Source organism: Malania oleifera, chromosome 10, assembly GCF_029873635.1.
Source record: "Malania oleifera isolate guangnan ecotype guangnan chromosome 10, ASM2987363v1, whole genome shotgun sequence".
Classification (NCBI taxonomy): Eukaryota; Viridiplantae; Streptophyta; class Magnoliopsida; order Santalales; family Ximeniaceae; genus Malania; species Malania oleifera.
In genome coordinates, this window is record NC_080426.1 from 41,850,091 (window position 1) to 41,922,179 (window position 72,089).

General features: G+C 36.5%; 2 protein-coding genes and 1 non-coding gene across 4 annotated transcripts; all 3 read right to left on the bottom strand.

The window, feature by feature from the left end:
- Positions 1 to 7,620: 7,620 nt before the first annotated feature.
- On the bottom strand, positions 7,621 to 11,404 carry LOC131165909 (heavy metal-associated isoprenylated plant protein 47-like). Of its 2 annotated transcripts, none has more exons than XM_058124067.1 (4): positions 11,063 to 11,404; positions 9,100 to 9,455; positions 8,871 to 8,952; positions 7,621 to 8,134 (listed from the first exon to the last, which is right to left on the bottom strand). In XM_058124067.1, the coding sequence occupies exons 2-4, from the start codon at positions 9,103 to 9,105 to the stop codon at positions 7,878 to 7,880; spliced, it is 345 nt and encodes a 114-aa protein (XP_057980050.1). In that variant the 5' UTR covers positions 9,106 to 9,455; positions 11,063 to 11,404; the 3' UTR covers positions 7,621 to 7,877. The 2 variants fall into 2 exon arrangements, with proteins under 2 accessions (XP_057980050.1, XP_057980049.1); XM_058124066.1 differs by having other exon boundaries at positions 11,013 to 11,404.
- Positions 11,405 to 20,535: 9,131 nt separating this feature from the next.
- Positions 20,536 to 39,915, bottom strand: LOC131166644 (uncharacterized). Its single transcript, XM_058125224.1, has 3 exons — positions 39,240 to 39,915; positions 29,454 to 29,795; positions 20,536 to 20,636 (listed from the first exon to the last, which is right to left on the bottom strand). Exons 1-3 carry the CDS (start codon positions 39,913 to 39,915, stop codon positions 20,536 to 20,538), a joined length of 1,119 nt encoding a protein of 372 aa, XP_057981207.1.
- Positions 39,916 to 66,911: 26,996 nt separating this feature from the next.
- On the bottom strand, positions 66,912 to 67,018 carry LOC131167218 (small nucleolar RNA R71). The gene has a single exon (XR_009140072.1). It is a non-coding gene; the product is annotated as a small nucleolar RNA R71 (small nucleolar RNA).
- Positions 67,019 to 72,089: the final 5,071 nt, after the last annotated feature.

Sequence of the window (72,089 nt, forward strand, 5' to 3'; positions counted from 1 at the left end):
ATGTAGGTTGTCGAGATGTTTTTTGTAGACATCTGGGGTATGTTTGTATTTTGGGAATGTATATCCTAGTTTGTGCAGACTCTGATATAATACAGTTATTATATAAAAGACGATATTCCGCTGCGTATATGATGAGTATCTGATGAGTATGGATTGGTATGTGTTTGTATATAGGGCAACCGCGTACCCCACTGGGTCGGACCCTCTTATTTGTATGGTATCATGTCTGTTAAATTGATACAGAGACATGTTAGGTTACTTAAATTCACCCTTGGGTCCCATTTTGGGGTTCGGGGCATGATAGTTTGGTTTCAGAGCTAACCAGGTTGTTAGGTCTTGTAGACTTGGTTAGGAGTATTGATGTGTACATACCAGAGTATAGGATATAGGAAATGGGTAGTATTGGTTGGGGGTTGTTCTGTTGCTAGACCAGGATTTGTCGATGGTATTCCGTGTTTTTCCTGGGATGACGATTCCAGTAAAGGCAAGGTAGACCATTGACGACTTTCGTGTCGGTGTGACGGGACAGGCTTAGACCTGTGAGAGTAATAATTGACATGATTAGGTCTATGATTGTGTTAACTGAGTACGATATATGAATTCTAACCGATTCCTATTTTGTTTTCAGAATGGAGCCCAAGGATAATAACTTGGAGAGTGGCTCCAGGGAGATGGCGAGTGATGAGTCTCCTTATGTGTCTCGCGGTTTGGCGAGACAGGTGATTCGAGAGATGGGGCGGAAACTTGTGTGATGAATGAAATATTGTCTGTGACTATGCTGATTGGGAGTGTAACGACTTGTAGTAAGATGATAGGAAACTGCCCAGTTGTGATTCAGGAGAGAATGCTACCGGCGAATCTTGTAGTATACGACATGTCGGGTTTCGATGTCATACTGGGAATGGATTGGTTGTTCTCCAGTTATGCGGTAATTGATTGTCGTAGGAAGGTAGTAGTGTTCAAACCTCCTAGGAAGCAGGGGTTTGAGTTCGTGGGATCGTGTGTGCGTTCGACGCCACATATTTTATCAGCATTACAAGCGAGAAGGTTACTTTTGGATGGTTGTCAGGGGTACCTAGCTTGTATGAAGGAACCGCCGTGGCATGAGTTGAGACTCGAGGATATTCGGGTGGTCAACGAGTTTCTATATGTGTTTCCTGATAAATTACCCGGTTTACCTCTGGATCGTGAGGTAGAGTTTACGATAGAGTTGCTGCCTGGCAAGGCACCGATTTCTAAAGCTCCATATCGGATGGCTCCAGCAGAACTTCGAGAGTTGAAAGAGCAGTTGCAAGAACTTCTGGACCAGGGTTTTATTCAACCGAGTGTTTCACCCTAGGGAGCTCCAGTATTACTTATGAAGAAGAAGGACGAGTCGATGCGTATGTGTATTGACTACTGTGAGATTAATAAAGTGACGGTGAAGAACCATTACCCTTTGCCGTGTATAGATGATCTATTTGACCAGTTGGAGGGAACACATGTCTTTTCAAGATTGACTTACGTTCAGGGTATCATTAGGTAAAGGTTAGATCTGAGGATGTAGTGAAGACTACTTTCCGAACCAAATATGGCCACTATGAATTCTTGGTTATGCCATTTGGGTTAACCAATGCGCCGGTAGTGTTCATGGATTTGAGGAACCGGGTTTTCCATGAGTTCCTAGATCGATTCGTGGTGGTATTCATTGACGACATTCTAGTATACTCTAGGAGTACGGAAGAGCATGTGGGACATTTGAGGTTGGTGCTACAGATTTTGCGGGAGAAGAAGTTGTATGCTAAGCTGAAAAAGTGAGTTCTGGTTAAATCAGGTTGCGTTCTTAGGCCATGTGGTGTTTAGGGGCGGTATCTCCATTGATCCCAGTAAGATTGAAGCTGTGATCGACTGGGCTAGACCGAAGAGTGTGCAGGAGGTTTAGAGTTTTCTGGGACTGGCGGGTTATTATCGTCGGTTCTTGGAGGCTTTCTCTAAATTGTTTGGATCTCTAACACGATTGACTAAGAAGGGAGTGAAGTTTGACTAGACTAGTGATTGCGAGCAATGCTTTCAAGAGTTGAAGCTCCGGCCAGTTACTGCTCCAGTGTTGACCATTCCTTCGGGAGATGGAAGTTTTGTGATTTATAGCGACGCGTCTCTGAAGGGTTTGGGATGTGTGCTCATGCAACAGGGTAAGGTAGTAGCTTATGCTTCTCGATAACTTAAGGAGTAAAAGAAGAATTACCCTACGCATGATCTGGAATTGGCTGCTGTAGTTTATGCTGTGAAGATCTGGCGACACTATCTGTATGGTGTTCAGAGTGAGATTTTCACTGACTATAAAAGCCTCAGGTACTTTTTCACGCAGAAGGAGTTGAATATGAGGCAGAGGCAGTGACTAAAGTTGATTAAGGACTACAATTGCATGATCAGTTATCACCCCGGAAAGGCTAATATGGTAGCTAATGCGTTGAGTCTGAAGTCAGAGTATGCAGTAGTAACTGCAGTTGTAGCTCAGCATCATGTCAGACGAGATCTGGAAATCCTTGGCATAGAGTTAGTGTCTAGTGATTATCAAACTTTCATTGCTAACTTGGTAATCCAACCGACTTTGTTTGAGCGTATTAAAGCGGTGCAGGCTAGTGATGCAGAGTTATTCGAGATTATGAAGAAAGTGCAGCAGGGTTTGGCTACGGGTTTTAACATCTTTGACAGAGGTGTGTTGGGAATTGGGATCAGGCTGTGTGTTCCAAACGATGAGGAGATCAGAAAGACGATTCTGGAGGAAGTGCATCGTTCTTTGTATACGGTACATCCGGGTAGTACGAAGATGTATCGAGATTTGCGCGAGTCCGTGGTCTGGTATGAAGAGAGAAATTGCACGATTTGTGGAGCAGTGTTTGACGTGTCAGTAGGTGAAAGTTGAACATTAGAGGCTGACAGGGCCGTTACAACCCTTGCCTATTCCGGTATGGAAATATGAGCACATTTCCATGGACTTTGTTACTGGATTGCCATCAATGCTTCACGGGAAGAATACTATTTGGGTCATTGTGGACAGGTTGACGAAATTTGCTCACTTTGTACCGATGAAGGTTAGCTACCCTTTGAGTAGGCTAGCTTATATGTACATGCATGAGATTGTGAGAATGCACGGAGTACCGGTGTCCATTGTTTCAGATTGACATCCGAGGTTTACTTCTCGATTCTGGAAGAGCTTGCAGGAAGCATTGAGAACGAAGCTTACTTTCAGTACATCGTTCCACCCCCAGACTGATGGACAGTCGGAAAGGACAATACAGATCTTGGAGGATATGTTACGGGCTTACGTATTGGACTTTGGTGGTAGTTGGATCCAATTTCTGCCACTAGTGGAGTTTGCCTATAACAATAGCTTCCAGGCTAGTATAGGGATGGCACTGTTTGAGGCTTTGTATGGTCGAAGGTGTCGATCTCCTTTGTATTAGGATAAGGTCAGTGAACGTCAGGTTTTAGGACCTGAACTCGTGTAGCAGGCGTCTGAGAAGGTAGGTTTGATCCGGGAGAGGATTAGACCGGCTTAGAGTCGGCAGAAGAGTTATGCGGATGTTCGCTGCCGTGAGTTGGAATTCGAGGTGGGGGGTAAAGTATTCCTTAGAATCGCTCCGATGAAGGGAGTGATGAGATTCGGAAGGAATGGCAAGTTGAGACCGAGGTATATCGGACCATTCGAGGTACTTGAGCGAGTGGGTCCGGTAGCCTACAGAGTTGCACTACCCCCAGCACTCTCGAGGGTCCACGATGTATTTCACGTATCCATGTTGAGGAGGTACGTGTTGGATCCGTTGCATGTTATCAGTTATGAGTCTTTAGGACTTGAGGATACTTTAGCGTATGAGGAGATACCTGTTCAGGTTCTGGACCGTAAAGTTCAGAAGCTTCATACCAAAGAGATACCATTGGTGAAGGTATTATGGCAGAACCACGAGGTTGAGGAAGCTTCTTGGGAACTAGAGACAGAGATACGCCGGAAGTATCCACAGTCATTTGAGTAGTATTAGGATAGTAGGGTGGTATGAGTATGTATGTATGTATGTAATTCTCTGTTATCGTATTGTGTTTGGTGGTTAGTCTCTGGGAGGGTCCTGTTGTATTGTGAGCTCCTGAAACCACGTATGTATGTAACCACGGTATTCCTCCGCCATAAGTGAGGGTATGTATGTATGTATCGTGACGGTGCTGCGTATAAATGGCCTCCGTATTCTCTAGAGTATGTACGTATGTATCGAGATAAGGCTGCGTATAAATGGCCACCGTATTCTCTAGAGTATGTATGTATGTATCGTGACGGGGCTGCGTATAAATGGCCACCGTATGCTCTAGAGTATGTATGTATGTATGGTAACGGGGCTGCGTATAAATGGCCGCCGCATCCTCTAGAGTGAGTATGTATGTATTGTAGAGGGACTACGTATAGATAGTCACCGTTTCATCTCTGAGTAGGTATGTATGTAGTAGTACGAATGTGTTTGTAATGAGAGATTGCAAAATTTCGAGGACAAAATTTTTGTAAGGAGGGGAGATTGTAAGAACCCGAATCGTGATATATGGGTTTATTGTGTAAAAGAGGGGAGAAATGGAATTGTACAGATTTCATCGACGAGGCCATAGTTCGTCGATGAAGCTAGTGAATAATTCGTCGACAAAATTCAGAAGCTCGTCGACGAGTGAATGCCGAGAGGTTAAGGAAAAATGGAAATATCTGGTTCGTCGATGAGACCACCGATTCGTCGACGAATCTTGTGAAGAATTCGTCGATGAGGATCCCAATTCGTCGACGAATCCCCTTAGGTCAAAGGTCTTTATAAGGATATTTGTGGTTTCTTGTTGGCTAAGTTTTGGAAATTTTCTCTCTTTCTCTCTATCTCCTCGATTCCTTCGTCGTTTGTCGCCTGATTCACAAATCCAAAGTTACTGCGAGGATCAGTGAAGGATTCTTTACATTTCTAGTGGATCAGAATTTTGTTTCGAGCGATTTCGGATTTCGGGCAAAAATCGAGGTAAGGCTTAGTTTTCATTTCTGATTCAGTGTATATGTAGTAGTACGGATTGTAAGTATGTATTGTACTGTGGTTTGTAGGTTTTGGAGTCTCGGTTTGTAGTTTTGAGGACCGTAGAGTTCGGAGTTGAAATTCGAGTTAAGGTAAGGGGATTCTGTTTATATCAGTCTATTTTCAAAATCCGGATCGGTAAGCTTGTAGGCTACGATCGTATGTATGTTATGACTACTTATTTGGGGAAATCTATCAAGTAAAAATGTGGGATTTTCGGATTACAATTTTTGGAAAAATTGAGGATTTTGGGTATCATCTCTATTTTGTTTGGAAAACCGTTTGTTTTGTTAAAACTGTATTATTGAGGTGACTGTAATCCATATTTGCATAAAGTGTATACTTGAAATTGTAAATGATATGATATTCCGTAAACCAAATAAGTGTGATACGTATGGATGTATGTATTTTGTTCCAGGTATTTGTAAAATAGCTATGTGGCGGCTAATTACCATACGCTGAAATGTATAGGGATATGAGTTCCAAAATGATTCCAAATTTTGTGAAAATCGACTAGTGGTGGCTAATTACCGTACACCAAAATAGCTATGTGGCGGCTAATTATCGTACGCTGTGCCCTGGATCAGTTAACTACCGTAGGCAAGAGTGTTCTACTCTATATCCTAGAGTGTGAAATATCACCAGTCTAATTCCGGTTGTCACCGAAGTGGTGTGAGCTATATGCTACATCGTATGATGCAATCGATTCACTGTGGGCTTGGGTCGTCACAGCGTAGTTGAACATGTGGCAATATAATCGTGGTGAGACTAGGTGACCTTGTGTAGTTGCGTATATAGCAATGGATTCACTATTGGGCCTGAGTCGTCGCTTCGTAGTTGCACGTGTGGTAATGTAATCACTGTGAGACTAGGTGACCTTGTGTAGTTGCGTATGAGGCAATAGATTCACCATTGGGCCTTGATCGTCGCAGCGTAGTTGCGTATGTAGCAATGTAATCGCTGTGAGACGAGGTGACCTGGTGTAGTTGCGAACTAGTATGGCGACACTGACCGCATGTATGTATGTATGTATATATGTTGGGTATCGTATGAACTGGAATGTTTTTGTGAAAATATTGGAACTGTATGTATATGTATGAAACTATACGAATTGTTTCAAAATGTATCGTATGTATAGTGTTATGAAGTATGTAAAATGACACAGATATGCCACACATTGATGTAAACTATTTTCTTCCTTACTGAGAGGTATCTCACCCCGAATGTACGTACAATATTTTCAGGACCTTCAGGTAGCGGTAAGTAACATCCTAGCGTTCGGAAGCAAGGGGTGTCGTAGCTACTGCTAGTACCTTTTAGGTACGAGTTTTGGTATGCAGGTTGTCGGGATGGTTTTTGTAGACACCTGGGGTATGTTTGTATTTTGGGAATGTATATCTTAGTTTGTGTAGACTCTGGTATGATACTGTTATTGTATAAAAGACCGTATTTCGCTGCATATATGACGAGTATCTAATGAGTATAGATTGGTATGTGTTTGTATATAGGGCAACCGTGTACCCCACAGGGTCGGACCCTCTTATTTATATGGTATCATGTATGTTTAATTGATACAGAGATAGGTTAGGTTACTTAAATTCACCCTTGGGTCCCATTTTGGGGTTCGGGGCATGACAAGGACCAAGCACATTGATGTGAGGTTTCACAGAGTTTGGAAATCGATTGCTTCAGGTGAACTTGTATTGGAGAAAGTTCACACATCTGACAATGCTGCAGATTTTTTGACCAAATCAGTTACTTTGAAGAAATTCAAGCATTGCTTGGACTTACTTCATGTCTCCAAGTGATAGAAGGGAAACATACACAACCAAGCGTTTTTAAGTTTAAAGTGAAATAGTTCATGTTTTTGAGATTCTTCTAAGGGGCGTATAATCATCAAAATGGAGATTGTTATTTGTTGCTCTTATACTTCTGTTTTGATAAGCAAAGAAGGAACGAGGAAAAACATGAAGGGGACAGCACAACAGGACTCGCCAACGAGGGAATAAAAGATGTTCGTCGACGAAGGCTTTGAAGCTCATCGATGAATAATTATCGAGAGTAGAAAATTTCAGACTTCTAACATTGTCGACGAGAGCCTTGTATTCGTCGAAGAAAGTTTTTCTAGGTTTCGTCGACGAAGCCTTTGTGTTCATCGATGAGGGGCGCCTGGGCTGCGGCAGTTTTTTGAATTTTTGAATTTTTGAACGTTCAGTAGTTGGGCAAATGGGGGGAAACCACTGAGGAAACTCTATATATGTCATCTGGGCATATTTTGAGAGAGAGAGAGAGAGAGAGGGAGAGAGAGAGAGAGAGAGAGAGAGAGAGAGAGAGAGAGAGAGAGAGAGTGAGTGATCATTATTGAAGTATATTGTGTACATTGTGATTTCCATAGTGAAATTTTGTGTCTTTTACTTCCGTGGATGTAGGCTTTGCTGAACCACTTAAATCTTTGTGTTGTTGTTCTTATTGGTTGTGTTATTTATTTCTTGTTGTTTATTCCACTATGCAATTTCATTATACGATCCATTTCACAACAAAATCAAAGAGATTTTAGGCTATCAAATACAAACATCTATTCAAGTAATACAACCGAAGATCCCAGATCACCACACACAATCAGATAGTAGCAAATCTTCAACTATTAGGATTTTTGACAATTCAGCAACATACGTAACTGTCGACGGTTTGCTCACAACAAACATTTTGTCTTAATCGGTTGAAGCAACTGTCGAGGATTTTATTGAAACCATCAACGTTTTGTTGGAAAACGACACATTTTCCTTAATATCATGGTGGTTATGATGATTATGAAGAATCTAAAGTCCACAAGGGATAATAATGCGGAGTGCCAAATTGGTATGCTGGCCAAATCGTGGGTTGCATTGTCACTTGACTACTTTCTTTCTCCTCTTTCTTCTTTTCCTCAATTGGGGTCACACTCTGTAGTTCAGCATACCCTAGTCTCTTCTTCATTCTGGTTGTCAAGCTGACTACATCAATTCCATTGCCAGTAAGAACAATTTGATCATTATTGTCCCCTTGCAAAGCCACTGATTCGATACCTGCACATTCATATATTTAGCACCACATACTAATTAATTCAACACAAAACAACAATCTATGTCAATGTTATTAACCTTGTCTCGGACGTTGACCTAGCTACTAGCTAGTACAAGGATTGACAAAGTCATTTGTCTAACCAGTGGGTCACAAAAGATCAATAATTGTATTTGGCACATTTGTATAAAAAATTAATATATTCTACAGAAGAAAAAAAGATAGAAGAGAAAGGAAACCAGCCCAAAAAACCAATCTTTTTTTTTTTGAAAAAAAATTCTATTATTTCTAAACTTAAATTGTACTAAGTAATTAACTTTAAATAAAAATAAAAGAGAACTTATTCTTGTGGTAGAGATATTGAAAAGCAAATGAGTTGATTTACAAATTTATTTGTTTCTCTAATTATCCTTCATTATTCAGTCAATTCTATGTACACGACAAATGTTGAATATCAAAATTTTAGGAAGAAACGAGACCAAAATATAGGTATCACATGGCTACTAATTTGATGCATGGTTTGTACGAAAACTTTTCGCTTCTTTACAATCACCTCGTCGAGGGGTTTAATAGTAAGGGAAGATTTAATCAGTTGGGATGGTACTTCGGGAGAGGTGCTCTACCCACGCCTTACTCTATTACCTTTGCTAATTAATTTTAGTAGTACAATAACATGGTACATGTAAATAACAAATGATCAAGCAACTAAGTATATAGCTAGGATCATATATATTAAATTACCAGACATGGAGACTGCAATCTTCAGGGCTTTGGGCTTGATTTTGCCGTTCAAGTCGGCGCTGATCTTGATCACAACCTTTTGCTGCCACCACCCATACATATAGTTATGCTTATGCCAATTAAGTTAAAGCTACATATGTATAATATGTGTATGCACATAGAAATTTAAAATATGAAAAAAAAAAAAAAAATTGAATACAGATATAGACAGGCAGGGACAAAGATATACCTTCATCCTGGAGGCTGCAGTAGTTAAATCTTTGAGCTGCTGAGGTTGGCCCGGAGGAATTTAAAATCAAAAGCAGTAATTCAGCAGCTGTGTGCCGAGTGCTAACTCCCAGGTGATGGAACTATATAGGAGGAGGGAGGAGGGAGGAGGGAGTCGTGAGAATGCAGAGTAGCTACTGAATGGTGGCTAGGCCTAAGCAAGTGCATATATATATATATATATGGAGCTTGTTGACCGCGTCGCCACCGCGTTAACTTTCAGACTTCTCATGTAGCTTCCTGGTAATAGATATCAATGTAACCAATCACACATCCCAGCTGCTTCTGCTTCTGCTTCTGCTTCTGCTTCTTTATTTCCTAGTGATCCACGTGGCTTTTAGTACTTTTTTATGGAAAGGGAGTTATGGTATGAGTGGTGGGAGAGATTCCATCCAAATTAAAATTTCGGGTGATAAAAAAAAATATTATTTTGATACTGCATCTTATAGACAGTCTTGGAGGAAAAAAAATATTGAAGAAATATTCTAAACTAGAAATTATTAGTTTTTAAAGGATTTTTTCTAGTTAGAATTATGGGCACTTGCTAGACTTTTGTGAACTGGTTTAGTTTGGTTTTATTAATTTTAAATTGAACTGAATTTAGATTTTTTGGAGTATTATAATTAAAGGTCATATGACTCATCTTCGATGAAGTATCATCCTCTTTTACATGTTAATCTCACAAATTTGTCCTATAAAAAAATGCTTGATATTTTTTTATAGGTTTAAGATCTACCTAATACATTGTACACGTTTGATGTTGGATCAAGGAATATTCTTCTGTTTGATCTTTGATACCCTTGTCAAAGCAGCTTACATCTTTGTATTGGACCCATGCACATGATAGTACATACTAAAGATAATGATCTTGAACTCGACTCTAGTGGGGTATTGTTTACTTTGACCCACCTCATAATTTTGTTCTATAAGAAGCGTCTCACATGGTTGGAGTGCAAACCACCCTTGCATACCCAAAATCTCTCTAGTGCACATATGATATGAGAACGTGACATGATCTCCCCTCAAGTCTCTAGCACCCTCATCAGAATAGGTTACGCCTCTATGTTGGGGATCCACTCACATAATAGTACTCTCATGGTAACTCTAATAACAGTGTAGTGGTCTTGAACACAACTACATTGAGATGCTATCTGTTTTGGTTCACTATCCTCACAAGTTTATCTTATAGAAGGGGCCACAGTCACATAGAGTATAAACCATCTTTATAAGTCCAAAATAAATCTTCCTAATACACATTCGTGTGACTGTGACACCATATATATATATATATATATATATATATATATATGATACGTGATTATTATATTTAGTCAGATTATGTTAATATATAAATGTGGATCTTATGAGCGGTCAAGTCTATGGAAAGTTATGATAGTGCACAGAAGGAGAGGTCTTCATCAGGGGTGGCTAAAGGCGGGCAAGCATGGGTCACACATGCCAATCATAATCCTCCCTTTAATCCCATTTATTAATCAGGCCAGATCAGTCATTTAAAAAATATAATTTATTTATTATAAAATTTTTTAAAAATTTCATATAAAATGACCTTTAAAAAAAAAAAGTACTACATTTTATTTATTCTTTATTTTTTGATCATATATATTATATAGTTTTTTATTTTTAACAATATTAACTAATCAATATAAAGAAAAACATAATAAAAAATTCATTCTCATATTTTAAATGGATTTTAATTGTCCACCCAATCTGCTTACAAATTAATCAATCAGCACTGCAAACCTAGCTTGAAACCACCAGGCCAAAAATTGGCAAGGCCATCCTCCTGTGTGAAGTGCGAGGAGCTATAGTCTACGGCAAAAGTAAAGTAATTGAATTTTTAACACTGATCCTGACCTAAAATAATTTAGATGATCTGCCTATATAGAGGACTGCCCCCGACCTACCCCTCCTTCGGATGGTTGAGCCCCAGAATCTCATTCAGCTGCGACTTTCCTGACGAAGAATCCAAGGTCACTGGACCTAAGCCCTCTTCTCAGCCTCAGCACTCCGCAGATCCGCCGGCCGTGTCAGATCCATAAGCATCCGCCAAGGACGTCGGCGATTTTGAGTCCAGGCCTGAAGATCCGGTCATAATGCTCTCGAGGAGTGGATCTTCGATTCGTTCGCAGCAGGCAGCAGCGCACCAGCAGAAGGGACTGAGGGAGGCAGCCAAAGGACAGAGAGAGTGAGAGGAGAGGAGAGCCGAGAGCCGCGGCCCGCGTGAAAGCTGAAAGGAATTAAGAGGATCAGGGTTTTTTGTGTGGTTGGGTGGGTTATGAAGTATATAAAGGATCCAGTGACCCGACCCGAACCCAGTTGAATCCGTTTGCAAATGAATCAACTAGTGATTCGCCTGTTTACTAAACGGGTCAATTTCCCTAAATCTGAACTCATTTTAAACAGAAGAATCACGGGTGACCTGATGGGTCATGACTCGTTTTGTTATTCGTCATTATCATCTTATCTTATTGTGATTTTTTATATATTAAGTCACAATTAGAAATATAGGGAAGAAAGTAATCCGCCATTGTAAAGAACCAAAACTTTCATATTTTAATTTTGGGGACAAGGGGAGGGAGCAAGGTGCTATTTGAATAATAATAATTATTATTATTATTTTTAATCTGAATGTAATTCTTCTTTAAAATAATAATAATAATAATAAAATTTGAATATGAATTATAAAAATCTTAGTTTTCTGTCCTTGATTTTACTACTGGTATTAACAATCTCACCTTAGTGAGTTGTTCACTTTAGTTAATTGGAAAAATGATTTTAACTAATCAAGAGAATTAAGCAACTAAAAAATTTTAAACAACAAAATATTTTTGTATTTTCAAAAAAAAAAATTAAAACAAAAATAGAAACAAAACTTCTCAATTAAAAATTTATTTATTTATATAAAATTTTTAAAAATGAAAGATTGACTAATTTTCTTGTATTATTTTAAAAATTAAAACAAAAAAATTCAAACCATTTTTCACAACAAGACAAACCCTAGAGCTTTTAAAAATCTAGACGCGAGACCCAGTCTAGAGTTGCCAAGAAAGAATCCTGGCTTGCTTTCTTGTTTCCAGTCGTGGCCGTCGTGATGCATTAAAAAAAATTTATAAAAAAAAAAACGCCATTGATTCTTGCTCAGTGGACGGCCCTGGCTGCGTTTACTTCATTACTTTTACTTGTGTCTGTCTCTATCCTCCACCCAATCTCAGGGCCTGGTCCACTCTCTCTCTCTCTCTCTCTCTCTCTCTCTATGAACGCAACGGTAGTTCTGATATTAAATATAACCGTCTTGAACTCCACTATTGTGATGCATTATTTTGCTTCGGTCCCTCCACGTAGAGTTGCACCTCTCCAGTAAAATTTTAACACGTGACATGGGGCCCAGTTTGAAAGACTCTTGTTAGAATAGGAGGATAAAAAATGAATTTTTCATTCAATTATTAGGATTTTACAAGAGGTTAGGATGATTTATATAGCCTACAAATGTAATTAAAAAGAAAAAAGACTATTTTATCCTAATATAATGTAAATAATTATTATCACTAACATCCCCCCTCAAACTCACGATGCGGCAGCAAGAAGCATCGAGAGTTTGTCAACTAAAAAACGAAAACGCTGGACGGTGTGAGACTTTGTAAAGAAGTCAACAATCTGCAAGGAGGAGGGAACAAAGGGTAGAGTAATAGTCTATTACTGAAGGTGGTGTCTAGTGACATGACGATCAATTTCAATGTGTTTGGTCCATTCATGAAACACAGAATTCCTTATAATTTGGATAGCACTCCTATTGTCACAATAAAGAGGAGTAGGAGCAGAAAATATAACACATATATCAGCCAACAACCAACGTAACCACACAATCTCAGTCGTCGTAGATGCCATCGCATGATATTCAACCTCGATAGAAGAGCGTGAAACAACAGGCACTACAAAAAAATTGGTTTTTAGTGACGAATTCAATTTCGTCACTAAATGTTGGTATTAGTGACGGTTTTAGAACCGTCACTAATATTTTCGTCACCAAAAACAGCGCGATAAATAATTTTTGCGCGAAAATTTTTCCGAAAAAATATTAGCGACGATTTTAGGATATTAGTGACGGATTAAATTCGTCACTAAAAGTCACTTATTAGTGACGATTAACCAACCGTCACTATTAATATTTATGAATAAATAAAAAAAATTTAGTTAAGGGTATTAGTGATGGTTTGGAAGAACCGTCACTAATAATAGGGTATTACTAGTGTTTTTTATTTTAAAAATATTTAAAAAAAAATTAGTTAAGGGTATTAGTGACGGTTTTGAAACTGTTACTATTAGTGTTTTTATTTAAAAAATATTTAAAAAAATCAGTTAAGGGTATTAGTGACGGTTTGGAAGAACCGTCACAAACAATGTGGTATTAATGACAGTTTTGAAACTGTCACTACTAGTATTTTTTATTTAAAAAATATTAAAAAAAATAGTTAAAGGTATTAGTGACGGTTTGGAAGAACCGTCGCTAATAATAGGGTTTTAGTGACGGTTTGGAAGAACCGTCGCTAATAATAGGCTTTTAGTGACGGTTTGAGAGAATCGTCACAAATAATAGGGTATTAGTGACGGTTTTGAAACTGTCACTACTAGTGTTTTTATTTAAAAAAAAAAAAATTAGTCAAGGGTATTAGTGACGGTTTGAGACGACTGTCACTAATAATAGGGTATTAGTGACGGTTTTGAAACCATCACTACTAGTGTTTTTATTTAAAAATATATAAAACAAATTAGTTAAGGGTATTAGTGACGATTTCAAAACCATCACTACTAGTGTTTTTATTTAAAAAAATATAAAAAAATTAGTTAAGGGTATTAGTGACGGTTTGGACGAACCATCACTACTAGTGTTTTTATTTAAAAAATATAAAAAATTAGTTAAGGGTATTAGTGACGGTTTGAGAGAATCGTCACTAATAATAGTATTAGTGACGGTTTTGAAACCGTCACTACTAGTGTTTTTATTTAAAAAAAATAAAATAAAATTAGTTCAGGGTATTAGTGATAGATTGGGAAAACCGTCACTAATAATATGGTATTAGTGACGGTTTGGAAATCGCCACTGATGCTCAAAATCTGAAATCCCCCACACTTTCCCCAAATTTCTTCTTTCTCCTACTCCCGCCTCCTTCTCCCTCCTGCCATCTCTTCTTTTCCCAAATTTCATTCTGCTCCTCCCTCTGCCCCTCGCTTCTCTCTCCTCCATGCACGTAGCTCATTAAAAAGGATAGTTACAATACAAAGGGGGTGAGTGGATTGTGGAATGGATGGATTTCTAGCCGGAGTTTCTCGCAAAAGTTGGGGGAAGGAGTTCGTAGCGGGAGGATTCGGGGGGATGGCCGGAGTCATCTCCGGCTACCCCCTTGACACCTTGAGAATTCGGCAGTAGCATTCCAGAACCGGTGGTTCTACCTTGGGCATCCTCTGCAAGATCATCGCCGCCGAGGGACCCTCTGCCCTTTACCGCAGCATGGGCGCCCCTCGGCTCTGTCACTTTTCAGGTGCCTAGTTCACCATTTCTTCTTCTTCGATCTTCTTCTTTATTAATTTGTTCATCTTGCATGTCTCTAATCTGTTTAGATTCTTGAGCCCGAATTTTGTTTCATCTTGCATGCCTTAGATTCAAGCTTTTTTATTATAACACATACAATTAAACTTGAACCATATCATGATTGCTGCGCCAATGCTCATGTGTTCCCAATCCCGTGAACCTGATGTCATGGACGCTATCACCATTTGGGAACTTTGTCTTTTTGATTTTGGCTTTTTGGGTTTTGAAGTAAATTCTGAAAACATTATTAGAATATACATGATTTTGGCTATTTGGATGAACTTTGGCACAATTAGTTGGTGTTGTGGTTCAATTAGGGTTTTGAGGATGAGACAACACACCCATCCCCATCCACCAAGAGAAAGCTGTCATAATGAAAGAGACTGCAAACAAATTGTTTTCCTAGCTGTGCAGCAGTTCTTACCAAAAAAATTCATTCTAGTGGGCTGATCAAGACTAATTTTTCTGTTGCCTCTTACAGAATGCCATGGTCTTCTCTATCTATGCAGTGTTGTCACGAGCATTTGATTCCTCAGTTGCAGCTGAAGATCCTCCCTCTTACAAAGGAGTTGCCCTAGGGGGAATTGGAATAGGGGCCCTGCAGAGCCTTTTGCTCACTCCTGTTGAACTAGTGAAAATTCATCTTCAACTACAGAACATAAAATGCTCAAGCCCCCGTGTTGATGTCCGCGAACGACAACTACCGCAGGGTTCACGGCGAAGTTCCCGATCACGAGGCCGTGTAAAAAGTCGTTCCGCGCGGTGATTCAGCTGTCTTATCTAGTGTCACATTAATGCTATTCGCTTGCATTGTGTGGTTAAAATTGGTTTCTTATGCACATACAAGCTACGATATGCGAGCACTTGCCAAGTTAGCTCATAAGGTATGAAATATATGTTCCTCATGTGCATATTTTCACAAGTTGTGGAAATCAGTATGTGTTAAACTTATTTGTGGCATCTTTTTTTCACACTTGGATAGTAACAAACATCTTGTTGAATTCCTCTGATTGAATAAAAATTGTTTGGGTATGTAGTTTTAGTGTTGAGTTGTATATATATATATATATAGTATTGTGTTTGTTTAATTCTACGACCTGGACATCCTTACAAGATGAAAATACGTGCCAAAGACCTTACACTTGGACATACTAACGTACCTCACAAGGTTTTTGGAACTTGTGTGATAATGCCTATGTTAACTCTTTACTAATAGTATGAATATTTTGTTATTGACTATGAATGTTTGATTTGCTAGCATGCTCATATCCTATTATGGATGCTTCCACTTCATTCTTTGGAGTTTATGATGGACATGGAGGTAAGCATCGGGAGGTTCAGGTACTCTTATAGTGGGGTGGATGGTTATTCTTTATCTAGTTTACCCGAAGTTTCTTTTCAAAATTGATTTGAAATGCGATAAGTTTGCCTATGTAAACAAAATGAATTTTAGCCTTTCATCTGATTGGTTGTCTCTGGTATGATTTAAATATTAAATTTATTTATAATAAGGCAAGTGGATGCAATGACCACAAGAAGGGCATCAAGATTCAAGAGAAATAAAATTAATATTTAAATTATACCTTAACTATAAGAGACAACTTATCAGATGAAAGGCAAAAATTCATTTTGTCTACATGGGCAGACTTATCGCATTTCAATCAATTTTGAAAAGAAATTCTGGGTAAACTAGATAAAGAATTGTTGATGCAGCCACCACCATCCACGGCCTCGTTGTCCTTCTCTGTCATCCATGGCCTCATTGTCTTTCATCACCCTCCATGACCTCGTTGTTTGCTCCATCACCATCAAGGTCGAGGATTCTGAAGTTGGGCCCTAGATTGCAGATTGAGCCTTATTGTTCGACAAATTTGCCCTCGAGGATGACGCCACAGAAAGCCATAGCCGCCCATGCTACCATGGTCTCTCACTATCGAAGCTCGCATCACCATCATGGTGGATCCATCATCGACGCTAAAGTTCCATTGTCTTCTTCAATGAAATAAGATTTTTGTTCAGAACAAATTTTAAATTAAAATATAATTTATTTATTTAAAATAAATTAAAATATATATAGGTCGATCCAGGCAGCGTTGTAGGTGTCGATGGAGTCTGACTGGGCGGTGGTGATCGTGACAACCTCAGTGGCTGTGATTGTCGGCTTTGTGATGTTTTTGTGGTATATGAGATCGAGGGCGCAAGGGAAGGATAATGTATTTGAATTTGAATTTGTATAATGTATTTGTATTTAAATTTGATTTTGTATAATATATTTGTATTTGAATTGAATTTGTATAATATATTTGTATTTGTATTTAAATTTGAATTTGAATTAAAATTAGAATTTTGAATAATTTATGATTTTTTTAGCAATTATGGTTTAATGTTACGTATATGAAAATGTAATTACAGATTTTTACAGGAATTAATAATTAAAAAAAATTAATTTAAAATTATTAGTGACAATTTTAAAACCATCACTACTAGTTGTCCAATTTAAGTATTAGTGAACGTTTCAAAACCGTCACTAATAATTGTCTTTTTTTAAAGAGTTTTAGTGAAAGTTTTTAAACCGTCACTAATAGTTGCCTATGAGCAATACTGACGATTTTCAAACCATTACTAATAATAGAACATTAGTGATGAATTTAAAACCATCACTAATACTGTAACACCCCGACCCCAAAGGGCCTGGGATATTAACTTTTTATTATTGATTTACAGCGGAAGCAAATAAACTCAATTATTATTATACCAGAGCTCTAATCATCCATATTACAATCAATTATTTCAAAAGAAGAAAAATTACATAACCATAAATATCTGACATCATACTAATATTTCTAAACAAATCTTTATTTTTCTATTCCCACCCGCATGCTTGCTAAGCCTGATTTCCAACATGCTCTTCAGAGTTATCTGAAATAAAAATATGATTGGAGTGAGACGACGCTCAGTAAGTAAATAAGATTATTATTAGTGTGTGGCCAAAATGAGTTTTTTAAAAATTTCGTAAAACAATATTTAATACTATAACTTCAAAATTTCTTTTAGAATAAATATAAATTTAAAAATTTTTGTATAAAACTTTTTTCATTAATTACAACAGTAAAATTTTATAATTATATACTATAACTGTTAAATTAAACTTTTAACTTTAAAACTGTAAAAATATTTAATGATAAATATACATATACTTTTCCTTATATCGTCATTTAAGCACCAAAATGATCCTTTTCACGTAAACTTATATTTTCTTCAAATCATTAGTAACTTTGTATACGTAATTAAATATGTATAAACATATATTATAAAAACCACCCTTAGGCATGTTTTCCGTAAGTCATGTTTACCCCAATGACTGGGTTGTGCGGTCCGAAAACTGGACTTAGCTGGTTGGCCGCCAAACTAAATCAACGTACGTAAACTTTAAGTGAGATTTTCCTTATTAAGTCCTGATCCGGAACCAGGTGTGCACTTAGGAGAAATCCACTAACATAAATAACCACTCTGTAAACAGTGTGGGTGCACTCTGATCCGTATAAACTTTAAACTATGGTACCGAGCATCTGTAACTTTGAACTTTCATTGCCATAAGGGGTTTTAAAATCATCTTATTATAATTTATACAATTTAAAATAATATCGTGAAAATCTCATCTTTACTCATATTTTCATAAAAATGTAACGTAAAAATAAACTCATGCCACACAATTTTTGTGTTAAAAATATATATAATTTTATTTTTAAATAGAAAGAAATGTTGAAAATTTACCCGAGGGGATTAGAACATTTCTTAACCAAAAAATAGATGCAAGTATATTAAAGATAGAACTGATATAATTACATATGCGTAAAAATAAACTCATGGAAATTTTGTGGAACTAATTAACATAATTGAAATTTACTTATAAAATAAACTCGGGTATGAATTTTAAATAAAAAAAACTAACATAATCAAAATTTACTTACCTTCTTCCTTACGAACACTGTAACTATCTCTAAGAAATGAGATCGGAAATAGTGGGTGATTGAGAACTTATTCAAAAATTCTCTCTCTACCACAAATTCTTTTACTCACTAATCCTTCTCTTCCTTGGAAAATTGTTGTGAAAAATGAAGGTTGAGAGCTCCCTATTTATAGGAAAATTTGTGGAAGAAATGAAATTTATAAACGTGTGGGGAGATGGGTGAAATTATAATTTTTTAAAAATTAAAGAATGGGCAAGGGATGGGCAAGGTATGAGTTAAATATGGGATGGGGATGAAGGCCATGTGGGAGTGTTTGCCACCATTCCCATTAAATAAATTTTTAATTAATCACTTACCTAATTAATTAGTCAATTAGTTAATTAATTATTTTATTATTTTTCTTAATCATTATTATCATTATTATTATCATTGTTTTTACTTTTAAACTATTTTTAGTATTTATTTTTGAACAAGAATTAAATTTGAATTTTGAAAACTCATGTGCGCCCCACACAACTTTGAGACCCGAATGGATCCTATGTAACTCGAATAACTCTTATACGATTTTATGCATCCTACATAGCTTTGAGATTCGTGTAAACCTCCATACAGCTTCAGGACTCATGTGGGCCCCACACAGTCTTGTGGGCCCCACATATGATACCTATATTATTATTATTTTATCATATATTTTACAAATTATATCAGTCAAAACATTATTGTATGTACTTATTTACGTATATAAACAGTGTCTTGTGGTTCCGGGACTCATGTGGACCCCACATAGTCTTGTGGGCCCCACATATGATACCTATATTATCATCTTATTATGTATTTCTACAAATTATGTCTGTCAAAACACTATTTTATGTATATATACTTATTTACGTGTACAAACAGTGTCTATCCTGTTCATCCTATGAAATTCCATTTTGACTAAGTCGACCTCTAGGGAGCGACTAAGCCGCAATGGTCTTTGAGCACTCGCTAAGATAAGGTCTTTCTTAGGCATCAAATATGGAATCAAGAATCCTACAGAAAAACACTTCTGTATTGATATTAACTTAATGACCATTTTTATTATTTTATTATTATTGCGCTTTAATTATATATATATATATATATATATATATATTGGGTCATCACAAATACTATGACTTTAGTGGCGATTTTCTATCGAGCCGGTGTAGAATTTATAGTGACGGACTTAGGTTTTTTAGTGATGGTTTTAATCCGTCACTAATACTCTATTATTAGTGATGGTTTGAAAAATTAGTCACTAATAAGTATTAGTAACGGCAGATATAGCAACTAATTCAAAACCGTCACTAATAACCTTATTTTTTGTAGTGAGATTGTTTCTCGCTTTTCCAAGAAATAAGGGAGTCACCTAAAAATATGCAAAAGACAATAGTAGATTTTCAGTCAGTAGGATCAGTAGCCCAATCTGCATTAGAATATGCACAAAGCTTCAATGACGAGGATGAAGAGAATAAAATACTATGATAGAGAGTCCCTCGAAGATATCGCAAGATGCGCAAAACAGCTGACCAGTGCACAGATGTAGGTAAAGCAACAAGCTAACTTACGATGTGGACATCATAAGCAATATTTGGGTGAGTATTAGTCAGATAAACCAAACTACCAACAATAGTATGATACAAGGTGGGATCCGGCAGGGGAATACCATTAGTGGGAGTGTAGCAAGCATTAACCTCAAGAGGAGTATCAGCAATCCGACTATCAGTGAGACGAGTGCCGTCAAGAATATTTGCAACATACTTTGATTAGGAGAGCAAGTAACCTTTGGGGGAGTAGGCTACTTCAATTCCCAAGAAGTAGCGGAGTGGCCCCAATCCTTCATGTCAAACTCCTGAGCCAACATTGTTTTCAACTCCATAATACCACCAACATCATCACCTATAATAATCATATCATAAACATACAAAGAAAGAATGATATGGCCAGCGGAAGTACACTTAACAAATAAAGCTAAATTATGAGCACTGGAAGAGAAACCAAGAAAAGTGGCAACCAACGAAAACTTCTCAAACCAAGCTCGAGGGGCTTGTTTGAGACCATATAAAGCCTTCTTAAGTTTGCAAAGGGTTATGAAAGACACCAGGTGGAGGTACCATGTACACTTTGTCATGTCCCGAACCCTGAAACGGGACCTAGGGGTGAAAATGTAACCTAACCTGTCCATGTATCATACAAATAATCCATAGATACAGTACAAAGGATGAGGGTCCGACCCTGTGGGGTTCCTAGGCACCCTAAACACATCCAACACAATCATATATGCAGTGGAAATGGTCATTCTTTATATATGTACAGTACCATACCAGAGTCTATATAAGAGCAGAACACAGCTTTATCAAAAACGCATAAACGGGTGCCCAAAAACATCTCAAAATGGCAACTCACCAAAATACAGTCCTAACACTTACACAAGTGCCAACCGTAGTACACCGGCCACTATGCTCCCCATACTAGGACTCTAGTTTCAGTTACTCGAAGGACCTGTAAAAATGTATGTACAGTAGGGGTGAAACACCTCTCAGTAAGGAAGAACACAAGTTATATCAGTGTGTGGCATTTGAGTGTTATCATGACATACTAACATGCATAACTCAATAGTCGAAACAATCAAAACCAGTTCCAGTATTTTCACAAACAAGCAATATAATCTGGTGTCGTCACACCCTTCGACTCAAAGCCAGACTGTCTGGTGGTATTTCACACCCTTCAGCAAACGCCAAAAATCTGGTGATATTTCACACCCTTCGACAAACGCTGGCCAATCTAGTGGTTTTGCGCACTCTTCGGCAAAAGCCGGATTTTCAAACCTGGAACAATTCGGAACCCCATTCCTATTTCACCAAAATACAACATATGCATGCCCATATAACCAAACAAACCGCACCCATTTGGTAATCTAAAATCACGGTTTTCCAAACAGATACAGTTTAAACAAGTCAAGGCACGACCATCCCTATAACACAGTATAAATCAACAAATACGTTTGGTTTTCAACAGAACCAAGGATGCAGCCCATCGCCCCCTTTTCCCTAAAACTGTAATAATAAAAAACCCATAGTTTTCCGTGTTAGATCCCCCCAAATAAGTAGCCAAAACACACACAGGACCGTGAACCCTAGTTTCATCGAGTCCGATTTAAAAAATAACCAATATAAACACAATTCCCCTTACCTTTTCCCCAAATAGAAAATCCCAAACTCCAAGGCCTTTAAATAGCGAACCGAGTTCCAAAACCTACAATCACAGTACAGAATATACTCACAAGACTGTTTACTACAAAACTACCGGATTAGAATTGAAAACCGAGCCTTACCTCGATTTTATGCCGAAACTCAAAAATCTCCGAAATGGGATTCCAATCCATAGAACTTGTAGAGAATCCTTCCACGATCCTCGTGGTAACTTCTGATTCATGATTCCAATGACGAACGACAAAGAAATCTAGAGAAATAGAGAGTAGGGAGAGTTCTAGAGAGAGAGAGAGAGAGAGAGAGAGAGAGAGAGAGAGAGATATATATATATATATATTTGAGTTTTCTTAGTTGAGAAGTAAAGAGAATTCTATTTATAGCCCCTTTGACCCGGGCAAACTCGTCGGTGAGATGGTGTCCTCGTCGACGAGGCTCTATAGTCCTCCCGTCGGCGAGACGGAGGATTCGATAATGAACCCTGATATCACTGGTTCCCGAAACTCCTCGGTTTCTCCTCGTCGACGAGCCTCTGAACTTTGTCGACGAGAGATGCATAGCCTTCGTCGACGAACTCTGGCTTCGTCAACAAAGCCTATTCAAATACCAATTTCGCCCCTCTTTTATTTATTTAAACCCACTTATCACGGTTTGGGATCTTACAGTCTCCCCTCCTTACAAAAATTTTATCCTTGAAATTTTCCATCTCTTATTCACAACTCATACATACAATCAAACACATATATACCACTCTAGAAAAAAAACTGGCGACCACTACAGTGTAGCCCCATCATACACATACACATATATACCCTCACTTATGGCAGAAAAATATCGTGGTTACATATACAATTGTCTCAGAAGTTCAGAATACACACACTCCCGATGACTAACCACTTATCCCAACCCATAGTAGGATCATGTACAAATGCTCAAAATAATTGTGGATACTTCTGGCGTATTTTCGTTTCCAGTTCCCAAGAAACTTCCTTAACTTCGTGGTTCCACCATAATACCTTTACTAACGGTATATCTTTAGTATAAAACTTCTGAACTTTACTGTCTAGAACTTGAACAAGTATCTCCTCATATGCTAAAGTATCCCCAATTTCCAACTCGTCATAACTAATAACATGTGAAGGATCCAACACTTATCTCCTCAACATGGATACGTGAAACACATCGTGGACCCTCGAAAGTGCTGAAGGTAATGCAATCCTGTAGGCTACCACACCACTCGCTCAAAAACCTTGAATGGTCCGATATACCTTGGGCTCAACTTTCCCTTCCTCCCAAATCTCATCACCCCTTTCATTGTAGCGATACGCAGAAAAACCTTACGCCCCACCTCGAACTCTAAATCACGGCAGCAAACATCTACATAACTCTTCTGCCCGGCTCTGAGCTGATTTAATCCTCTCCCGGATCAAACCCATCTTCTCAAACTCCTGCTGCACAAGTTCAGGTCCTAACACTTGACGTTCACCAACCTCCTGCCAACACAAAGGAGATCGACACCTCCGACCATACAAAGTCTCGAATGGGGCCATCCCAATACTAGATTGGAAGCTGTTATTATAAGCGAACTCTACGAGTGGCATAAAATGTATCCAACTACCACCAAAGTTTAACACACAAGCTCACAACATATCTTCCAATATCTGTATCGTCCTCTCCGACTGTCCATCAGTTTGGGGGTGGAATGCTGTACTAAAAGTAAGTTTCGTCCCCAACGCTTTCTGCAAACTCGTTCAGAATCGAGAAGTAAGCCTCAGATCTCTATCTGACACAATGGACACCGGTACTCCATGCATTCTCACAACCTCATGCACATACATATTAGCTAACCTACTCAAAGGATAGTTAACCTTCATCGGTATGAAATGAGTAGATTTCGTCAATCTATCCACAATCACCCAAATAGCATTCTGCCAGTGAAGTGTTGGTGGCAATCTGGTCACAAAATCCATGGAAATATACTCTCATTTCCATACTAGAATAGGTAAAGGCTGCAACGGTCCTACCGGTCTCTGATGTTCAGCTTTCACCTGCTGACACGTTAGACACTGCTCTACGAACTGAGCAATTTGTCTCTTCATACCTGACCACCAGAAGGTCTCGTGCAAGTCCTGATACTTCTTTGTACTACCAGGATGTACCATATACAAAGAACAATGTGCCTCCTCTAGGATCGTCCTTCTGATCTCATCATCGTTTGGAACACAGAACCTAGTCCCAAACCTTAGCACACCTCCCTCAGAGATGTTAAACTCCGTAGCTAGTCCCTGTTGTACTTTTTCCATAACCTCTGCCAACTTTGCATCACTAGTCTGTGTGACTTTTATATGCTCAAATAAGGTCGGTTGGATCACCAAGCTAACAATGAAAGTCTGATGATCATCGGACACCAACTCCACACCAAGGCTTTCCAGATGCCTCCTGACATGATGCTGAGCTACAACTGTAGTACTGCTGCATGCTCTGACTTCCGACTCAATGCATCTGCTACCATATTAGCCTTTCCCGCGTGATAACTGATCATGCAGTCGTAGTCCTTAATCAACTCAAGCCACCATCTCTGCCTCATATTCAACTCCTTTTGCGTGAATAAATACCTGAGGCTCTTATGGTCTGTGAAGATCTCACACTGCAAACCATACAAATAGTGTCGCTAGATCTTCAGTACATACACAACAGCAGCCAACTCCAAATCGTGCGTAGGGTATTTCCTCTTATATTCTTTCAGTTGCTGAGAGGCATAAGCTACTACCTTACCCTACTGTATGAGCACACATCCCAAGCCTTTCAGAGACGCGTCGCCATAAATCACAAACCCACCATCCCCAGAAGGAATGGTCAACACTGGAGCAGTAATCAGCCGGTGCTTCAACTCCTGAAAGCACTGCTTGCAATCACTGGTCCACTCAAACTGCACCCCCTTCCTGGTCAATCATGTCAGAGGTCCAGATAATTTAGAGAAACCCTTTACGAACCGATGATAGTAACCCGTCAGTCCTAGAAAACTCCGAACCTCCTGCACATTCTTTGGCCTCACCCAGTTGACCACAACTTCAATCTTACTAGGATCAACTGATATACTATCACCAGTCACCACATGGCCTAAGAACGCAATCTGACTCAACCATAATTCACACTTCTTTAGCTTAGCATACAACTTCTTCTTCCGCAGAATCTGTAATACTAACCTCAAATGATCCTTATGCTCTTCCGAACTCCTCGAGTATACCAGAATGTCATCAATGAACACCACCACGAATCGATCCAGGTACTCATGGAAAATCCTATTCATTAGATCCATGAACACCGCCAGAGCATTCGTCAACCCAAAAGGCATGACTAAGAACTCGTAGTGGCCATGTCTAGTTCAGAAAGCTATTTTCACTACATCCTCCAATTTGAACCTCACCTGATGATATCCGAACCGCAAGTCGATATTTGAGAAGACCCGCGTCCCCTGCAACTGGTCAAATAAGTCATTTATACGAGATAAAGGATAACGATTCTTCACAGTTACCTTATTAATCTCACGGTAATCAATGCATATCCGCATCAACCCGTCCTTCTTCACAAATAATACTAGAGCTCCCCAGGGCGAAACACTAGGTCGAATGAAAAATTGTCCAGTAATTCCTGCAACTACTCCTTCAATTCCCGAAGTTCTGCTGGAGCCATCTGGTACGGAGCTTTAGAGATTGGTGCCTTACCAGGCAGCAACTCTATCACAAACTCCACCTTACGATCCAAAGGTAAACCAGGTAAATCATCTGGAAACACATTCGAAAACTCGCTGACTACTTGAATATCCCCGAGCCTCAACTCATCTCGTGGAGGTTCCTTTATATAAGCTAGGTACGCCTGACATCCGTCCAAGAGTAGCGTCCTCACCTGCAATGCCGACAGAATCTGTGGCGTCGAACGCACACACGATCCCACGAATTCATATTCTTGCTCCCCAGGTGGTCTAAACACTACTACCTTCTTACGACAATCGATCACAACATAACTGGAGAACAACCAATCCATCCCCAGAATGATATCGAACCTTGACATGTCGTATACCATAAGATTCACCGGTAGCAGCTTCCCTTGAATTACCACTGGGCATTCTTCCAACATCTTCCTACAGAATGATACACTCCCAGATGGCGTAGTAACAGATAACACCTCATTCATGTCTCAGGTCTCAACCCCACATCGTCCCACAAAATTTACAGATACAAAGGAATGGGTTGCACCCGAATCAAACAAAACAGAAGCTTTATTTGAAAGTAACAATAAGGTACATGTCACCACATTCCCTGCATGCTCAGCATCCGCTGGAGTAAGAGAGTATACTCTGGCTAGAGTTGTATTTGTCTGAATGGTGCCCCGAGATATCTGATTGCTCCCTCAGTTCACACTAGATGTAGACACGTCTCGCCTCGGCATCTGACAATCACGAAACATGTGACCTGACTAGCCACAGTTGTATCAGTTACCTCCAGATGTCCGACACTCTCCCTCGTGCCATTTGTGATATCTGGTATAACGATCCCTAGTTTGGCTCCCTTGGAAACTTTGGCGCTCAGTATTCTGATGGTAACTCGAGTCCTTGTTCCTCTTCTTCCACGATCCCTGACGAGACCCTGTCTGAGAACCAGAAGGTACTTTTCTCTTCCTCGGTTCCTAATCCACCTCATCCTCTCGGATACCGGTCTCAATCACCGTGGCTTTATCCACCAACACTGAGAACTCACGGATCTGAAGGATACCCACCACTCTGTGGATATCCTTCCTCGATCCCTTCTTAAACCTCCGAGTCTTCTCATACTCGCTCGAGATCAAACATGGTGCAAAGCGGGACAGCTCTATGTACCAAGCCGCATACCCCTGCACCGTCAAACTCCCTTGAGTTAGTGCAGAAAACTCATCTACCTTCACATCACGTACTGAAGCCGGGAAGTATTTGTCAAAGAACACCTCCTTAAAACGGCTCCATGTCATCTCCTCAAGATCACCTCTCTGCTTCTCCAGTAGATTCACTGCAGTCCACCATCGACTGCCTCCTCAGATAGCTAGAAGGTGGCATAAAGGACTCGTTGCCTATCCATGCAGTGCAGGACCTCCAAGATAACTCAGTCTTCTCCACCCAATCCTCTGCTATTATCGGGTCAGGTCCTCCAGAGAACGTCGGAGGATGTATGCATGTGAACCTCTCAATGGTGCACCCCGCAGCAATAGGAGAGCGCTCGTGTTTCCTCACACTCTGCCCAATCTCCCGTAACACCTGCCTCGTCAAACCTTGAGGCACAGAAGGAGACTCATCACTCGCAGTTTCCTCAGAACCACTTCCCAAGTCATTATCCTTGGGCTCCATGCTGCATCACAATAGGAATCTATCAGTATCCCTACAACTCGTACAGTCTACACTAATTGTGTTAACTATTCCCTACCAGGTCTGAGTCTGTCCTATCACACCGATGCGAAAGTCATCAATGATCTGCCGTGCTTTTACTAAAATCGTCATCCCAGGAAAAATACAGAATATCATCGATAATTCCCAGTCTAGCAACCGAACAACCCTCAACCAACACTATCCATATCCAACATCCTATACTCTAGTATGTACTTACAGCTAAGCCTAACCAAGTCTACAAGACATAACAACCTGGTTAGCTCTGATACCAAGTTGTCACGCCCCGAACCTTGAAATGGGACCCAGGGGTGAAAATGTAACATAACCTATCCCTGTATCATACAAATAATCCACAGATACAGTACCAAGGATGAGGGTCCGACTCTGTGGGGTTCCCAGGCACCCTAAACACATCCAACACAATCATATACGCAACAGAAAAAGGTCATTCTATATATATGTACAATACCATACCAGAGTTTATACAAGAGCAGAACACGGCTCTATCAAAAACGTACAAACGGGTGCCCAAAAACATCTCAAAATGGCAACCCACAAAAATACAGTCCTAGCACTTACACAAGCGCTAACTGCAGTACACCGACCACTACGCTCCCTGCACCAGGATGCTAGTTTCGGTTACTCGAAGGACCTGTAAAAATGTACTTACAGTAGGGGTGAGACACCTCTCAGTAAGGAACACAGGTTATATCAGTGTCTGGCATTTGAGTGTTATCATGACATACTAACAAGCATAGCTCAATAGTCAAAACAATCAAAACCAGTTCCAGTATTTTCATAAACAAGCAATACAATCTGGTGTCGTCACACCCTTCGGCTCAAAGCCGGACTGTCAGGTGGTATTTCACACCCTTCAGTAAAAACCGACAATCTGGTGATATTTCACACCCTTTGGAAAATGCCAGCAATCTGGTGATATTACACACTCTTCGGCAAACACCGATAGTTTGGTGATATTTCACACCCTTCGGCAAACGCCAACAATTCGGTGATATTTCACACCCTTCGAAAAATGCTAGCCAATATAGTGGTATTGCGCACTCTTTGGAAAAAGCTGGATTTTCAAACCTGGAAGAATTCGGAACCCCGTTCCTATTTCACTAAAATACAACATATGCATGCTCATATAACCAAACAAACTACACCCATTTGGTAATATAAAATAACGATTTTCCAAACACATACAGTTTAAATAAGTCAAGGCACGACCATCCCTATAACACAGTATAAATCAACATATACGTTTGGTTTTCAACAAAACCAAGGATGCAGCCCGTCGCCCCCTTTCTCCCAAAACTATAATAATGAAAAACCTATAGTTTTCCCCGTTAGATCCTCCCAAATGAGTAGCCAAAATACACACAGGACCGTGAACCCCAGTTTCACCGAGTCCAATTTAAAAAATAACCAATATAAACACAGTTCCCCTTACCTTTTCCTTGAATAGCAAATCTCGAACTCCAAAGCCCCTAAACAGTGAACCGAGTTCCAAAACCTACAATCACAGTACAAAATATACTCATAAGACTATTTCCTACAAAACTACCGACTCATAATTGAAAACTGAGCCTTACCTCTATTTTACGCCGAAACCCAAAAATCTCCGAAATGGGATTCCAATTTGTAGAACTTGTAAAGAATCCTTCCACGATCCTCGTGGTAACTTCAGATTCACGATTCCAATGATGAACGGAGAAGAAATCTAGAGAGATAGAGAGTAGAGAGAGTTCTAGAGAGAGTTCTAGAGAGAGAGAGAGATATTTGAGTTTTCTTAGTTGAGAAGTAAAGAGAATTCTATTTATAGCCCCTTTGACCCGGGCAAACTCGTCGACGAGATGGTGTCCTCATCGACAAGGCTCTATAGTCCTCTCATCGACGAGACGGAGGATTCGTCGATGAACCCTAATATCACTGGTTCCCGAAACTCGTCGACGAGCCTCTGAACTTCGCTGATGAGAGATGCATGGCCTTCATCGATGAACTCTAGCTTCATTGACGAAGCTTGTTCAAATAGGAATTTTTTCCCTCTCTTATTTATTTAAACCCACTTATCACGGTTTGGGTTCTTACACACTTCCTCTTTCAAATCCCCATTCAAGAAGGCATTTTTAACATCCAATTGAGAAATAGCCCACCGACAAATAGAGGTTACAGTAATAAGAGCCTGAACAGTTGTCATCTTGGCAACTGGGGCAAAAGTATCCTCATAATCCATACCATAGTCTTGGGTAAAACCCTTAGCAACCAAACGAGCTTTGTATCGCTCAATAGAGCCATCTAACTTCATTTTGATCTTGTAAACCCAATGAGAACCAATTGATTTCTTACTAGGAGGGAGTGACACCAAGTCCCAAGGAGGATCACAAGAAGCCTCCTTATACGAGGTAGGCACACAAAGTGGGTGAATAACTACTAAAAAAGAAGTGAAAGGACCAGAATAACAAGAATAAGCAAAATCTATTAATTGAGTGGACTTACGAGCATGCTTGGGATAGCGAGACTAATAAGAATCCACAACTACATGAGATTCTTAGGGGACTGCAAGAGGGGCATTATTATCACCACCATTTTCATCATCAGAGAAAGGGTCAATACGAATGTGGTCTAGCTGCGCTATATGAGGAGAGTTAGAAGAAATAGTAAAGAAAGGAATGTGTTCGAGGAAGACAGCATAACGAGAGACATATAGTTTTTGAGCAACAAGATCAAAACACCTATAACCCTTCTGTCCCTCTCCATAACCAAGGAAGACACACATGGCAGAACATGGCTATAATTTAGTACGCTCAACAGTGACTTTTAAAGAGGAGTACTCAGGGGGGGACCCATATAACTTTTCCAAAGGGGAGAGACCAGAATTATGGGATGTGGGGATTCGATTAATCAAGTGAACCGCTATAAGAACCACTTCCCCCCAGAATTCACTAGGAACCTTAGCAAATAAGAGAAGAGTCCGAGTTGTTTCAACAATATGGCGATGTTTTCTTTGGCAACACCATTTTGTTGAGGAGTATCAGTACAAGAAGATTGATGAACAATACCATTAGAGATAAGCAACTCAAAAAGTTTCGTAGAAGTATACTCCCCACCCAAATCGGAACAAAAACACTTAACTACAGCAGAGTGTTGAGTACGAACAAATGATTGGAAGACAGTATAGATATGGATGAAATCAGATTGATGTTTCATTAAATAGACCCAACAATACCGAGTATAATCATCAATAAAGGAAACATAGTATCTAAATCCCCTTTTAGTGTTAACAGGGGCGTGACCCGGAAATGTAAGGTGTAGTCCTAAGAGGGGGGGGGGGGGGTGAATTGGATTAAAAACTTTCTTTTAATTCCTTTTGAGAATTCTTAAACTTTTTTTATTTCTTTTAACCAATTCTTAACTTGTTTGTTTAACTCTTTAATCACAAAAGAACTTAAATTCTTTTATCCAATCAACAACATTATTGCTTAGCCAAACAAGTAATCAATCATTCAACCAAACCAATCAATCATAATGTTTAAACCAAACAACCAAATGATTTGTCAAGTATAAGTTAACTACAACACTATTTGATTAATGGAAAATTCAACCCTCTTTGGAATATAAACACAAACCACTCAATATCAAACTTTAAACCATTCAATCACAATATAGCTTATGTTATCAGCCTTGGATAGAAAATTGAATGAAGCCATGTATATATGAAATGTTATGCTTGCTGATATAAAACCCTGTATGAATGGATTTGCCTCTTTAATATGATGTGTAATATAGAATCCAACACTTTTACCAATATTCAAAATCCAAATAAATTCTTAGTGAATTTATCTTTGAGATGTTTAACCAAGTAACGTACTCCCGTATAGTTTCCGTAAAATATGGTTTAACCAACGTACTCCCTTTCGGTTTCCACAACCCAAATCAAAATTAGACTTTAAGTTTACTTGATTTCCAAATATATGTAGTATATATGATTCCCAATTTAAACCATCCACGCAATTTAAATATGTACTGAAAATAAAGAGTAGGGAAAGAGAGAATGAGACGAAAATTTTTACAAGGTTCGGCTTATACCCAGCCTATGTCCTCACCTTTGGAAAACCACCAAAGGATTCACTAAACCTGTTCCTTTAATGAGCGGAAAAAACATTTACAACACTCCTTGGGCAAGGCTACAACCCGCCTTCTCCAAACGATATCCCCTCGTTCGATCATTCCTTAACTAGGTTAGAGTTCACCTTTCTAAGTAATATCCCCTTGCTTAGCCAATGATCCAAAAAACCCTTGGAATTTTCAATCTACAAGATACAAATCAAATATTTGTCTACAAAGGATTTGCTCCTAAAAGAGCTGATTAGTACAACAATTTAGAACTATAATATACTTCAAAGTAAATAACAATATGGAAATTAACTTGAAGCTCAATGAAGTATATCACCGATTAATTCTTTCAATGATTGAAAGATTTAGAATTTGTAGCACAATTCCGGTGGAAGAAGATCAGTAAAAAATCTGTTGAATTCGTGCACAATATGTGAGCTTGAGAGCAAGAGAGAGCCTTGAGAATTTGAGAGCAATTGGGAGAGATTTTGAATTTTTATGAATTGAATTCTTTTGTATTTTGATTCAATGATCGTTGAGGCTTATTTATTGACTTGAAAACGTATGTAACTTGATCCCCAAGTGTCTTGGATTATTCCCCAAGTTTTTACAAAATTTGAGCCCCAAGTAACCTCATTAAAAAATTTGACCGTTATGAAAAAATTCAAAACAACCGCGTGATAGATGACTTTCCATTTTGGACAGTTGTTTGTCCAGTTAAACCAAAGGGGCAGTAGGGTGTCAGTTATCTATCCAAACATGCATAGATGCTTCAAAGTGCACTGGCAGTCAACTGTCCAGTTCTTGACAGTTGTCTGTCAAGCTGTCAATTTCGAGTACCCTTCCTTCTTTTGATTATAATTATTTCTATGTAACTCTAAATTTGAAGTTCTTGGTGTCAAATGAAAGCTAAGAAAAAATCCTACAACTTTAATGTTGAACACATTTTGAAATAAGGAGTTTTTGGATATAGAAAAAGGTACCTCAATGCTGATGTAGAAAAATTGATAGCATTTGGAAAATCCTATTTTTGGTGCTTTTCATTCCAAAAATAATTTTAAACTTTTTGAAACAATTTTTACCTTTTTGAAACAATTTTTGACCTTATAAAAATATTTTCCAAGTATGTTAAAAGGTATCTAGGTCCAATAAATTAACCTAAGAGTTTCATGCATCCATATTGAAATTCTTTGAGTACTTAAATGAAATTTCCTAGACTCTTTCAAATTTTTAATTCTCGAATTCCTTGAGGTTTTTATGCTTGCTTCATCTTTTTTTGAGCTTTCAATGTTGATCACTTGGGCTTTCATTCTTGAAGCTTTTTCTTTAATATCAATGCTCTCATGATCTTCAAGTTTTAATCCTTCTTTGAAGTACAAGCTTTCATGAATTCTTGAACCTTGCATTCATCATTGAGTCCTGAAAATATATCACTTAAACAAAGCATGTTAAATTCTACTTGTTTGTTAGCAACAAAACACGATGTTAAGCCTTATAAGGCCAACAATCTCCACTTTTTTTATTATGACAAATAAGAAGCAAAAATTGGAGTGAGCCTTAAAAAGACTTCCCCTTTCAATAAGCATCATCTTAACAATGTTTGCAAGATCAATATCAATTTCACAACCTCTTTTATAATCATGCTCATCACTATTAAATACTTCTCCTTTTGATATCTATAATATTCATGCTCAATTTTTGCAATATCATGCTATCATGCTCAATTTTTGCTTAAACACTTCTCCCCCTTTTGACATCGATCAAAAAAGGAAAAAAAATGATTAAGTTTAAATAAAATCAAATTCTGAGCATATCATTAAACATGCATATCAAACATATGTACACACTCAATTTATTATTTTTCAATATAACATGTGTAGTGTCTTATAACATTCAAGTATATGAGTTGTAACTTCATTACTAACAATTTTTTCCTTTAGACAATATTCAAGATTTCAATTGTTGATTTTATGATACCGATTTAAAATTGAATTCATGATATCTATTTAAAATTCATGATACCAATTGAGAATTGATATCAATTGAAAATTTAATTCATGATACCAATTGAAAATTCTCTGAATTGATTAATAGGAAAACAATCATAATATAAGCAATATGACATAACACTCCCCTTAAATTCAATACATTCAGTTTTGTTATCAATTTTGCTTTCGTCATCCTATATTTCAAAACATTGATTCACATTATGTATCAAATATCAATATTATGCTCATATCATCAATGTCATACTATGCTCATAGATATAATCATACTTGTCATGCTTAAAAGACAAATTTAACTTTTAGATTGTGATACTAAGTGAGCTTTGTTAAATTGTGATACCAATTAAAATTTTTAAAATGTGATACCAAAAATATTCGTGGATACCAAAGACTTTATAGATACCATAGTCATTATCACATTATACACAACTCATGGATACCAATATAACCATTATATCTCTCATAGTTCATGGATATCAATATAAAAAGCAGTAAGTCTATCCATGTAATTCATCAATAGCATGCATGATCAATAATTAATCTCATATCAAAATTCATGCTTATACTCAATAATCTCATGCTCAAATTTTCAACATAATGAGTCATAAATTTTCAATATAAGTCAAGCATATCATGTAGCATAGGCATGTAAGCATGTAGCATATAGCATATCATATAGGCATGTAAGCATGTAGCATATAGTATTTCATTCTCAAATATCTTTAAAAAAAAATTATGCAGTCGCCTATCAACAGAGGGTAGTTGTCAGTCAATAAAATAATTCAATTTTCAAACAACTCAGTAGGGTGGCAGTCATCTGTCCTTAGCTTGACAATTGTCTATCACTAGAACAACTTGTTTTTAAAAACATACTCAGAAGAGTGGCAGACATCTAGCTGAACACCTACAGGCGTCTCACTTGGCATTGGCAGTCGTCTGTCAGGCTTTTGTCTTTAGTTAAACCACTCTAAATTGGCCAGTCGGCTGTCCATAGACAGACAGTCGTCTGTCAACTGGAATTTTCTCATTTCAATATATTTTTGAGTTCTCCCTTCTTTGCTCAATTAATCTTGGAATATGAACTTGTTTAACTTTGAAAAACTTGTTCCAAGTTTTATATTAAGGTCTCTAAGTCTCTTTTCTTAATGAGCTTAAAAAAATCATTCTTGAATCAACTTGAAGTACTTATGTAATAAGCTCAATTTGATATTTTCTTAATATTTTCTTAAGTTAAGTTTTGTAAAAATCATCCTATGATTTTGCCAACAATGCCATTTTTGAATTTGTTATAATAAGCTCTAAACCCATTTGTTAAGTTTTTTCTATTTCAACTAGTTTGTTTGTTGATCATGAATTAAGTTACTTTCTTAATTTTTAAAGGGGAATGACTTAATCCATGAAGTTTTTCATTTATAAACTAGTCTTTCATGTAGGTACCCATACTTTCTTGGGTCTGGTTTGTTTATTAAAGGATGTTTCTTTTACTTTCCATACTTGTTTAGTTTTTACATCATTTCTCTTGAATGGACATTCAAACTTGATATGCCCCTTTTTCATTCATTGATAGCATATTGTATTAGTGTAGATATTAGAGAATGTGCAAGCATAAACTTTGGATTCTTTTGAAAAATAACCCATGTAAAGACTCTTTTTCTTTTTATTTTCAACCCCGTTGAACCCAATGCCTTCTTTATTTAGAGACATTCTTTGTGAACCTATCATTTTGTCAAAGTTTGTTTTTCCTTTTGTAAAGTTATAGATGATTCTTTCTTTATCTTCAATTTGATACTTGAGATCAATTATCTCTTTATCTTTCTTGTCATCAACTTTCTTTTGTGATTTCTCTAATTCTAGAGATAATTTTCTAATTTTATCCTCTAATTCAGAAATATATATATCTTTCTCATATACCGTACACGATAGGGATCGAAGGTCTTCTATCATTTTTTCATACTTGCATTCTAATTCTTTGATTTTCAAGTATTTTTCCTTTTTAGCAAGATTTTTGGATTCTAACTCCTTTGTCATAGCTTCATTGTTACTTTCTATTTTCTCGATTCTTGAATCCTTTTCCCTTTTAGCAGTTTTAAGTGATTCTTACTCTTTCATCATTCCTTCGTTCTTATTTTTCAATGATGTTTTTTGTTTGGTTACTTTAATCAGCATTTTATGTATTTTGAATAGATCATTTTGTAATTCATCATAAGATGACATACACTCATTATTGGATTCATCACTACAAGAATTATTTGAAGATTTAGATGAGGAGCTTTCCTTATCGTCCCAAGCCATAAAGCACGTATAAGCAACCTCTTGGTCACTTGATTTATTTTCTGAACTACTTTTACTCATCATGTCCCAAGTAGTAGCTTTCATAGCCTTTTTATTTTTCTTCTTAGACTCTTTCTTAAGTAGAGGACATTCCGGTTTTAAATGTCCAGCTTTGTTGCAATTATAGCATGTAGGAGTTTTACTTTAGATTTCTTTTTGCTGATTTCTTCTCCTTCTTCATCTGATTCGGAGTCTTGGTTTCTTCTTTTAAATTTGTTTCTCCTTCTTAGTATCCTTGCTAGCTTTTTAGATATGAAGGCTTCTTCATCTTCATCAATTTCACTACTTGAGTTTTCTTTTAAGGCTTTAAAGACTATTGATTCTTAGGCTTTGGTTTTTCCACTCTTTTCATTCATGGCCATTTCATATGTGAGTAAGGAACCTATAAGCTCATCTAAGGAAGTGGTTTTCAAATTTCTTCATTCCGTCATAGCAGTGGCTTTTGGTTCCCATTTAGGTGGCAGCCCTCTAAGAATTTTCTTTATCGTCTCATGAGTAGTATAGGTTTTTCCTAGTGCATTTAGGGAAATTATTATGTGAGTGAACCTAGTAAATATATTAGTTATGGATTCATCCGGATTCATCCTAAAAGCTTCATATTCACTTATAAGCATATCGATCCTATTATCCCTAACATCTATGGTGCCTTTGTAAGTGATTTCAAACTTGTCTCATATTTCCTTAACTGATTTACAAGCCATTAGTCTATTAAATTGATTGGCATCTAAAGCACAATATAGATCATTCATAGCACTAGAATTCACTTGCAGCATCTTATAGTCTAAGTCTTTCATATCAATTTTCTCCTTAGGGACTTGTTTTCCATCAACTATCTTAGTGGGAATTTGGTCACCTTCCATGACAACCTCCCAAGCTTTCCAATTCATAGTTTGAAGATATATTTGCATTCTCTTTTTCCAGAAGATATAGTTCAAACCACAAAAGATTGGTGGCCTAGTTGAAGGTTGTCCCTCTTCAAAGGGAGCTACACCTAAGTTAGCCATTTAGATCTTTTTATAGCTACTATTTAAGATTTGCTATAACCCTGCTCTGATACCAATTGAAAAGTAAGGTGTAGTCTCAAGAGGGGGAGGGGGTGAATTGGATTTAAAAACTTTCTTTTAATTCCTTTTGAGAATTCTTAAACTTCTTTTATTTCTTTTAACCAATTCTTAACTTGTTTGTTTAACTCTTTAATCACAAAAGAACTTAAATTCTTTTATCCAATCAACAACACTATTGCTTAGCCAAACAAGTAATCAATCATTCAACCAAACCAATCAAGCACAATGTTTAAACTAAAAAACCAAATGATTTGTCAAGTATAAGTTAACTGCAACACTATTTGATTAATGGAAAATTCAACACTCTTTGGAATATAAACACAAACCCCTCAATATCAAACTTTAAACCATTCAATCACAATATAGCTTATGTTATCAGCCTTGGATATAAGATTGAATTAAGCCCTGTATATATGAAATGTTATGCTAGCTGATATAAAACCCTGTATGAATGGATTTGCCTCTTTAATATGATGTGTAATATAGAATCCAACACTTTTCCCAATATTCAAAATCCAAATAAACTCTTAGTGAATTTATCATTGGGATGTTTAACAAAGTAACGTACTCTCGTATGGTTTCCGTAAAATATGGTTTAACCAACGTACTCCCTTTCGATTTTCGCAACCCAAATCAAAATTAGACTTTAAGTTTACTTGATTTCCAAATATACGTAGTATATATGATTTCCAATTTAGACCATCCATGCAATTTAAATATGTACTGAAAATAAAGAGTAGGGAAAGAGAGAGTGAGAAGGAGATTTTTACAAGTTTCGGCTTATACCCAGCCTATGTTCTCGCCTTTGGAAAACCACCAAAGGATTCACTAAACCTATTCCTTTAACGAGTGGAACAAACCTTTACAACACTCCTTGGGTAAGGCTAGAGCCCACCTTCTCCAAACGATATCCCCTCGTCTGGTCACTCCTTAACTAGGCTAGAGCCCACCTCTCTAAGCAATATCCCCTTACTTAGCCAACGATCCAAACAACCCTTGGAATCATCAATCTACAAGATACAATCAAATATTTTTTTACAAAGAATTTGCTCCTAAAAGAGCAGATTTGTACAACAATTTTGAACTATAATATACTTCAAAGTAAATAACAATATGGAAATTAACTTAAAACTCAATGAAGTATATCACCGATTAATTATTTCAATGATTGAAAGATTTAGAATTTGTAGCACAATTCCGGTGGAAGAAGATCAGTAAAAACTCAGTTGAATTCGTGCATAATATGTGAGCTTGAGAGCAAGAGAGAGCCTTGAGAATTTGAGCGCAATTAGGAGAGATTTTGAATTTTTGCTGAATTGAATTCCTTTTTATTTTGATTCAATGTTATTTGAGACTTATTTATAGACTTGAAAAGGTATGTAACTTGATCCCCAAGTGTCTTGGATTATTCCCCAAGTTTTTACAAATTTTGAGCCCCAAGCAACCTTATTTAAAAATTCGACCGTTATGAAAAAATTCAAAACAGTCGCGTGATAGATGACTGTCAATTTTGGGTTGTCGTCTATCTAGTTAAACCAAAGGGGCACTAGGGTGTCAGTCAACTTTCCAAACATGCATAGACGGTTCAAAGTGCACTGGCAGTCGACTGTCCAGTTCTTGACAGTCGTCTATCAAGTTGTCAACTTCGAGTACCCTTCAGTCTTTTGATCATAACGTTTTTTTTGTAACTCCAAATTTTATGTTCTTAGTGTCAAATTAAAGATAAGAGAAAATAATACAACTTTCATGTGGAACACATTTTAAAATAATGAGTTTTTGATAGAGAAAAATGCACCTCAATGCAGATATAGAAAAATTGACAGCATTTGGAAAATCCTCTTTTTTGTGCTTTTCATTCCAAAAATGATTCTAACCTTTTTGAGACAATTTTTGACCTTATAAAAATATTTTTCAAGTATGTTAAAAAGTATCTAGGTCCAATAAATTAACCTAAGAGTTTCATGCATCCATATTGAAATTCTTTGAAGTAAGAGTTTCATGCATCCATATTGAAATTCTTTGAAGTACTTACATGAAATTTCCTAAACTCTTTCGAATTTTCAATTCTTGCATTTCTTGAGGTCTTTATGCTTGTTTCTTCTTTTTTTGAGCTTTCCATGTTGATCACTTGGGCTTTCATTCTTGAATATTTTTCTTTAATATCAATGCTCTTATGATCTTCAAGTTTTAATCCATGCCTCATGCTTGATATAATCATCCTTCTTTGAAGTACAAGCTTTCATGAATTCTTTAACCTTGTATATTGAGTCCTGAAAATACATCACTTAAACAAAGCATGTTAAGTTCTTCTTGTTTGTTAGTATCAAAACAAGATGTTAAGACTTGTAAGGCCAACAGACCCGACACATCATAGTGAATTAGATCAAAAGGTGCAACTGACTTAGACATGCTGTGATTAAAAGGTAATGCAAAAAACTTTGCCAATTTGCAACCACTATAGTTAGAAGTATCATTTATCTGTAAGTCACCCAAAACATCACTAGATACCAAAAATTTTAAATGAGATGCCGACACATGACCGAGTCTAGATTGCCACAAATAAGAAATAGAGGATGAGGAATCCAAGTGGAATGAGGAGAGGTCTACTCCTGATGTTGCCACATGATCAGGAACACGCAGCTCATCCAAAACATATATGCCACCCTCTCTACGGCCTTTCCCAATAAGCTTCCTGGATTTAGGATCCTGCACATGACAAAAGGTAAAGGAAAAATGAATAGAATAACCAGTATCACACAATTGACCAACAGAGACAAGACTCATGGTTAGGTTGGGAATGCAATAAACATCTGAAAGTGAGAAATTATGAGTATGAATGGAACCAATACCCTTTAAAGTCACAGAAGTGCCATCAGCAGTTACCACAGAATTTGAAGAAAATGATGGATGTATAGATGCAAATGAAGAGAAGCTAGGGGATATATGAGGAGATGCAATAGAATCGAAAACCCACAAAGAAGAGGATATACCTGAAGGAGTGGGTGATGACAAACTTACTGTAGATGAAGTGGACATGGATATACCTGTATTAGACTGGTGCCCTCCTGGTTGCCACTACTAGGACATTGGACCCTTTGAACGTTGAGATGACTTTCCTCCATTTCACCATGGCTGTGAAGTTTGAGTCTTATTCAACAATTTTGGACACTAAGTCTTCCAATGACTTTTCTGTTTGCAAAAACTATGCTCATCAATAGCAATTTTCTGAGTAGGAATTAGGAGAAGACCTTTATTCACTTATGACTTGACTAAACACACTTTCTCTGCCATTAATTCACGGATTTATTCAGAAAACACTGTAAACACTGCAAACAACACTACAAACACTGCAAATAGATGATTCAACGATATGCAAATTAATCTGAGAATGGCGAGAAAGAAACCAAACTTGCTAATATCAAGCCAAGCGAGAATCCAACAAATCACAAGTCAAGTTGAACCAAAGGAAAACTGCGTCCAAATTCACTGACAACCAATAACATAATCATCATTTCAACAAAAGATTTGATGGTCTCCCAAACAAAACCCAAGTTCTCATTACTTCTTTTTTTTTTTTTCATAAAAGACAGAAATTAACAGAAATAGTTGTCTCCTTTCTCACCTCTATCCACCTAATAAAGATAACAAAACTGTGCTCCATTTGAGTTCCAACTCCCTTTCTAACTTCTCAATTTCGTTGAATGTTTTTTTTTTTTTTAACAAAACATTTACTCCACCCTTCCTTCTCCTCTCTGTACACAACCCACCAGATTATTATACTTTCCGCATAAAAGAGCACTAGAAGAATTCTAGAAAAAGGAAGAAACCACAAATGCAAGCCTTTAATAGCCCACGATTCAGACTGTTGAGGCTCACATACACAGTGAATCACACTGTGCTGTAAGCACATATATCACAATCAATTGCATACTCCCTGGGCTGGCCATGAATTGCCCTCTAATAACCAAAGCTCGCCGAAGATAGCACTTGCAACTTCAGGCCCGAAGATCTCCCAAAGCCCCCCCAAATCCGACCTCCTCATCAATCATCTTCGATGACGACCGTGACGACCCCAAGGACGACGACGATGACCCAATGATGATGATGACGACCCCAATGATGTCAATGACCCCAACGACGGCGACTCAATGAATCCCACAATAGTCTAAGGACCTGCTTTGATACCATGTTAGAATTGGAGGATAAAAGATGAGTCTTTCATTGAATCATTAGAGTTTTACAAGAGGTCAAGATGGCTTATATAGCCTACAAGAATAAAATGGGAAAATACTATTCTACCCTAATATAATGTAAATAATTGTTATCACTAACAGTTCTCTCCCACCAGAAAGGAGTGTTTTAGAATAGGAAAGCTCATCAGGGTTTTCTTCTTCGCTGCTCTCTCCTATATCTCCCTCTTTCTCTGCAATGACAGCTTAGCCACTACGGCCGGGTGCATCATAGACGATGTCGTGGCAAAGGGAGAATTCCTGAATATCGAATCTGGCAATCATGGACCGGATGTAACGACCTGCTATTTAACTGGTTTTTTTTTTTTTTTTTTTTAATACTATAAGATTTAAAATACTCTAATACCAAATTGAATTAAACCCAACCATCAACCTAAGCATCAAGTAGAAATCAAGTAAACATAACCATATGTAATTATATACAATACCAGAGTGCTAAAATGTTTCTCCAAAATACCCTCAACTGGCTAGGGTTATACAAAAATACTCCCCCAAAAAAAAAACTCACTTTACTGTCAGGGCAATACTGAGACCCCTCTATCTGCGAGCCTGGTCTGCTCGCCTACCTGGATCACCTGAAAAATATTAAAGTAATGGGATGAGCCAATGCTCAGTAAGACGAAATATGATATTGCTAGTGTGTGGCAGATAAGTTACAATATTATGAAAATCTGTTTGTATATAATCATGTATAACTGGATGTGTACATATAGTACAAGTAATAGAAACCACCCCCATTTCCATGTTGCTTAACATATTTGTATTTTAGGTTACAAATCAAAATACTTCTAATGTACATAAGTATATTCTCTGTCTCTATAAATCTGTATATACATAATAATAACTGAAAACTTCCCTGTGGATAATTGTGTGTCATGATTTAACCCCTCATGACAGGGTTGTGCAGCCCGTAGGCGGGATCTACCCTGTCTGGCCGACTAGGGTAAACCACTATACTCCCTCAGTCAGATCGGCCACTCCTCAACCCATATATGATGGGGAGCCTGTCCATGTCTGGGCACGATCGACCTACTACCACGTATTATCTGAATAGGTGGTTGCACTTTGAACTAAATAAGGTCTGATACTATATAATATATTTCTATATACAACTATCTAATTTACCATGATTTTGAAATAACTGTATTAACTATGACACTGAAATAAACTATAACTGTGTCAACTGTAATTTTGAACTGAACTATAATCTGTAAGTCATGGTGCTGAAAACTGTATAATCATGGTACTAGAAACTGTATAGTCATGGTATTCTGTAATTACTATACAATGTATTCACTGTCCCTATAATCTGTAAAACATACCCTAAAAATACTGTAAAACATGCTTCTGTACTCTATTTATATTCTCAAGCCACACAATAATTAAATACATAATATTCATAATTAATAAATTGTATAAAATCCTGTTACGAATAATAATCTGGTAAATATACACATTTCATATTGAAAATTATTTTAGAACTACCTAGCATAGCATATATCCCTTACCTGACTATTAAAAAACCCTTATCGTATACCGGTCCTACCCCCATAGGGCTTCTTACTCGACACCCTGAAAATAACATTCTCCAAAACAGACTATCATTATTTCTTTGCCTACATCATTTCTTACAACTACTAGAAGGCCAAAAATTGACTAAAAGGCCTTATCCTGAATCTGGGAAGAAATTTGACTCGATTCCACCGACGATCCGCCCTAGCAGACTTGAAGAAAACTCCGCCAAGAGCTTCGTGGTGGCCTCAAATCGTCGATCCGGCAACTAACGGGGTTGAAATCGAAGAAAGAAGGGTGAGGGGCCGTAGGAGAGAGAAAGAGGGTTCTTTGGCTGAAATTTCTACGTAAAATCTGAGTTGAACACTATTTATACTGCGGGGTTCATCAACGAGCCATGTCACCTCGTCGACGAGTCCTGTAGAAAGTTCGTCGATGAAACTGCGCCCTCGTCGACGAATTTCAGACTTCCGAAAATCCTTCCGGGTATCTTCTCGTCGACGAGACGGGACCTCGTCGATGAGATCCTGAAGAACCCTCATTGACGAAACCCCTGTGTTCGTCGACGAGGCCTGGGAAATTTTCTTGAAATTATCACATTCAAAATTCAATCTCGTCAACGAACGCAAAGTGTTCATCAACAAAGTCGGCTGCCTCCTTCTGTTACTCTTTCCATTTTCCTTCCTCTTTATTATTAAAATATCATTATTCTTCGGGTCACTACACCAGAAGTTTCTAGCGGGGGCTGAGAGAATGATCAGCTACGGAGTTCTTGAGAATCTGCTGGTGTGCAATGCAAATAGATATGCTGACTGCATAAAGCCCGATCGCCCCTACAGTCGGCCTTGCAACACCTATGATCGATGCAAGTGCTGGGTAATCTAACAGTGGTGGGTGAAGCAGATGCAATGACGTTAAGGGCAGATGCGACGACGTGAGGGTCGGAATTGGCGACGAGATAGGCCGCCGGTGATCTGTTGTAGTATTAGACCCAACATCAAATTCTCTTTGAATCCGCCGGTAATCAACTTTTTCATTCACTTTGATTTCTTAATTAAGTTTTGCTCAAACCAAAAACTTAAAAAAACACATTCCTAAAATCCCATTTTTCTGGTACATCGCCAAAAATTCCAAATTAAATGGCAAATATATATTAATTCAATCACGAAGAACTTTTGCCCTTCTATATACATAAGTTGTAATTACACAAAGTATCGGTTAACATAAAATTGGATGAACTGCGTGGGGAATTTATAACTAAAGCAACCGGAAGACAATAAAGAAAAGAGTTATAATACAAACACAAGAAGATAATAATATGCATTCAAAGAACGACATGAATGAAATTTTGGGGCATGAATTTGAATTCATTTGAATTGAAAAGAAACACATTACATAATTAATACATATCAAAGTTGAGTGTTTAAATTAATTAAATCTAAATTTTCGTATGCAAAATAGGAAGTTTCAAATCTAAGGAAAAAAAAAAAACACCTTTTCCAACTTTCCTATAAAACTTTAGAGGATTAGAAAACAAAGTGTCCTTTTGTAGTTTTTCAAAAAAATAAATTTAAATTATTTTAACAAGTAAATAATGTCAAAACTTTTTATCGTTATGCATTATTTATTTTATATAAAATTTTTAAAAATAAAAATTGATTAACTTTCTTGCAATTATTTTAAAATTTTAAACAAAAAATTCAAACTATTTTCTACAACTAGACGAACCATAGAATTTTTAAAAATATATATTCCGAGGTATTGTATCTAGACGCAGAACCCACCCGAATCTTGTTTGCCTAAAATACGCCTAGGAAACAAATCTTTTAATAGCCATTTTTTAAAGCAAAATATGCATTAGTTTATTGATATATAATTTCACCAAAGACAAGATTTTAAATACTCTTTCTTGCATATGTAAACTTGAATGTCAACACTTGAACTTCCATTAGCGTCGACTTGTCTTAATTTTTAGAAGTAAGCTCAAGAGATATATGGAAAGGAAATTAATTGAGTATGCCAATCATTCCACGATTTACTAATTTAACTTTCTCTTTTGTGTTGCAATAAACCCATAGAAGGAAAATGAAGTAAAACTTAACAGTAATAATTTAAGAAGATGCAGGAAAATGGTGCAAATTATAAAATACAAATCCGTTTATCTTGTATTTAATTAATGAACTTGTAGGTTTCAAAATTTTGCATCTATTAAGACTTGTTGTCGTTTTAGTACAGAACAGAGTCATTTTCACAAAGTGTGAATCGAGGAACTTTTAAAAAAAGAATAATAATGCATGACTACAACAACTGTTATGAATTTCCATTAAAAAATCCTGGCTTGGTTTCTAGCTCAGCAAGTCTTCAGCTCACGGACCACTTTTCCAGTATGGTTGATTATTGTGTAGCACCTTAAAGGAGTTCATACATATTATATATATATATATATATATATATATATGGCTCCATCACTCGGAACCAGTCGTCGTCGTCGTCGGAGTGATGTTCCACATGCATTAAAAAAAAAAACGCGATTGAATAATTGTAGCTAGGTACGAAGCTTGCTCTGTCGCCGGCCCCTGCTGCGCCTGGTCCACTCTCTCTCTCTCTCTCTCTCTCTCTCTCTCTCTCTCTCTCTCTCTCTCTCTCTCTCTCTCTATGCAGCTGCATAGATTAAGAACTATATATATATATATATATATATATATATATAAAATTATTATCATTTGTCTGGAATAAGAACTCTATTTTGAAGAAAAAAATAAGTAAAAAATATATTTTCAGTCTTTTTATAAATATTTATTTAAAATTAAAAAAATAAATGTTAATAATGTGCAAAATAAAATTTTTGTTTAATTACTTTATTACAAATATTTTTATTTTCCTTTTTTAATTTTCATGATCAAGTATGAAAATTTTAAATTATTTCAAGAATTGCAAATTTCAATCAAGTGCAAGCAAAACATAGACTTGACTAATGTTAAAAGATTTGTCAACATGTTTGCTAGATTATTAGTAGTACCAATTTTCTTTACAATAATTTTTCTTTATGAAATAATATCTAAAACAAAATAGTAATGCTAAACGATTTGTCATCATATTTGCAAGACTATTAGTAGTTCAAATATTCTTTACAAACATTCTCCCTTATGAAATAATATCAAAGACAACCATGTGTCACGTCCTTTCATGAAACATTTCATCTATAGTCAATAGCTCTTTATTGTGACAATGGATAATAGTCCTGCTCTAACAAAATATAAACTCACCCACCAAACCCCTTAACCAATAGCTTCTTTTATTGCCTTTATTTCAGTTAGGGATAATGCAATAACATATTGTAGGCTAGGGTTCCAACTTAGTGTGCACATCCTCAATGCCTCTTCGCTTTTAATTCCCTTCTTGTCGAAGGAAGCATATTCTTCCTTCTCCTCAATGAGGACATAATTATTAGCCCTTTTTGCCAGTCAACAAATATATTATTAGTAACAATTCTGTATACCATTACTAATACATGACTATTAGTAACGGTTCACAAGAATCGTTACTAATAATGCATTATTAGTGATGGTCTTCAGGAACCGTCACTATTATTGTTGACTTTTCTCAGTCAAAATGCATTATTAGTAATGACTTATAGAACCGTTACTAATACGATATTATTAGTGACGATTAATTAATTGTTACTAATAAATTCTTTTTAGTGACGCCTTGAAACCGTCACTAATACCTCAAAAAACGTCGCTGATATTTTTTCGAGATAGTTTTAGCTCGAAAAGTGGTTTCTCGTGATAGTTTGAGTGGGAAAACTAGTTTCTAGTAACGAAAGTATTGGTGACGGTTTGTATTTCGTCACTAAAAGTAACTTATTAGTCACGGTTGTCAGAACCATTACTAATATTTAAACTATTAGTGATAGTTTTCAAAAATCGTCACTAATACGCGCTTTTAGTGATGAAATTTAAACTGTCACTAATATTTTCGTCATTAAAAAATTGTTTCCTTTTTATTTTTTTGGTAGTGCTTGCCCCCTTGCACTACAAAAAAAATTGGTTTTTAGTGATGGATTTGAATCTGTCACTAATATCTTCTTCACTAAAAATCAAAAAATATCGCACGAAAATGTTTTTCGCTCAAAAATTATTTCAAAAAAATTTTAGCGACAATTTCTGCCCTATTAGTGACGAATTAAATCAGTCACTAAAAGATAATTATTAGTGACGATTAAATAACCGTCACTATTATTATTTTACAAAAATGGGAAAAATTTATTTCATAGTATTAGTGACGAATTTAGAGATTCGTCACTATTATTCCCTTATTAGTGACAGATTTAGGAACCATTACTAATATTTCTTTTATTTTAAAAAAATGAGAAATATTTATTTCATAGTATTAGCGACGAATTTAGAGATTCGTCACAATTAGCCCCTTATTAGTGACGGATTTGGGAACCGTCACTAATACTTCTTTTATTTTTTAAAAAATTATTTCATAATATTAGTGATGAATTTGAAGATTCGTCACTATTTCTCCCTTATTAGTGACAGATTTAAGAACCGTCACTAATACTACACTTTATTTTTTAAAAAAATAAAAAAAAAAATAGTTCAGAGTGTTAGTGACGAATTTGTAGGCCAACTATTAGTGAAGGATTTGAGAACCGTCACTAATACTACCCTCTATTTTAAAAAAAAAAAAATTATTTAGTTCAGAGTATTAGTGATGAATTTACAAATTCGTCACTATTGGTCCACTATTAGTGACAGATTTGACCACCGTCACTAATACTATCCTTTATTTAAAAAGAAAAAATTAGTTTAGAATATTGGTGACGAATTTGCAAATTTGTCACTATTGGTCCACTATTAGTGACAGATTTAAGAACCGTCACTAATACTACCATTTATTTTTTTTTTAAAAAAAGTTAGTTCGGGGTATTAGTGACGAATTTACAAATTCGTCACTATTGGCTCACTATTAGTGACGGATTTGACAACCATCTCTAATACTACCCTTTATTTAAAAAAACAAAAATTTAGCTCTAAGTATTAGTGACAAATTTACAAATTTATCACTATTGGCTCACTATTAGTTATGGATTTTAGAACCGTCACTAATACTACCCTTTATTTAAAAAAAATAAAAAAATAGTTTATTTAAGAATATTAGTGACGGTTTTAAAACCGTCACTAATTCTTAAAACCTAAATCCCTTAACCGGCATATTTTCCCAAATTTCCCAAATTCTCTTCATTCTCCTCCCTCGTTCTCCCTCCTGCCATCTCCTTACTCTTCCTCTTGGCTTCTCCTCCCTCCTACTCCTCGTTCTCCCTCCTACTCCTCGCTCCTCCCTACATCCAGCGCCGTCCTGCCACCACTGAGTCTCAAGCTGCCATCCACAGCCTCTTTGCTCGTCACAGCGTCACCGCGTTGCCCAGTCGCTGCCTTGACGCATCATCGCCTCGCCTCGTCACCGTTCGTTTCCAATGTCTTTCCCTGCTGCCACCGCCGCCTTTGCCGCTTTTAGGTAAGACTTCTTCCTCCTCCTCTTCTTCTTCTTCTTTTTTCCTCTCTGATTCTTCTTCTTGTTCTTACCCTCATCTCTAGTCTACTTTTCAGCGTTTCTTGGCCACAGGTCCGTTTTTGTTTTGCTTCCGATGAATCGAAACTTGTTCTTTGTGTTCTGCATTGTGCCTCCTATTGTGTTGCCAAGTAAACATAGGTGAAGAAAGGGAAGCAGACTTTTATTTATTTATTTTTTATTTTATTTTCTTTCTTTTTAAAAAGTTTTGGTGTTGTTTGGCTTTTTGAGAAAGATGGGTATGCTCGATGGAACTGAGGACTTGTGTTTGGTTTGAGTTTAGTGGAGTCTATTGTCTCACTGGGTGGAAGCGAGAGGAACATTTTAGGATATACGCAGTTTGTAATTTCCTTTTCTTTTCCTAGTTTTTCTTGGCAACCAGGCATAGGATTTTGTTTGTGAAGATTTGAAATTTGGAGTAGTATCAATGGCGGACTGTTTGACGGTTGGACTGGTGTTTGATTTTTGTATTTGTTGTTAGTAAGCTATTCTCTTGTTATTGGAACCGTATGACTTTTGGTCAGATGCTATTAGGTCTTAGCTGAGGCATTGCTTGGTCAGTAATTAAGAATGGGATGACAAACAATTAGGTTGCTCGTTATATGTATATATGATGAGATTCAAAGTCTGCTTATTTTTAAAAAATCTAAATTTATAATTTCAAAAATTATTTTATATATTTTTTATCATATCTAGATAGTTAAAAACAAGCATCTAAGCATATTTTTAACTTTTTTATATAAAGTAAAATTTAATAACACTCCTTGAATTTTCTAAATACGACTCATTAATTACGTAACAATTCTCGACATTTAAATTTCTTGATAAAGTAAATCTTTGTTAGTGAAAAATTATTTAACCATTAAGTATATGTGAACAAAAATAATTTTATCCTTCATAAAATGATATTTTTCTCCTTTCACCTTCCATCCAATTTGGAAAGAAAATGACATTAATATGATACATAGAGTTAAACAAATCAGTCAATTAAGTATAATGTCATCCGTCTTTATTTTGTGGTATTTAAAAATTTAATGTGTGTTTATCTCTCCATGTGTTGTCGGGCTGCATGTGCGGGGGAGTGTTAAAGCACTTGATATACATTGTTGGCCTAAAACCTAACAGTTTAAGCTTTTATGTAAAATGGTAATCTAATATAAAGGTCCGACTTGAGGACCATTGGCCCACTTTTTCACAACTTGATCTTATGCATCTTTGTATTCAAAAGAGTTGTCCAAGTATATAGTTTTTGACTAAAATATACATATTTTAAATTTTGAATACTCACTATCTCTTTTTGAGTTATTTTTTTCCTCCTAAGTTTCTAATTTATGAATTGTTTCCTACACAACTTGATGCTATGCACCATTTTACTTATGATAGTGGTATCGATGCATGGTTTTTTACTTAAATGTGCATATTCTAATTTTTTTTTTCGTTAATTGCATACTAATTCACGTTTAGGTGGTGTATTTATTAGTTTTTGATTTGGATTTTGGCAATTGGAATTCTGTATTTTTGTGTTCCTGAGCTAAAATTAGGGCAATAAGTTCCCTACAAAATTTAGAGTTTTAAACTTATTCTCGCATTATGAGAGTAGGAAGAAGATCGTCATAATATATGTAGCCTTTAAGCTCGAATATGTTACTAACGAACCAATGACATACCTGGTGTGTGTATCAGTTCATAAAAAAGAAAAAAGAAAAATCAATTTGTCTCAAATTCATGATAGGTTGGAATTGAAAAAAGGGGATGGAAACAAGGGGAGGGAAGAATGTTAAATAATTTAGAAACATGTTAAATAATTTATCTTTTTTTTTTTTTGGTTTATTGGGAGAATTATTAGGCTATACTAATCAGAATTTTTGACACTGTTGAATTACACCTCATATTTACTCAAATTGTTACAATCTTACGCAAAACCTCATTGGGGATGTCGAATGCAGCAATTTCTCTTGGTAAACATGAGTTTATTGAAATCGTTTTAAAAATGTTTAGTCTCCTTGTGAAAAAGGAGCTATTGGAAAAAAAAAAAAAAAAAGTTAGATTTGAGTATTTGATGAAAAAAGTTGTATGGTGTTTAAAAGTATATAATAACTAGAAAGAATATAGTCCTTTTAGAAAATATAATTTATACATTGACCATGTTATAGTGTTAGAAAAAATTAAGGACAACAATAGAAAAAATAATTTGTTCGTGAAAAAAATTAGCTTCTAGCTTTTCAATTTTTAATTTTGTAACTTCTAAAAAAGTAAAAGTTGATTTTTAGAAACTAAAAAAATTATACCAAAAGTTAGACCTACCTTTATCTTTTATATATATATGATTATAATATATTAATTTATAAATAATAAGGTAAACATTTAAGCTGTTTAGGGTGACTTTGATGCCCCTCTTTTGTCTTGTCTTCTTTAAAAGATAAAGGTAGGTCTAACTTTTGGTATAATTTTTTTAGTTTCTAAAAATCAACTTTTACTTTTATATAATCATATATATATATATATATATATATTAAAATGAAGCGCTCACCTGAACCATCCGTAATGATTTTATTTGGTTTAGTAAATGAGTTTTAAAATTATATTTATGTTGAACTTTTCTAATAAGTGTGAATATTTTCTCGTAATGTTATTATTAGGTATGCCCCTCTTTAAAAAAAAAATTTTTTTCAACATAAATCGTAAGGTTTCGTCTTTACTGGCCAATGCCTTCGTGAACAAAGCCTCTGGTTGCCTCAAAGCACGACCACTCACCACGATGCGCTGCTAAGCGGCAGAGGGTTCAAGACTCGCCAAGGGGAGAGTCTTTTTCCAGGGGTCGAGCTATACTGAGTGAGCACAAAAGTGTTTCGGATGAGACGAGAGCACCAAGGGTGACTCTTCAGGATGTGTAGTTGCCTCTGGCACGTTCTTCTACACCACCTATTGGAGAGCAATCCTCAAATGTTACCCCAGGGCTTATAGAAGACATGCATGCTCATCTGGTGCTGTTCCGTATGATTAGGTCGACCATGCCATATGATTTTGAGGCTCCGCCTCCGGTGGACATTCCTGCCTCGGGTCCTCAAGCCAAGCAAACCACCACCCTCCCCTTTTACCCCTAAATTGCGTCATCTTCTTGAGGAAATGGCACAGGACTAAGATGCCACTAAAGCAGCAGCCACCTCGCCTTGCTCGTGCAGTCCGATTCTGATTAGGATAGATTAGATGCTTGGGATTTTTTATGCGCTTTCTACTTTGCTTATGTATTGTGCTCATGCACCCTTTGCTTTTATTTTATTTATTTTTATTTTATTTATATTTTCATGTATTCTGTTTTACCATGCTTTTGAATGGTTGTATGCGTGCTTCGATGTGTCTATCTACATTGTATTGCCTCTAAAATTAATGAAAATACATGGTGCTTTTGGTTTCTACTTGTATTTTGTGCTTCACTATATCATTACGTTTTTCTAGCTATTTCTGGAATTTATGTGGATGTTACTTACACAGATATGGTAGGCAGATAAGTGTTCACTTTTTTTTATCCTTATTATGCATTCATTTGAGATTGTGCACGGTTAGAAAATCTTAGGAACAACAAAATATTAAATACAGTGCTTAGCAAAAGCAAACTAAATGTCATATGAAGTAAATTGTCAAATTAATTACTATCATTTATTGTGTTCATTGAAGTTTAGACCCATTCAAGAATGGTTACTATACATTCATGCCTCATTGTACATGTGAAATAAAACAATTATTGAAATTCAATTGATTATTAGTCATACTATGTTGACTAATAATCAATTGAAGATGCTAATTATTTATTTCACTTATGATTAGTAATGTTTGTATTTCAACCATTCTTGGATTCTCCAATGTGGACAGTTCAGGAAGTTGTATTTACATTGTTGTCATCGTTCACGCTTTGTCAATTGTCATTGCATATTTCGAGCGCGTCTCTACTTGTGTTCTCTAGGTGCATAGTGGGGTGTCGTGACAATTTGGTAGTGCTGAAAAACTAGCAACATGTTCACTTCCCCCATCTCGTGTACTTGGAAAGCCATGGAGAGATGCTGTCAAAATTTATAATGACTACGACAAAAGAATTTGAGCGATTGATCGCAATGTAAATGCAATGTTCCTGAATGGGATAGGATTCGTACCCTTTAGACGGAAGGTGGTCGATTATAGGATTCACGATACATGCGTTATAAACATTATGAGAATGTAATCAACACCATTTACTTGCATATGTTATAGGGTAATTAATGAACATGGATAAGAGTTGGATGAACGCTCGATGTAGGTTTTTTCCGGAATACTTGAAAGGGGTATATGATTTCATGGAGTTCCCGCATTCTTGTGCAGACAAAGCCAGCAGAATAAGGTGTCCTTGCAAGAAATGCCAAAACATAACATTCAAACATATTGATTTGGTTTGTACACATTTATTAGACTTTGGAATGGAGAAAATTTGCACAACATGGGTGTTCCATGGTGAAGATTACGTAGTTCAGAGCGATAATGATGACAATGCAGATAAGGGGGCAAATATAGTAGGTGGTGATACACATTCGGAAGGGTTGTGTGACATGTTAGGTGACTTGCAAAGTGGAATTGCAGTGGACACGGACGATGTCAGTGTGTCGCATACTGGTGATGAATCTACTTCAGCAGGTACCATATCTTGTGATCTTAGTACATTGAATCGACTCAATAAACCATTTTCTATTTGCGTAAGGGATGCACGGGTGCCCCTATATCCAAACTGTAAGAAGTTCTCAAAATTAGAGTTTCTGATAAAAATGCTTCATACAAGGACAATGCATGAGTTATCTCAGAGCACATTCTATATGCATTTAAGCCTCATTAAGGCGACACTTCCTGATGGTGAAACACTTCCAAAGTCCTTTTATGAGGCGAAGACAAACATGTGTGAATTGGGTCTCGGTTACACTCTAATACATGCATGTGGGTATGATTGTGCACTCTTTTATGGTGAACATGAAAATACGAACGAGTGCCCAGAATGTGGTGAACCGAGGTATACAACTAATCAGAAGAAGGGTAAAAAGGTCCTCCAAAAAGTTTTGCAATATTGTCCATTAATCCTGCGACTACAATGATTGTACATGTGCAGAAAGACTACTACCGATATGAGATGGCATTAAGAGAAACGTCTTCAAGATGGAAACACCCTTGGCCATCCAGTGGACTCCAAAGCTTGGGCTGATTTTGATAAAATGCATCCGTGGTTTGCTAGAGATCCTTATAACATCAAACTTGGCCTTACTTCAGATGAGTTCAATCTTTTCGGTAACGTGAACAACCTATATAGCATGTGACCAATTATGATGATGCCATACAATATGCCACAATGGCGATGTATGAAAGAACCTTTCATTTATATGTATTTTCTTATTCCTAGACCGAGGGCACCTGGTAATGACAATGACGTGTACCTGCATCCGTTAATTGATGAGTTGAAAGAACTACGGGAAAAAGGAGTGGAGACATTCGATGTGGAAATCGGGACAACATTTCAGATGCAGGCTGCAGTGTAGTGGACAATTAACGATTTCCCCACTTACGACAACTTGTCGGGTTAGAGCACAAAAGGTTACTTAACATGCCTAATCTGTAATAAGGATGCTGGGTCCTTATCCTTGAAGCATGGACGTAAGTTATGCTTTATGTGTCATCATTGTTTTATACGACATAGACATATTTAGAGGACTCGTGGCATCAAAAGCTTTAATGGAAAACCTGAACAAAGGTTGTAGCCAAAGCGACTAAATGGGGATGAGATATTAAACCAGTTCAGGTTTATCGGAGATGTGAAATTTGGGAAACCACCAACCAGTAGAAAAAGAAAACGTGCTGAGTGGGAGTTGAATTGGACAAAGAGAAACATCTTCTTTGAGTTGCCATACTGGAAAGATCTTCCACTACGCCACAACTTGGATGTCTTGCACATAAAAAATAACATTTGTGAGAATGTCATTTGTACATTTTTTGATATGAATGGGAATACAGAGGACACTACAAATGCTCGCTGGGATATATATGGAAGACATGGGAATATGGCTTAAGTTTCACCTATTTCGTGATGGGGACAAACTTCTCATGCCATCCGCTTGTTACACATTTTCGAATGATGAGAAGAATAAATTCTTCGAATGCTTGAAATCAGTGAAGTTCCCTGATGGATATGCATTGAACATAACTTGATGCATAAATATGAAGGAAAGGAAGATGTTAGGAATGAAAATTCATGTCTGTCACGTCCTTCTTCAATGAGTTCTACCCGTTTTCGTTCATGGACACTTGACCGAAGATGATTGCTTGGTGCTGATTGAGCTGGGGATCTTTTTTTAACATTTTTGCTCCAAAAAATTGAGCGTAAACGTACTTGAACGGTTAGAGGATAACGTCGTGATCATAGTATGCAAGATGGAGAAAATATTTCCACTAGCATTTTTCGATGTTATGGTCCACCTAGCCGTCAATTTACCAAGGGAGACCATAATTGGAGGATCGGTCCAATATCATTAGATGTACCCTATTGAGAGGTAAATTATAAAGTCCTTCCATAATGGTCACGTGATTTCCTCTTTTTTTTTTTTTTTTTTTTTTCTTTTTTGTATCTACAAGTCAATAATGCTATGTAAAATGTACAAGTTCTTGTCCACTTTGAAGGGGTATGTGCGCAATAAGGCACAACCGGAATGTTCAATCATTGAGGCATACATTGACAGTGAATGTCTTGCATTTTGCTTAATGTATCTACATGATATTGACACAAGGTTCACTCGCGAGGAGTGAAATGCAAATGTTCATGCTATTAGTGCCGAAGATGAAGAACTGAGGAGCTCTATATTTCGAGAAAATATTCGGCTGTTCGGTGCACGGGTTTACAATTTATCGAGTACTGTTCGAAACTCTTTACTATTATTGCATTGTATTTACATATGCATATTTATATACTTATTTGACATTAACATGTATTATTATTGCATATAGCGAACATAAAGCTAAACTTCTAGCCCAAAATGAAAGAAAATGTTGACGAAAGACATAAGAAGAAATTTGTCAATTGGTTTGGGAATCGTGTAAGTAACAAATACTGCTTGAGTATGAAGCAATGTACATTGTCAATATTGACGGTTTACTCATCTAAACTTATGTTTATTTAATAGATGAAATTCATGTATTACAATAAAGAACCAATGGCAAGTAAAGATTTGTATGCATTGGCATGTGGCCCTAATCAACGAGTTAACAGCTACAGTGGTTGTATTATCAATGAGTTACGATTTCATACAAAGTCCCTCCAATTGAATAGAAAAACCCAAAATTGTGGGGTTGTGGTGCCAGGCACAAAAAGAGATGAAGAAATTGACCACTTTGGTGTATTGGATGACATTATAGAGCTTAACTATGGAGCCAACAGACTCGTCCACCTGTTCATGTGTACCTGATGGGACATTGGCAATAAAAAGACTGGGATAAACACGGATGCCCACTTTACTAGTGTCAATTTTAGTAAGACGCGGTATCAAAATGACCCCTTTGTGCTAGTGATGCAAGCAGAACAAGTGTTTTACCTTAAAGACACAAAATTGAAGGGTGAAGGGCATGTGGCCCAAAAGATTCCTCCTTGAAGTTTGTATGCTGTTACAGAAGTTGAAAATAGGGAGAAAAGTGCCAGTGATGTTGCATTCCAAGAAGATGAGCCATCTGTTAGTGCAGCAACACAATTTTCTTTTAATGTTGTCGAAGAAGGAGCTGATCCTATACCATTGAATAAGGTTGGTGCCATGACAGAACACGTAGGAACTGCTGACATTACAATTGAACCTTTTGTAAATATTCACTTCATCGACGATGAGAAAACTGATGGGGAAGATGAAACAGGGGTCGAGTACTGTAGTGAGGTGGAAGACACTTTAGAAAGTGAGGATGATACCGATATTGAGGATGTATAGGAGGGTAAGCATGTTATGTTTGTCACTGTGTATCTAACTTGTGTAAATAACTAAAAGTATATTTATTATGTATCCATCTAATATTTGTACTTCTTATATTTACTTGTATAATATTTTGCAAACATGGCACCAGGGGGTCGACATGACTGACTTCCTTCTGGGCACTCGACTACAAGGATGATCTGACATCCTCGAGACCGGTGGAGCCCGTTGGTCCTGATGCGGCGGCACCATTGTCTGAGCCATCGGCACCTCGGCCAGATCCCAATACCTCAGCTCAGGATAACGCGTAGGGTGAGTTGTCCACCATGATTAGCAGCGTTGGTAAGGTTTTCTTTCATTTGTTTCAATGTAAACTATTGATTTTTATTCACATGTATGATTAAAATATTGTTCCTAATTTAACTCTTTTTTTAGCATCGACATCCACGACTAGGTTAGGCCATGGTGTCGCAAAGAACACAGCGCTGTAGAAGCACTTACAGAGGACGGGGCAACGCATTAGGATTGACATTCCTCCAGGCTTCACCGCCCAACGTGACAATTGGTGTCCATCGTGGACACGAGAGCTCGAAATTATATGCCGATAGTATGCTCTAGTCACCGCCTTCAGTTGGTCGCAGGTGACTGAGGTGCAGTGCAAGGTTCTTTACATGTGCATCTTGGTAAGTAATCCCAAACCTTTTTTTTTTTTTTTTTTCACTTTTAATATACTAGCCAAACAACTGTCTAACATTCTAAATGTATTACTTATGCAGGAGGAGTTCGATATGGACATTCTTTATGCGAACCATGTGAAAAGGGCGGTGGACGTCCAACTTTGCAATAAATTTAAGTCCTATCGTACCAAAATGCACGAACATTTTCGTGCGATGGGAGATGAACCAGAAACCCACCCATACAATAAGATATCCTAAGAGATTGGGAGGTGGTGTGTTGCCATTTCCGCTACCCACACTATTAGGTGATGTGTTTGTATTATAATATTTACTTTATGCTTTGTTGTGGCTAATAATAAGTCATTACACCTTTTTTGTAGGCTATATGTGTTAAAAATGCTGCAAACCGCAGCAAACTCCCTACACGCAATGCGGTGGGTCGAGGTTATTCGTAAATCATCAACGGGTAATTGCGATATAAAACACTATCTGACAATTACCTGAATTAATATTAATGATGTTTTATATGATAATGTAGCATGATCTGGCGACTGGGGCCGAGGAGCCTTTGCCAAATCTTTATCAGAGAATGCACTAGAGGCGATCGAGGGAGTGGTGTGACGGTGCGCAGAGCAAACATGTAAGTCAAATTAAATATATAGTTTATAATTTGATTCAAAACATCAAAGTTGTATTCTTATTTCTTCTTTTTTATCATTTTCATGACTAAAAATAGGCGCGAATGGTCGAGCTGAGAGATGCACCTGTTGAAGAGGGGAGTTAGCAAATGACGAATTATCAGATAATTGCTTAGGTGCTTGGGGAACAAGCGGGAGGCTGGGTGAAAGGGCTTGGAAGTGGATACATCGCCCTAACAGCATCATTTTCAATGGGTGCGGCGGCTCGTGCTGAGATAGAACGAACGAGTCCAAAGGCCGAGGCTCAGGAGGACGAGATGGTTTAGCGGGTGCATACGGTGGAGTTGGAGAACCAAGAATTGAGACACATGATGTCTAACGTTATAGTGGGGAACCAGAGTTTGAAAGGAAAGGTGTCTACCATTGAAGCCACGCTCGCAGCAGTTCTGAACAGGCAAGCGCAGTTCAAAGAAATGATGCGCAAATGTTGATTAGATGAAGCAGGTGGCTCTTCTCATTAGAAGGTATGACATTGTTCTATTCTTGTGCATTAAAAATTCAGCATCTATACCTCATAGAGTAGGTTCGACACCCCAATTTTAACCAGGCTATCCCAAGAAAATCTAGCGAAACAAGGGTTGACCTCAAACCACTGAATGACTCCGAATTGGGAAATTAAAACCCTGACCTTTCACTCAAGTCCTCCAAGATCTCAATCAAGTCTCTAAAAAATGTGTGCGGTTGAGTCCTACAAAGGTCCAATCTATGTCTTAGGCTCGTAAGCCAGTCATTGATCTTTAAAATCTTTGAGTTTTAGACTTACTGTCTTTCACAATGAGCCTAAGTCTAGTTCTAAGCTTGCAATTCTAAAATCGAAGTCCCAAAGTCTAGTCAGGAATCCCATGATTTGACGTAATAAGATGCACCACCTGTTGAATCCAAAAATTCGGTCTTTTCCTTTAAGGTATGATTTTAATCTTTCAAGAGCTAGACTTTTTTAAGTCCTTAATTCATTTGGTGAATAAGGTTATATCCTATTGAGTGGGTCAGAATTGGTCCAATTCAGTCAAATTTGGTTAACCATTTTTGATTAATCATTGTTGAGTAGGAATTTTTAGAGAAATTTGGAAAATATGGATGTTTGAACTGATAGGTAAATCAGTCCAGAAGCATGTTTTGCTTTTGTATTTTTTATTTTAACTAAAGTTTTTAAAAAGTGAAGGCCTAAGGAGAGATGTTTTAGGAGGTAAGGTGTAAGCCTTAAGGCATTGGGACATAAGGCTTTTGAGAATTTTGTTTTAGATAAAAATATGTAAGTAAATTACATATTTTTACAAGTAAATAAAATTTTAAAAAACATGAATATATAAAAAAATCAAATATAATTTCCAAACTGCTTGTTGCAACTCAAAAATTGCTAACTTGAATTCTTTGCATACATCGTGATGAGATAGCTATAACATTACAAAGCTCAAATTATTTTGAAGATCTAAGATATAGTGTAATGACCTGAAGAATAATGTTATTTAAATAATAACCCAAGGAATTTTCTCATGGCCTCATCGATGAACACAAGGGATTTGTCAACGAGGGTACAAGAGAGTCTCGTTGACGAGGGAATGTTTCATTGATGAGAAGATACCGAGAGATTGTTTTGGGCAATTCTGAATTTCGTTTATGAAGGGGAGAGCTTGTTGACGAATTTCCCATTAGACTCGTTGACGAGATGACGTGGCTCATCGACGAAGGTTGTAGTATAAATTGCCCTAAACTTCATTTAATAGCGGAAAAATTAACAAAAATTTCCCCCCCTCTCTCTCTCTCTCTCCTACGGTCCTTCCTTCTTCTCTCTTTGATTTCGGCCCCGTTAGTCGCCAGATCGACGATTTGAGGCTACCATGACACTCTTGGCAAAGTTCTCTCCAAGTTTATCGGAGCGGATCGTCGGTGGAATCAAGTTGAATTTCTCCCCATAATCAGGGTAAGGCCTTTTATTCAGTTTTTGGCCTTCTGGTAATTATAGGAAATAATGGAGACAAAGAAATAATGATATTCTGTTCTGACGAATGTTGTTTTCAGGGTATTGAGTAGGAAGCCCTGCGGGTATTGGACCAGTATACCATGAGGGCTTTTCAGTAGTCAAGTAAGGGAAATATGTTATGTTAGGAAACCCTTTTACGATTTCAGTACGAATTATATACTTTTATCAAAATATTATTCAGATTATATATATATATATATATATTTATAGTTTCCAGAACCTGATCATAGTAATATTTATTTGTGTGGCTTGAGTTGATAACTGAAAAGTACTATATTTATAGAATTTGTGAATACCAAGTTTATAGTTATAAACAGAAATACCATGATATTTGCATGTTTATAGAATGACGAATTTTTTAGTGTACATTATACTCATAAATATGCATTTTCCGTAATTTCAGAATAACATGTTTATTAGTACCATAATGCCCCGATATACAGATATTTAGATAGTAGTTCAGTTATACAAATATCATATTTTTAGTTAGTTTATTTAGAATTTCAGATAAATTCTATGAGGTTATGGTTATTTTAGAAACCACAGTAAAAACAGTATAGTACAGATATCAATTACCGATATAGTATCAAACCCTGATGGATCATACAGCAGAACACAGTACCGTAGTTACAGATATTCAGTTCAGAGTGCAACCACTTTACTTGGATAGTAAGTGGTATGAGGTCGATCGTGCACATGTTGAGACATGCTCTCCATCAGATATGGATTGAGGGGGCTGATCAGACTGTCAGAGTTCAGTTGACTTACCCTTGTTGGCCAACCAAGATAGGTCCTGCCTTCAGGCCGCACAACCCTATCATGAGGGGTTAAATCATGACATACAGCCATCCAAGGAAAGTTTCTCAAATATTATAAGTATAAGTAGATTTCTAGAAATAGTAGTAGTATTATGAAAAGTAAATTTATATAGTTTATTATATATTCCTTATACCAGCATTTACAGTTCCAGTTATTCATGATATTATTTTTTTAAAACAGATTGTAAATACAGAAATATAACTCCGTAGTCACATCCTAGTAATAGCATGTTTCGTCTTACTGAGCATTGGCTCATCCTAGTGTTAAATTATTTTTCAGGTGGACCAGCTAGGCGAGCGGAGCAGGCTTACAGGTAGAGGGGCTGTTGTACTGCCCTTTTGAGAGTGAGTATTATTTTTGAGTGACATGTTTTGTAAACCCTTGGTATCTGTAAGGGTATTTTTCGAGAGAACGACAATGTTTGTATGTTGTGGGATGTTTTGACACTCTGGTATCGTATTATGTGTGGTTTTATTTTATATGATTGGCCTTCCACTATTTAGGTTATTGATTGGATTTAGAACTAGGGAAAAATATTTTATTTTATTAGCAGCTCATTTCATATAGCTTTCAATAATTTTGAAAAAGTTGAGGAACAAAAGTTATACAACTCAACTCATGGACATTCCTTTTATATAATCATGGAGTTAAATTTTCTAATAAAATCTAACTTGAGAGTCACACACCCAAAAAGCATATGCCTCAATTAAAGACACACAAAAGGTGTGTCTTCTGTATAAATGTATAAGCCTCATCTTGTAATGCGTTAGTCTTTGGAGTTGGGATTTTTTATTTTAGGTTTAATCTCAAGGTGTTGGACACATGCCCTGCCATAAGGTAATATACATTCTAAAAATGTGCACGTGTGTGCTTGTTTGATTCTATTCATATATATGTTGAATTTTGTTGAAACTTTCTCAAAAATGAAATTAGAAAATGATTTTGCTAAAACTGTTTGTTGAAAGGATAAGTGAATACACTTTATAGAATGCTGCATGCTTGAAAGGGAATACTTGTTTGTTTGATTCTATTCATGTATATGATGAATTGTGTCGGGTTGTGAACATACTAGATTGACTTGACACTAGTAGTATAAATGTCATTTGCATGGCTGATGCAGATTTGTGTTTTACATGTTGGTAGTGAATTTAGGATTCTCGCATGCCCTATATATATATATATATGAACTCCTTTTTAGGTCAAATTTTTTAGAAAATTGTTCAAATTACAGTCAGCATGCTGTCGAAATTTTGTTAAAACTTTCTCAAAAATGAAATTAGAAATGATTTTGCTAAAACTATTTTTGAAAGGATGAGTGAAGAATCTTTATAGAATGCTGCATGTTTGAAAGGGAATACTTGCTTGTTTGATTCTATTCATATATATACTGAATTGTGTCGGGTTGTGAATATACTAGATTGACTTGACACTGGTAGTATAAATGTCATCTGCATGACTGATGTAGATTTGTGTATTAGATGTTGGTAGTGAATCTAGGATTCTCGCATGCCCTTCTCTCTCTCTCTCTCTCTCTCTCTCTCTCTCTATATATATATATATATATATATATATATATATATATGAACTCCTTTTTAGGTCAAAATTTTGAATTGTGAATTGTTGGGATATACTAGAATTGTATTGCTTGTGCTGTTAGGACTTGATTTAGTTTTTCTGCAATTTCATACATGCATAAACATAGAAAAACCCTAGGTTGTGTAGTACTGCTGCTGGCTTAGCTAAACTTAGGAAGAACTTTTGTGATTTGCAGGTTTGGGAAATGTTCTATTTACAGACAACATGCTGCCGAAAACTTGTTAAAATCCAATGCTTTTTTAACCTCCTCCCAAATAAATCTTCCAAATACTAGACTACAAGTAATACAAGAGCCTCCCAACTCCTTAACTAAAGATCTAACAACATTAAAGTCCTAACTTAAGACCCAATTAGGGAAACAAAAATCAAAACTTTTATAATTTTGGAAAATCAAATCCTATAGACTTGCATGCATATCATTGTCCTTATTTTTGAGTCATTGAGTTGTCTTGAGCATATTGAGCATCTATATGATGCAAACATCTTCTGAATTGCATGCTTTTGTGACTTATAGGTTTTAGAAATGTTCTATTTATAGACAACATGCTGCCGAAAATTTGTTAAATTTCTTCCAAAATAATCAAAGTCATATACCATAAAACTATATTCTGATATAGATTGTTTGTGGGATGCATAAACACATTACATTATTTAATGCTGATTATATAAAGATCTTGTACACTCATAAAATTCATTAATTACTGGTTGGATTATTGTGAATTGTTTGTGTAAACACCCAGGTTTCAAACATATCTCTATGGAAAATGTCCTATTTACAAGGGAAATGCTGTCAAAATTTCTCAAAACTAATAAAACTTAGCAATTTAAAAAAGTATCATTTTTTTTTTTTAACTTTGTCCAAATATCCGATTATTTTTCTATCAAATTATTGATATTTATAGTAAGCATATGGTCAAAAATCATACACTATTTTTTTTTTATAATTCTTAATTTGTAGGGTTTGCTGCTGTCACACCATCAACACCATCCCATGCTACAAAAGGATGCGGATTTTGACTATTTTTTTTTTTTTGTTATTTGAACATATGGGATTCATGTATAAAACATTCAGAATTTGAATAATGTGGTAGTTGATTTTGAATTATAGTTTTTAATAATTTATGAATCTTTTTTAATATTTATGGTTCAATGTTATCTATGCAAAAAAGTTATTACAGATTTTCACAAGAATTAATGATTTAAAAAATATTAATTTTTAATTAATTAGTGATGGTTTCTATAACTACTAGTGAATAATCAAAACCGTCACTAATACTATACTATTAATGACAAATATTAATCATTCACTAAATGTCAAGTATTAGTAATGGTTTTGATCCTTCACTAAAGCCAGCTATTAGTTACGAAGTATGATCCTTCACTAAAGGCTAGTAAATATTAGTGACGATTTTGATCATTCACTAATATTCCACTATTAGTAACGAATTTAAAAGCGTCACTAATACTACACTATTAGTGACGAATTATGATCTTTCACTAAAGGCCAATAAGTATTAGTGACGGTTTTGATCCTTCACTAATATTGCACTATTAGTGACGATTTTAAAATTCATCACTAATACCAAACTATTAGTGACAATTTTAATCCTTCACTAAAAGTACACTATTAGTGATGATTTTGAAATTGTCACTAATAGCCTACTATTAGTGACAAATTTCCCCGGAGCCTCTATAAAATTTATAGTGGCGGGATTAGAGTTTTAGTGACAGTTATAATCCGTCACTAATACTCTATTATTAGTGATGGTTTCAAAATTCGTCATTAATAATTAGTAGTAACGGTAGATATAACAATTAATTTAAAACTGTCACTAATACTTAAAAATTCGTCACTAATACTATTAGTGACGAATTTATAAGTATTAGTGATGGTTTTGATGCTTCACTAATAACCTTATTTTTAGTAGTGTTGCAAGCATCCCTTGCTCCACTACCCTCCTCCCCAACTAGCCGAAGCAAATCTTGACCAAGTCAAGATTTTATTCCTCTTCTACAACCTATAAATAGAGAATTCTAGAGAGAGCTGAAGATAACACAGGAAAGAACACTAATACTAGGTTAGCCGGACCCGAATACTTGGGTCAAATTGTAACATCTCGGAAAATAATATGAATTGGAGTAATTCTAAAAAAAATTTTAATTATTATGAATAAACTAATTAATTAAGTATTATTAAATCTGATTTATTAAATAAATAATATGATATATATATATATATAAATATATATATAAGATTTAATACTAATATAATAATATATATTATTTATATAGGAAGTAAATCTTCCTAGAAGATCAAACTCTATGTGCTCTCTCTCTCTCTCTCTCTCTCTTTCCCTGTACTCTCCGTCCCTCCTCCGTCTTCCTCCTCTCTCTCCTATTTTCTTGGCCAATATTCGGCTGATTGGGAAATGGAAGGTACTGCTAGATTTCTAACTCCGCCACCGACATTTCTACCGAAGCGGATTTGTCGTGGGAGCGGTGTAGGCACCGCTTATTAGTAATTATTTTCAATATTCTAACATTGTGTTTTATTTATAAAATTTGGGTTTTATTGAGTAATTTATGAAATTTTGGTATTTTTTATTGTAGGGCAACTATTGAAAACTAAAAACCAATGGTACTTTGTAATCTATACGTAACTCTCTCATCCGACCTCCAATTCTGATGATTCAAGATGCCGTAGAAAGGTAAGAAAAAGCTCTACAATTTTCATATTTTACATTTTGTGAAATACGGGCTGCATCAAGGTCAAAATCAGATGTGAAGTTACCATATACTGTTTTATGGACTATTTCGATAATTCTTCATAATCTGGGTGTAACTTTCTCATCAGAGCTCCGATCGAGACTCTTCAAAATTTTGGAGAAAGCTAAGAAAGAGTTCTATAACTTTCATGTTTTGAGTTTTGAGAGTTATGGGTTGCAAGAGGGTCGAAATTGGGCTTGAAGGTAGAGGGCAAATCGTGTACCTTTGAAAAAAGAAAAGAAAAGAAAAGAAAAGAAAAAAAATAAAAAAATAAAAAAGTATGATGTGACCCGGCCATGCTGCCGGGTCATCTTAACAACACGCTGGTGAGGAAAGAAAGAAAAGGAAAGAAAGAAAGGAAAAGAAAATGGAAGTTGGAAAAGTAAAAGGAGAAGGAGACATATTTTTTTTGTTGTTTTTCTTGGTGGGGCAGCATGCGCTGGGCGCACACACGGATGGGAGGGAATTGAATACCAAAAAAAAAAAACAGAGAGAAGAGGGTTGGCATTATTATTTTGGAGACCCGCATAGGGCGGCCGCACAAAGAGGAAGAGAAACAAGGAGGAACATAAGGGTCTCTTTGGGAGGCCACACGCACAGGGAGGCTTTCTTAGAGCCATTCTTAGATCTCAAGAGGCGGCGCTATTAAAAAAAACAAAAAAAAAAAAACAATACAAATAGTGGCAAAGGAGAGGTAGCGGTACGCAGCAAATTAAAATTTTTTTGAAATCGGAAGGCGGCGAACAACGGCAGAGTTCGGGGTGTTCGCGACGCGCGACGGCGGTACTACGCGTGTTGATTTTTCCCTGTACGCTCCAAATAGAAGAAAATATGGTGAAATATGTTATGTTGAATTTATTTTTCGGAATGAACTAAATTTTTGTATTTTAGGAAAACGAAGTAGCCAATTTAGAACTATGCTTACTCTTTTATGCTAATCTGAAGTAGTTTTTATTAATGTTTGTTTCAGTTATTCTGCGCTTAATGCTTTTAATTAACTGACCATTAATTAAATGATATTAGTCTTGTGATTTGCTACCAAAAGAGAGGATTATAGGATAGATCGTAGATAATTTAGTGTAGGTAAATATAGAGATTAAAAGACTTGTATGAACCTACATAGTATTAAAAATCGAGGGTCTTATTGCATTTTTGTGTTATTAATTTGCATAATCGTATGTTAAATTATAAACAAGAATAGGTTCTGATTGACTTTCAAAAGAGGCTTTTGGAAAAATTAGAGATTTTCTAACAAACAGAGACTACGAATTCGAATTGGCTAGATGAGTAAAGCATAGTGAGAAACTAGGTGAAATCGGTTTCTTAGAAATTTTCACTATCAGTAATTTGATACACGGCATCCAGTTTTGCTTTGTTTAAATTTTGCAGTCTAAAATTATTAGTTTTTCAAAATAAAATCAAGGTTATTATAAATTTGGTACTTGGTAAAATTAAGACATCAATCCCTGAGAACGATACTCTACACATCATTATATTATAAAATTACGATATTGTGCACTTGCAGGTTACACCGATTAAGTTTTTGGCATCGTTGCCAGGGATTGAGTTTTCTTATTTTTGTCAATATCGATACAAAGTAATCTTGGTTTTAATTTAGAATTTTTTTTATATTTTTATTTATTTCTTTTTATTTTATTTTATTTTATTTATTGTTATTATTTTTCAATATTTTTGGTGTGTTTTTTAATGTTGGATGCGCATTGCTAGAACACGTGACATTATTCCTTTTGATCCGAATTTTGAAAGAACATTCAGAGCACTAAGGAAAAAGATGGTATTAGCCATGGAGAACGGACAAGATAACGTGCAACCATGCACCCTAACGGATTATGTACGGCCAGTTGTGAATGACAACTATTCGGGTATTAGGCGCGCGACCCATTAATTCCAACAATTTTGAACTCAAACCCGCATTAATTAGCATGGTGCAGTAGGCCCAATTCAGTGGATTACCACTTGATGATCCCAATATCCTTCTGGCGATGTTTCTAGAGATTAGTGATACTGTGAGGATTAATGGTGTTACTGAAGACATCATTAGACTAAGATTATTCCCTTTCTCTTTGAGAGACAAAGTAAGAGGTTGGCTACAATCTCTACAACCGGGGAGTATCACCAGTTGGCAGGACATGACAGAAAAATTTCTAACTAAATTCTTTTCACCTGAAAAAATAGCTCAACTCAGGAGTGAGATTGGTCAATTCAAGCAACATGATTTTGAATCACTCTATGAAGCATAAGAAAGGTATAAGGATTTGATTCGACATTGGCCACAACATGGATTGCCAGATTGGTTACAGATTCAAATGTTCTATAATGGGTTAAACAGGCAAATGCGGACTTTAGTTGATGCTGCATTTGGGGGAACTTTGATGTCAAAGACACCTGAGGGTGCTATTGTTCTTTTGGAAGAAATGACCTCAAATAACCATCAATGGCCAACTGAAAGAACTATGGCTAATAAAGTTGTTGGAATTCATGAATTGGAGCCTTTTGCTGCACTTTCGGCTCAAGTTGCTCCTCTGTCTAATCAGATTTCATCTTTGACCACCCAGAGGATACCACAAAGTGCATAATATGTGGTAGCTACAAGTAGGACATATCTGAGCAATGGAGTGAGTCAAGAACAAGTTCAGTACATCAACAATTGGAACTACAATTATCGTGGTGATCCTTTGCCACAATATTACCATCCAGGGCTTCGAAATCATGAGAATTTGTCTTATGGAAATACAAGGAATGTGCTGTAACCTCCTCCAGAACTTGATAGTCATCAAGGTGAGAAGAAGATGTCCCTTGAGGATGCTATGATATCATTTGTTGAAGAGACAAAAGCAAGGTTTAAAAAACTGATTCACGGTTGGATAACATCCAAACTCATTGCAACAATATGGGAGCCACTATGAAGAATCTTGAAATGCAAATTCGATAACTGGCCACGACTATAAATTCCCAATAGAGAGGAACTTTTCCTAGCAACACTGAAGTGAATCCAAAGGAACAATGCAATGTCATCACACTTAGGAGTGGAAGAGAAATTGAGAAATCAGCATCAAAGGAAACCATGTCCACCCCTACAGCTGAAAATAATGGTCAAGGCAAGAATAAAGTGGAAGAAGAGGAGATGGTGGATGACACACCAAGAGAGACTGACACATCACCAACAATTTCATTTCTTGACAATCCTCCTATTCTCTCTACTCCACTTCCTTATCCTCAACGTTTTCAAAAACAAAAATTAGATAAGCAATTTTCTAAGTTTTTGGATATTTTAAAGAAAATTCACATAATTATTACTTTTGCAGATGCCTTGGAACAAATGCCAAACTATGTCAAATTCCTAAAGAACATCCTTTCAAAGAAAAGAAGGTTAGAGGAGTTCGAAACAGTGAAGCTTACAGAAGAATGCAATGCTATTCTTTAAAAGAAATTACCTCAAAAATTAAAAGATCTAGGGAGTTTTACGTTGCCTTGCACTATTGTAAATTCATTTTTTTGATAAAGTTTTATGTAATCTTGGTGCTAGCATTAATCTTATGCCACTCTCTGTTTGCAGGAAATTGGGACTTGGAGAGATGAAACAAACAACCATTTCTTTGCAACTAGCGGATCGATCCATCAAGTATTCATTTAATCATAGAAGATGTATTGGTAAAGGTGGATAAATTTTTTTTTCCTATTAATTTTGTGGTGTTAGATATGGAGGAAGACCAAGAAGTTCCACTAATTCTTGACCGACCATTCTTGGCCACTGGAAGGGCTTTAATTGATGTTCAAAAGGGTGAGTTAACATTAAGAGTGGACAAGGAAGAGGTTATGTTGAACGGATACCAAGACATGAGATTCCCAGAGGATCCAAACACTTGCTTTCGGGTATATGTCATTCAGCAAGGTGTAGAAAAAAGCCTTTCAAAAAGATGTACCAGCTGATCACCTAGAATGATCTTTACAACAAATTTCAACACAGCAGTATGTGAGGAGGCTAGAACCTAGGCAGCAAAGATGGATTCTATAATCTCTAAAGAAAATATGCAGCAACCTATATCTCCAGAGTTGAAACAATTCTCTGAGCATCTTCGCTATGTGCTCTCAGGTGATGCGTATGAAAATGCAAAAATCTACAAAGAGCAGATGATGAAGTTGCATGACAAACAGATTCTTATGCGTGAGTTTGCTCCAGGACAATAGGTTCTACTCTTCAACTTAAGATTAAAACTCCTCCTGGTAAGTTGAGATCAAGATGGACAGGTCCATATACAATTGACAAAGTTTTCCCTTTTGGAGCAATAGACTTGAATGACAAGACAAGGAACACATTCAGAGCGAATGGTCTAAGATTGAAGCACTATTATGGAGAACAAATGGAGAGGAATTGTGCATTTATTCCTCTTGGAGACCCTGGTTGATGAAGATTGAAACGTCTAGCTGGAGATGTTAAAACAACCGCTTATGGGAGGCAACCCAAAGAGTTTTTCTTTTGTTTATTTCTTTAATCTTTATTACTTTATTTATTCATCTATGCACTTTTAAATAATTTATACTTTTTATGCAAATTTATTTGGCACGAGTATAGAGCAGAAAAGTTAATTCCTCGACAGATTCACCAAGAAGCCAGGGAAGTTTCTTTCTTTTCTTCAATCCTCCTCATCTTTGAATAACATTGAAAAAAAAAAAAATGTGAATATGGATTATTAGGCCATGAGTGACACTACTTATGCTCTTCACATACTTGCATATAACCTCAGAGTACACACTTGGGTCATTTATGTGTAGTTTGTCTTTATATGGCTAAACTAGGAATTGTAACTCATTGAAAGTTGATTGGTAGTTCAATTGTGTTAATCTGGCTATATAAACTCTTGTATCTACATGGCATCTCTTGAGGCTTAAAAAAATACACGTTCACGTGACTTATAACACTTAGGGTTCCTTGTGAACACTGAGAGAGCACTCGTGGTGACTATGAGACCCTGTGAGGTACTGTTAAGCCATTTATCGGTTTTTTAAGTTTTTGACGTCAAGTCAGAGTTCATGAAACTCAAATTTCCCTATTTTTTCTAGATATTCTTTGTACACTAGTCTTGGTTTTTGAATTACTAGCCTAGGGGTGATATCTAGTGGGGAGATAGAAACTTAGGTCTTGTAACGTACTCAAAATGTGAAGGTTGAGCCACCCCTAGAAATAGACTTATTTAATGGACTATTGTTCGAGCTTAATGCACATGGGAAGTATCAAAACAATAAAAGAGTGTTATGATTGTCCTAATTGAGCTGGAAAAGAAAGAAATTGAAAAATGAGCAAAAGAAAGTGAAATAGAAATAAAAATACCCCAGAAGAGGTGAGCTCTACATAACTACAACAAAAGTCAGGGACACGACATATGTTCTCCATATATGAAGACTCTTGACCCGTCTAATGCCTCATATGTATTCACGCCTGGTTTGTGAATAAGTGGATCTAGGGTGGCCTTGGTTGGATATGGCGAATAGGTGAGAAGATGCTAGGGTGAGGGACCCGACACCTCATAAATAGGTTGGATCCTTTTCAGACTATTTCACTCCGTTCATTTAGCGTTTGTTCCTTGCAGTATGTGGGATGTTTGATCATGACACTCTTCCTCACATACAATGAGTGAAACCATCATTTTTGAGTGTTTTTTAGGGTATACCAGTTAGGCCGAGTCAAAGAGACAATTCTGTAGGTGACCACGGATGTCCTGGGTGTAATGAGTAATACACATTACACATGCTTCAAGATTTCACCTATTTATACTCAAGTTTATATGACTACATTAACTCTCAATTGTGATTATTGGTTAATCTTAGGTGAGTATAACATGTTTAATGACCATATAATGATGAAACTTACATGAACGACTTATTTCGGAGTTGTGTGAATTGGGTATGAATGAGTTTGTGTGTACTTTAATGATATTCCTGTATGAGAAAGAGTATGAATGAGTTTCTGTGTAATTTGGTGATATTTTTGTATGTGAAAGGGTATGGTTATGTTGCATGTGCATTCATTCACTGAAATTGGTATAACACCACCTTGAATTGCATTCACGTTATTTGTTAGGGACTAGCAAAACTTTAGTTGGGGAGTGTGATTACGCTCTTAAATTGCGTAATTAGGTGCTTTAATTCATACATTACGAATTATATTTTTTATTTAAATGCCTAATTACTCTTAATATTCTAACATTATGTTCTATTTATAAAATTTGGGTTTTATTGGATAATTTATGAAATTTTGGTATTTTTTATTGCAGGACAACTATTGGAAGCTAAAAACCGACGGTACTTTGTAATCTATACGTAACTCTCTAATCCGACCTCCAATTTAGAAGATTCAGGATGCTGTAGAAAGATAAGAAAACGCTCTAGAATTTTCGTGCATTGCATTTTGTGAAATACTGGTTGCTTCAAGGTCGAAATCAGACGTAAAGTTACCACACACTGTTTTATGGACTATTTTGACAATTCTCCGTAATCTGGGTGTAACTTTCTCTTCCGAGCTCTGATCGAGACGATTCAAAATTCTGGGGAAATCTAAAAAAGAGTTCTATAACTTTAATGTTTTGAGTTTTGAGAGTTATGAGCTGTAGGAGGGTCAAAATTGGGATTGAAGGAAAAGGGCAAATCGTGTGCCTTTGAAAAAAGAAAAGAAAAGAAAAAAAAGAAAAAAAATAAAAAAGTTTGATGTGATGCAGCCGGGTCATCTTAACAACAGGCTGGTGAGGACCAAAAGAAAGGAAAAGAAAGGAAAGAAAGAAAGGAAAAGAAAGAAGAAAGAAAAGGGAAGTTGCAAAAGTCAAAAGGAGGAGACATATCTTTTTGTAGGTTTTCTTGGTGGGGGGTGGGGTGAAGGATGCAAGACGGGGCAGCATGCGCTGGGGGCACACATGGAAAGGAGGGAATTGAATACAAAGAAAAAAAAAGAGGGTTGGCATTATTATTTTGGAGACACCGAGGGAGGTCGCACAAAGAGGAGGAGAAACAAGGGGGAACATAAGGGTTTCTTTGGGAGGCTGCACACACGCAGGAGGCTTTCTTGGAGCTGTTCTTGGATCTCAGAGAGGCGGCGCTGTAAAAAGAAAAAACAATATGAACAATAGCAAAGGAGAGGTGGTAGGGTGCAGCAAATTAAATTTTTTTGGGAATTGGAAGGCGAAGAACAACAGCGGTGCTTGGGGTATTCGCGACGTGCGACGGAGGTACTATGAGTGTTGATTTTTCTCGTATGCTCCAAATAGAAGAAAATATGGTGAAATATGTTATGTTGAATTTAATTTTCTAAATGAACTAAATTTTTGTATTTTAGGAAAACGATGTAGTCAGTTTCGAACTATGCT

What these genes read in the sequence shown, in the direction of transcription:
- LOC131165909 (XM_058124067.1), bottom strand. An exon ending in GATTGCAGTCTCCATGTCTG is followed by an intron (nt 8,135 to 8,870) that starts GTAATTTAATAT and finishes ATGAATGTGCAG; the next exon opens with GTATCGAATCAGTGGCTTTG.
- LOC131166644 (XM_058125224.1), bottom strand. Translation starts at nt 39,915, where the DNA reads ATGTCCACTTCATCTACAGTAAGTTTGTCATCACCCACTCCTTCAGGT. An exon ending in AATTCACTATGATGTGTCGG is followed by an intron (nt 29,796 to 39,239) that starts GTCTGTTGGCCT and finishes CTTCTTTTTTAG; the next exon opens with TAGTTATTCACCCACTTTGT. An exon ending in GGATTTGAAAGAGGAAGTGT is followed by an intron (nt 20,637 to 29,453) that starts GTAAGAACCCAA and finishes TGATTATTATAG; the next exon opens with GTGATGATGTTGGTGGTATT.